The sequence below is a fragment of the Stegostoma tigrinum genome, chromosome 19, assembly GCF_030684315.1.
Source record: "Stegostoma tigrinum isolate sSteTig4 chromosome 19, sSteTig4.hap1, whole genome shotgun sequence".
In the NCBI taxonomy this organism is placed as follows: Eukaryota; Metazoa; Chordata; class Chondrichthyes; order Orectolobiformes; family Stegostomatidae; genus Stegostoma; species Stegostoma tigrinum.
In genome coordinates, this window is record NC_081372.1 from 35,974,412 (window position 1) to 36,046,500 (window position 72,089).

Genomic DNA, 72,089 nt, shown 5'->3' on the forward strand with positions numbered 1-72,089 from the left:
GGACCTGTCAAATGCTGTCACTGGAGCTGGCCATGTAGCATCCACCTGGTGTGCAGGCAGGGGTCAGTGCCATTTTAAACATTCTCCAGTCCTGCACTCATTCCAACCTGGAATGTTGCAAGTGATGCAGCAGCACTCTCGGGAGGGAACTTGCTCTACAAAAGGTTCCTATAAACTAAGGGCATACTACCAGTGAATGGAAGAGCCAAAAGTCTGACCATTGAAGACTAGAAAGGGAATGTTTCTGCTCAACTAATCAGTTGAGATGGCTGGAAGCACCCTCAAGATATGCCCAAGGGAAAGCATCAGGCCCTTCATGCTTTAGTGACATCTCACTGGTCTTTTAACCAGTGGGTGGTCCTCCAGGGTGTGGAGGAATGTTGAGTTACCCTTCTCAAAGGACAGCAAGAAGAGATCCTTTCCATGACTGAGGCCATGACAGCTAAACCTTCAATATGATTGATAGGTTGGTGATGATCTCCCTTTCACACAAACATAGGGATTATCTGCAGGAGGATGTCATTTGGACCCTCTGCTCCTGCTCCATTGTTTAATAACACCATGCCTGATGTGATTGTGGCCTCAATCCAAATTCCTGCTTGTCTCCAATAACCTTTTTACTCCCTTTTTAAGCAAAAATCTATCAACCTCTGCCTCAGTGGCTCAGTGGTTAGCACTGCTGCCTCACGGCGCTAGGTTTGACTTGTTTCTACCCTCAGGCGACTGTGTGGAATTTGCACATTCTCCCTGTGCCTGCATGGGTTTCCTCCATGTGCCCTGGTTTCCGCCCACTGTCAAAAGATGTGCAGGCTAGGTGGATTAGCCATGGTAATTGTGGGATTATAAGGAGACGGTGGGGGCCTGGATCTGGGTGGGATGCTCTTTAGAGTGTTGGAGCAAACTTGGTGAATGGCCTCTTTCTGCATTGTAAAGATTCTAAGTGTTCCAATGACCATGACCCTCTAAGAAAGAAAAAAAAACCTTCTCATATCTGTCTTAAATGGGAGACCCCTATTTTTAAAGTATAGCCTCTTCTTCTTGTATTCTTTCAATGGGATGTGGCCATCAATGACAAGGCCAGCATTTATTTTCCATCCTTAATTGTCTTTGAACAGGGTGGTTTGCTAGCCCATATTAGAGGGCAGTTAAGAGTTTGGAGTCATGTGTAGATCAGACAAGGTGGGATGGCAGATTTCTTTCCCTCAAGGACATTAGTGAAATTCCTTCTTTTACAAAAATCAATGAAGTTCATAACCACCATTACTGAGGCTTGCTTTCAATTCCAGATTGTATGCACTGAATTAGCTTGGCCCTCTGGAGCACCAGTCTAGTGACATTATCACTGTACCCTTGACTGGTGCAGTTTTGCTTGACACTGTCTCTTGGACATTTGCAGGTATTCAAGGGAAATCTGGAATACTCTGGACTGTAGTTGGACCCTTCTTAACATGGCATCAGGCTACCAGCCCACTATACTTTTCTGAAGCCTGTCCAGCAAGTGACTGCTCCTCATATTGCTCCTGCTGTAAAGGTTCTCCCCGGTTCCTCCCCTGTCTGCACTGGACATAGGATCATAGAGGTCTACAGCACAGAAAAAGGCCCTTAAGCCCATTGAATCTGACCCGGTCAAAAACAACCACATAATCATTTTCCAGCTCCTGGTTCATAGCCTTTATGCATTGGCATTGCAAGCGCACACCTAAAAGTTTCTTAAATGTTATGAAGGTTTCTATCTCCACCACCCAGAGGGCAGTGAGTTCCAGATTCCAATCACACCCTGGGTGGAAGATGTATTCCTCACATCCCCTCTAAACTTCCTGTCTTTAGCCTTAAATCTATTCCCCTAGTCATGGATCCCTTTAGAAGAAATGTTTCTTCCTGTCTAGCCTGGCTATGCTCCTCATAATTTTATACATGTCAGTTAGATCCCCCATTCAGTCTCTCCTCCTCCAAGGAAAACAGCCCACCCATTCTATCCAAACTCTTTCCACAATTAAAATTTGCCAACACAGGCCATGTCCTGGTAAATCCCCTCTGCACACTTGCGAGAGCAATCACATCCCTCCTGCTATGTAGATTTCAGAACCATCTACAATACTCTAGCTGTGGACTAACCAACATTTTACACAGTTCCAGCGTAACCTCCCTGTTATTAAACTCTAAACCTTGGCAAATAATGGCCAGTATCTCACCTACCTGTAATAGGACCTGTTACCTTAAAGGTCTGACAGACATGCACACCAAGGACTCTGATCTTTGATGCTTCCCAAGGTCCTACCATTTGTCATGTATTCCCTTGTCTTGTTTGTTCCACCCAAGTGGGTCACCTCACCTTATCTGGACTTAATTCTATTTGTCACTGATCAGTCCACCTAATCTGAAATCTAAGGCTGTCCTCCTCATTATTTACCATCTGACCAACATTCATATCATCTGTGAAGTTACCAATCATTCCTCCTACATTCAAGTCTAACTGATTTATATATATCACAAACAGCCGGGACCCAATCACTGATCCCTGTGGAACATCATTGGACACAAGCTTCCAGTCATAAAAACAACCTTTGAAAATCATCCTCTGCTCCTTGCCGTTCAGCCAATTCTGGATCCAATTAGCAAAATTTCCTTTGATTCCATTGGCTGTTAACTTTACTGTCAGTCTCCCATGTGGGACATCATATAAAACCTTCCTGAAGTCCAGGTAGATGACACCGAATGCATTGCTTTCATCTACACATCTGGTTACATCTTTGAAAAATTCAATCAAGGTGGTCAGACACGAAGTCCCTTTGACAAAGCCATGTTGACCCTGGAAGATAGGTGCATACCCATTGCTATCAGTCTCTTTCATTCTTGTACGCTGCCCTTGAAGTCAAACTCCAGTATCACTCTGCCTCACCAATCCCCTTTGATCTAGCTAAAATGATCCCCATGTGTCTTGCTGGGAGATCATGACTGCTAACTGCTTCTTCAATCCAATAAACTTAACTGTACCTAACTGCCATGATCTTACAGGTCTCCCTGCTCACACTGCAAATGGCCTCCTCTCATTCTCTTTCACAATATGAGAGTAACACAAGCCAGTTCTAATATGGCTGACCTTCAATCATGAACTGGAGGTCCTAGTCAGTGCTGCAAGCTTTAAGCAGTCCATCGTATGCCTTACTTCTACATTCTATGTGTAATTTCATGTAATAATGTTGGCGTCATTCTTATTGTATAATCCACTTAGTACAATTTATACAAGTTATGTGATCTTTAAAAACCAAAGATTTTAACTGGATATCAACAAAAATTAATCATGAAAAACTGAACTGTGAAACTGAAAACTGAAAACAAAGGCTAAAAACAAATCTGAGATTGCCATTGCCAATTCCAAATGGGGTGAAAGGAGGACCTATGCTGGTTCCAATCTAAGTGCACAGAAAATCACTTCAGGTTTAATTTAAATGTGTTATAATCCCTGAGCAAAATCAAGGTTTAATTTTTTCAAATATATTTCATGCCATTCCAAAAGTGACGTCAAATAATCAGAATCAATGCACATTGATTATCGGAGAAGATATTAAAGAGAAATCCATCTGCTTGTCCAGCAAAACATAACAGAATTCATTAGCATGATTTGAAGAAGAACTGAAGTTATTTTACATGCCTTAGTCAACAACTATCTTTCACCTAACATCATGAATAAAAGGTTATCTGACTGCTGTCTATGTGATGTTACTGTGCAGAATTTGATGCTGTAGTTGCCTACGTTAAACAGCATCTACACTTCTACAAATAAAATGATATCTAATATTGTTCCATCAGCAGCACAGTGCTATACATTCAGCAAGGAGTTGCTCTGGGAGTCCTCAATGTTGACTCTGGATTCCATGAAGTCTCATGGTTTCAAGTTAAACGTGGGCAAGGAAACCTCCTGCTGTTTACCACATACCGTCCTCCCTCAGCTGATGAATTGGTATTCCTCCATGTTGAACAACACTTAGAGGAAGCGCCGAGAATGGCAAGGGCACAAAATGTACTCTGGGTGGGGGATTTCAAAGTCCATCACTGAGACTGGCTCGGCAGCAGTACTACTGATCGAGGTGGTCGGGTCCTAATGGACATAGCTACTAGACTGGGTCTGTGGCAGGTGGTGAGGGAACCAACTAGAGGGAAAACTTATTTGACCTCATCCTTACCTATCTGCCAGCAGCAGATGCATCTGTCCATGACAGTATCACTAACGGCAACTACTGCACAGTCCTTGTGGAGACAAAGTCCTGCCTTCACGTTGAGAATAACCTCCATTGTGTTGTGTGCAGTATCCCTGTGGTATTTGGGACAGACTTCTAACAGATCTAGCACCTCAAGACTGGCATCCATGAGGTGCTGTGGGCCATCAACAGCAGCAGAACTGTACTCCAGCACAATCTGTAACCTCATGGCCCAGCATATCCCACACTGAACCATTACCATCAAGCCAGGGGGTCAACCCCAGTTCAATGGAGAATGCAGGAGGGCATGCCAGGAGTAGCACCAGGCATACCTGAAGATGAGGTGCCAACCTGGTGAAGCCACGAAACAGGGCTACTTGCACCACAAACAGTGAAAGCAGCAAGTGATAGACAGAGCTAAGTGATCCCACAACCAACGAGTCAGATCTAAGCTCTGCAGTCCTGCCACATCCAGTCATGAACGGTGGTGGATGAGGCTCTACAAGTATCCCCATCCTCAATGATAGAAGAGCCCAGCACATCAGCGTAAAAGGTAATGCTGAAGCATTTGCAGCAATCTTCAACCAGAAGTGCTGAGTGCATGATCCATCTCAGCCTCCTCCAGTGGTGGCCAGCATTACAGATACCAGTCTTCAGCCAATTCTGTTCACTCCACATGATATCAAGAAACAGTTGGAGACACTGGATATTGCAAAGGCTACAGGCCCTGACAAAATTCTGGCAATAGTAATGAAGAATTGCCTCCAAAACGTGCCACTCCCCAAGCCAATTTGTTCCAGTATAGTTACAACACTGGCATCTACCCAACAATGTGGAAAGCTGTCCAAGTATGTTGTATACATAGAATGCAGGACAAGTCCAACCTGTCCAATTACCGCCCCATCGGTCTGTCTCGATCATCAGTAAAGTAATGGAAGGTGTCATCAATAGTGCTATCAAACAGCACCTGCTCAGCGACACCCAGTTTGGGCTCCATCAGGGCCACTCAGGTCCTGACCTCATTATAGCCTTGGTTCAAACATGGACAAAAGAGCTGAATTCCAGGGGTGAGATGACAGTAACAGTCCTTGACATCAAGGAGGATTCGACCAAGGAGCCCTGACAAAACTGGAATCAATGGGTGTCAAGGGGCAAACTCTCCGGTGCTTAGTGTTATACCTGACACATAGGAAGATAGTTGCGGTTGTAGGAGTGTAGTTATCTCAGCTCCAGGACATCTCTGCAGGAGTTCCTCAGGGTAGTGTTCCTAGGCCCAACCATCTTTAGCTTCTGCATCAATGACCTTCCCTCAATGATAAGCTCAGAAGTAGGGATGTTTGCGAATGATTGCACAATGTTCAGCACCATTCGTGAAATTCAGACACTCAAGGAGTCCATGTCAAAATGCAGCAAGATCTGCACAGTTTCCAGGCTTGGAGTGACAAATGGCAGGTAACATTTGTGCAACACAAATGCCAAGCTATGCCCATCACCAATAAGAGACAACTTATTGCCCATTAGTATTCAATGGCATTACCATCAATGAATCCCCCACTATCAACATCCTGGGAGTTATTATTTGATCAGAAACTCAACTGGATACACCACATAAATGCAGTGGCTACAAGAGCAGGTCAGAGTCTACGAATACTGCAGTCCGTAACTCATCTCCTGACTCCCCAAAGCCTATCCACCATCCACTTCCCAATACTCCCCACTTGCCTGGATGAGTGTAGCCCCAGCAACACTTAAGAAGCTTGACACCATCCAGGACAAAGCAGTCTGGTTGATTGGCACTGTATCAACAAGCATCTACCCCCTCCACCACCAATGTCCAGTAGCAGCAGTGTGTATGATCTACAGCAATTCAGCAAAGATCCTTAATCAGCACCTTCCACACCCAGGACCATTCCCATCTTGAAGGACAAGGGCGGCAGATATATGGGAACACCATCACCTTTCCAAAGCACTCACCATCCTGACTTGGAAACATACTGCCATTCCTTCAGTGTCACTGAGTCAAAATCTCTCCCTAATGGCATTGAGGGTCAACCCACAGCAGGAAGACTGCAGCAGTTCAAGATGGCAGCTCACCACCACCTCCTTAATGGCAAGTAAGGACATGCAATAAACACTGGCCAGCCAGCAATGCCCAAATTCCACAAAATGAGTAAATCAAAAAAAATTATGTCACTTAGTGTAAGGTTTAAGTCAACCTCGTCATTTTATTTAGTATCCTCATTTTTCACCACTAAACTGATATGATATGTTAACACCACAATATTCTCTTCAAATGTAGCAACATAATTTAATTACTCTTAATTGTTTTTCAATTGCATAATACTTCTCCAGCAAATATATACAAATTTAAATAATTGAACTTTTGAATAAGAAACCTCAAATTGAGAAGAGTCTAAAACGCAGAGCGCGTTTGGTTTTAATTTTATCGAAACATTGCAAGAAAATGAAAATCATACATGTATAGAACACATTTCAGATTGCCTTGTTGAAACAAATGCAAATTCTTAAACATAAAATTTAATTATGTTATTGTTTGTTCATTGTGTTACCTAAACAGAGATTTCAAGGCAAGGTATGTGATAATCTGATGCTAAGAAAAAATGGATGGAAAGAATTGACATGGATTTATGAAAGAGAAATTGTTTGACAGAGCTGTTAATGTTTATTGAGGCCTCAACATGCAGATGACGTAAAGGTGAAGGAGTCGATATGATGTAGTTGTGTTTTCAAAAACAATTTAATTAAGTGTCACAAGATGTTATTACACAAAGACAGGGCTCATGGTGCTGGTGGATATGTAATTGATTGTAATTGACTGAGGATTAATTAATGAACAAAAGCAGTGAATTGGAATAAATGGGTCACTTTCAAGGTAGGATGTAACTTGAGGGATGTCACAAGGATTAATGCTTGGGACTCACTGTGTACAATCTATATCAATGACTTGGATGAATGGGCAAATATGACTGACTTGTGTACAAGAAATAGGGGCCATCTTCGGGTAGTGGTAGGAGAGGAGCGGAGGGCGATGAAGGGAATTTTAATTTGTGGGCACTGATCAACCTGTGAGAGTTGGGAGTAGGTTGCTAGTGAAGGTGTCAGAACCACAATTGGAGGATTTGAAGGGGTAGTGGAATTCCTGTGTGAGCAGAAGTGTGGTGGGGATGGACTGGTATGTGTGTGTAGAGGGTTGGCTGGAAAATTCTTGTATTGTCATAATACTTCCTCAGTGTGACTCACACTGAATCTGATACATCCTACGTAAAGGCCCAGTTTGACATCTTCATAGAATCCAAAGAATCCCTACAGTGTGGATGCAGGCCATTCAGCCCATCAGATCCACACCGACCCACCCCCTACCCTATCCAACCCTAAATCCTGTGGGCAATTTAGCATGGCCAATCCACCTAACCTGCACATCTTTGGATTGTGGGAGGAAACCGGAGCCCCCAGAGGAAACCCACGCAGACATGGAAAGAGTGTGCAAACTCCACACAGACAGTTGCCCTAGGTTGGATGTCAGCCTGGATCACTGACACTGTGAGGCAGCAGTGTCAACCAATGAGCCACCATGCCAGCACCATCACAGATGCCATGGGACATGCATGGAAAGAAAAGCAAAATATTGTACATGCTGGAAATTTAAAACAAACACAGAAAATACTGAAGAAGCTCAGCAGATCTAGCAGCATCTGTGGAGAGAGAAACAGAGTTAATATTTTGAGTCCAGTATGACTCTTCTTCAGAACTGAAAGATTTTAGAAAATGGGTTTTTTAAACTTTTGATAGAAGAGGGAGAAGGAGCAAGTGGACAGATGATGTAAAGGCCCAGTGCAAAATGTTTAGAGATTGTTAACGGTGGTGAAAGCTGTACTGCACGGAAACAGACAGGTGAACCAAATCAGTCTTTCTGCCTCTGTATTCACAAAACAGTAAAATGAAACCGTAAGCAAGACATCTGAAGGGTCGAGACCCGAAACATCAGCTTTCCTGCTCCTCTGATGCTGCTTGGCCTGTTGTGTTCATCCAGCTCTACACCCTGTTATCCCACAATTCTTTGAGTAATGGAGAGGTAGGAAATGTAAAATAAATGGAGAACAGACATCACATGGTCAGTTTCTGAAATTACAGAATTCAATATTAATACCGCAAGGCTTTAAAGCACCTAAGTGGAAAATTCCGAACTTAGTAGAGAGGACAAGGAAACCTCTTGATGATTAACACATACCAGTCCCACCTTGGCCGATGAATCAGGACTTTTCCATTTGAAATATCCCTTGAAGGATGCACTGAGATGGCAAAGGTGCTCAATGTTCAGCTGGATTTCAATATCCATCCCCAAGAGTGTGTCAGCAGCATCACTGCTGACTGAGATAGTCAGTCCTAAAGGACATGGCTGCTAAACTGGGTCAGTGGAAGGTGGTGCCAGAACTGACACGAGGTAACAAGCCTACTTGACCATATCCTCACCGATCAGCCTGCTGTAGATGCGTCTGCCCACAACAGTATCAGTCGGACACAAGTTTTTCTGATGACATCCTGTTATCACATTGAGAATACTCGCTATTTGTTGTGTGGCACTGCCAATTTGCTAAATGGGTCAAATCAAGTCAAGACTGGGCTTCTTAGAGGTTCTGTGGGCCATCAACAGAAGCAAAAATGTTTTCAAAAGCAATATGTAACCTCATGTCCCAGCACAATACCCAGTGTACTTCCACCATCAAGTCTGGGGAATCAACTCTTGTTTGATGAAGAGTGCATGGGGTTTGCTAGGAACAGTGCCAGGCATACCTAAAAATGTCAACTTGGTGAAGCTACAAAACATGACTACTTGCATGCCAAACATCATAAGCAGCACATGATAGACAAAGTTAAGCAATTCCACAACCAACAGATTGGATCCAAGCTCTGCAGTCCGACTACATCCTGTTGTGAATGGTGGTGGATAATTAAAACAAATCACTGGAAGAGGAAGCTCCCAAATATACCCCTCCGCGATGATGGAGGAGCCCAACACATCAGTGTGAAAGATAAGGCCAAAGAATTTGCAAAAATCCTCAGTAAGAAGTGCTAAGTGGATGATCAATCTCAGCCTCATTAAGAGGTCCCTGGCATTGTAGATGTTAGATGATCTTTTCTGATGGAGCAGATTGAGAACTGTCAACTGTTTTTGCCTTCTGAGTACCATTGCCCATTGATCAGAAAGTAAGAATAGAATAAAAGCTTCTACCTAGTGTCTTGTTACAAACAAAACCTTTGTTCAGTGTTTTTAAAACAAATATAATTGAAATACATAATCTCTGGTTTGCAATTGCAGCATAGAATAATTGGGTGTCTTAACACATTTTTTTTAATGCATTCATGGGAGGTGGGCATTGCTGGTTGAGCCAGCATTTGTTGGAGTTGGAGTTGCCAATAATGGCTCAATATAATCTTGGAGGAAGTGTTATATGTTACATATCACTGCCAAATTCCTGCTGTTGGTCACCAATAATGTCAATCATGTGTCCTGCTATCCTGCCAATGATTTCTAGCTGTGAGACAGAAAGGATGGGATCTTGTCAGCCCCTCAACAATGTGGAAAATGGCAAGGCAATTGGAAAAATTGATATCAAGGGGAAAAAAATGTCCAATCCTACAACCAGTTTGTGAATGGCAGCAACAGACCTATTTTCAGCCATTTGCATGTATTATCATGACATCATTACATAATCTTGCCTCGGGGTGTGCAGTTACAAACCCCCAATGCACTGGAGTAGAGGGAGACAGGTGCCAGCACTAAAATCAGAGCTGTTACCTGGAGACTCCCATTCACTGATTGCTCCTCCTGGCTTCCATTTTGGAATTACAGCACTCACCAATGTCTCAAGAGATGCATCATAAATATTCGCCTGCCCACTAGTTACATTTTCAAAAATAAATTAATCAAATTTGTCATGCATTTGTATTCAGGCTGGTCTTCTCTGGTCAGCTGAAAATGGTCAAGGTGTTCAGCCACTCTAGCATTAATTTTCAACTCTATTTTTTTTCTAACAACAGATGTGATGTTAATTGGTCAAAAAGAAACATCTGGGGACAGCACAACAGGTTAACTCAGAGGAAGAATGTTGCTTGTTTGAATTTATGAACATAACATACCACAGAATATTAAGTAAGTTAATGTAGGTTCCGCTACTACATTATCTACTGCACATGGGGTGTTGATTTCTCTGCTGCTGCTTGGGAAAGATTGAATGGTTCATGGTGAAAATTAGTGAATGTTTTCATCTTCCCACTCTTGTGCAGAAAGGCCTGACTTATGTGATAGAGCTTGAAATGGAAAGAAGGACAAGGATCAGCAAGTAATACAAAAGTTATACAACAACAGATGATCGCCAATGTCGTGCCAAGTGACCAGACCAGCCATAAATGTGATTACATCACATGAGAAGAGCAAACAAGAAAAGCAAAGAGAAATGTTTTGTCACAGCTGTTAACTACCAGAATGAAAACAAATGCAGATACTGGAAATATGCAAGGAAAACAAAAATTTCTATCAATACTCAACAGCATCTGTAAAGATAGAGAAAAGAATTCAAGGGCAGAATCTTCTGTGGCTTTTGGTCTTACTTGCATCCCCACTAGCTCTTGTTAGGAAGGTCTCTTGAGTCAAGGTAATTGGCAGTAGAGAAGTCTCTGGTGGATCACCCCTTGGAATCAAGACCTTCATGGAATCCCTACAGTGTGGAAACAGGCCCTTCAGCCCAACAAGTCCAATCCAAACCTCAGAGCATCGCAGCCAGACCCATCCCCCTATAACCCACCTAATCTACACCTCCCTGAACATTATGGGCAATTTAGCATGGCCAATCCACTTAACCTGCACATCTTTGCACCCGGAGGAAACCCACGCAACACAGAGAGAATCTGCAACCTCCTCACAGACAGTTGCCCAAGGCTGGAATCAAACCCGGGTCCCCGGTGTTGTGAGGCAGCAGTGCTAACCACTGAGCCACCTTGGGACAGATGTCCTGGCTCCTGACATTTTATGGTTAATCTGAGATCGCTAACTGTTATGTTAAATAGTGCCATTGGGGAGGTAGTTACTGTTGTTGGAAGTAGAGGCAACAGAGTCCCAGAATTGCACAGCAACCAAGGACACCGATAAGAAATGTAGTGGGTTGGGGAGATTTGCAAGTTCAGAGTTGAAGTGAGAAGGGCAAATGAGCTGGTGGAAGTATGGGGAGAACAGTGGCTTTCAGAGCCTCTCTCCCATCTCCTGATCCTTAGAAGCCCTACATTGTGGAAACAGACCATGCGGTTCAACAAGTCCACACCAATCCTCCAAACAGCATTCTACTCAACCTATCCCCACACCCCATCCCTGTAACACCGTACTTTCTCATGGCTAATGCACCTAACCTACACATCCCTGAACACTATGGGTAATTTAACATAACCAATCCACATGACTTGCACACCTTTGGACTTTGGGAGGAAACTGGAGCATCCAGCAGAAACTCACACAGTCACCCAAGGATGGAATCAAACCCGAGTCCCTGGCACTATTCAGGCAGCAGTGCTAACCAACGAGCCACCTCTCAACATGCCCAGTCACTTCATAAAGCAGTGAATAGCTAGGAAGATTCAACTGCTAACTGCTATGAGTGCTGCATGGTGACAGGTCCCCCTGCTGCATGGTTAATCCCAGCAGAAAGCCACAACACAAAGGGTCTATACATGAAACACTGAAAGTGAGAACACCAGAACAGCAGGTAATCAGGAAAGTTAATGGAACGTTAGTTCTTTTTTTCAAATTTAATGAGCACAGAAGTCTTACTGCAATTGTACATTGTGCTAGTGAGACCACATCTAGAGTACTTTGCGCAGTTTTGGTCCCCCGAATTAAGAAAATATGTTATTTCAGTGGAGGCAGTCTGGGGCAGGCTCACAAGGATGACCCTCAGTATGATGGATTGTCTTATGAGCAAAGGTCAAACAGGTTGGGACTCTAATCATTGGAGCTTAGAAGAATGAGTGTGATCTCATTGAAACATATATGATTCTTAAGGGGCTTGGCAGGGTAAATGCTGAGTGAATGTTTCTCCTCTTGGGAAAGTCTAGGACCAGAGATCAATAGAATGAAGGGGTGTCAATTTAAACCAAGGTGAGGAGGATTTTCTTCTCTCAAAGGGTTGAGAGTCTTTGGAACTCCTTGCCACACTCAGCTGAGTAGGCAGAGTCCTTCAGTATAGTTAAAGCTAAGATAGATAGATTTTTGATTAGTAGGGGAATCTAGGGTTGGGGGAAAGGGCAGCAAAATGGATGTGAGGAGTGCTGAATCAGCCATGATCTTATTAAATGTTGGAGTAGACTCAAGGAGCCAAATGGCCTTCTCCTATTCTTACCCCTTATCGTCTTATGGTTCAAATGGTCATTAATTTGCCACTTAAGGGTTTTGATTGATGGTGCGGTTGAAAGGTTGACTACAGATCTTCTCACAAAGCAATTAATCCCAGAAGAGGCAGGAAGGTGACCAGGTTCAAATACCAATATCACCCCACTTAATGAAATGTCTTTCCTGCTTCCAAACTGACCAGTGAGAGCTGAGATTCAAAATTTTTAATCACTGCGGTTTCATCAGAAGTCAAAAGTGTTAGAAATAATTTTTACACAAAGGCATAGTCAAGAAACGGGGTAAGGAGAAGAAAGAACAAAAAGAATGGTCAATGATAAATTGGAAGACAGGAGGGAACAAGTAACACAAAGGATGTTGGTTCTGAGGCTAAGAGGTAGAGGGGTCAAGGGAAGGATTTCTCTAGAGGAACCACAACTGGAAGCAGTGATCATGATCTAAAACTGTCAAATCCAGAATTTAAAGAGAGGTGGTGGGGTAGTGCTAATGTCACTGAAGTGGTAATCCCGGAGACTAGGCTGATGCTCCGGTGACATGAGTTTAAACCCCACCACAGCAGGTGTTGGAAGTTCAATTTTTAAAATTGATATATAAAAGTAGTCTCAACAATGAAAACAACTGAAAACACCATTGATTGCCGTAAAAGCCATCCAGATCAACAATGCCCTGTAGGGAAGGAAATCTGCTGCCTTACCTTGTCTGCCTACAAAAAAGGGGGAGAATAGGGCCCCTTAAAGATCAGCAAGGCTGCCTATGTGTGGAACCGCAGGAGATGGGGATGATACTAAACAAGTGTTTTGCATCACTGTTTACTGTGGAGAAGGATATGCAAGGTACTGTACATAACATGGAGAAATAAATAGTGACATCTTGACAAATGTCCATGTTACAGAGGGGGAGGTAAAGATGGATAAACCCCCAGGACCTGATCAGGTGTGCCCTAGTACTCTGTGGGAAGCTAGGAAAGTGATTGCTGGGGTCCTTGATGAGATATTTGTATCATTGATAGTCACAGGTGAGGTGCCAGAAGACTGGAGGTTGGCTAATGTGGTGCCATTATTTAAGAAAGGTTTTAAGGAAAAGCCAGGAAACTACAGTCCAATGAGCCTGACATCAGCAGTGGGCATGTTGTTGGAGGGAATGCTGATGGACAGGATTTACATGTATTTGGAATGGAAAGGGCTGTTTAGGTATAGACAACATGGCTTTGTGTGTGGGAAATCCTATCTCACTAATTTGCTTGAGTTTTTTGAAGAAAAAGCATTGAGGATTGATGAAGGCAAAGTAGTGGATATGATCCCAATAGACTTCAGTAACGCATTTGACAAGGTTTCTCATGGTAGACTGGTTAGTAAGTTTAGGTCACACGGAATACAGGGTGAACTAACTATTTGGATACAGAACTGTCTTCAAGGTAGGAGACAGAGGGTGGTAGTGGAAGGTTGCCTTTCAGGCTGGAGGCCTGTAACCAGCAGTGTCCCACAAGTGTTGGTGTTGGGGCCACTGCTTTTTGTCAGTCATATAAACGATTTGGATGTGAACATAGTACGTATGGTCAGTAGTTGGCAAATGACACCAAAATTGGAGGTTGAGTGGTCAGAGAAGAAAGTTATCTCAGAGTACAATGGGATCTTGATTAGATGGGCCAATAGACAGAGGAATGGCAGATGCAGTTCAACTTAGATAAATATGAGGTGCTGCATTTTAGAAAGGCAAATCAGGGCAGGATTGTACACTTCATGGTAAGGTCCTGGGAGGTTGCTGAACAATGAGACCTTAGAGTGCAGTTTCATAGTTCCTTGAAAGTAGAGTCCCAGGCAGGCAGGATAGTGAAGGTGCTGTTTGGTACGCTTGCCTTTATTGGTCAGTGCGTTGAGCACAGGAGTTGGGAGGTCAAGTTATGACTGTAGAGGACATTGGTCAGGCCACTTTTGGAATACTGCATGCAACTCTGGTCTCCTTGCTATAGGAACGCTGTTGTGAAATTTCACATGGTTCAGAAAGGATTTACAAGGATGTTGCCGGGGTTAGAGGATTTGAGTTATAGGAAGTGGCTGAATATGCTGGGGCTATTTTCCTTGGAGTGTCAGAGGCTGAGGGGTGACCTTATAGAAGTTTATAAAATCATGGGGCGCATGGTTAGGGTGAATAGACAAGGTCTTTTCCTCAGGGTGGGGGAGTCCAAAGCTAGAGGGCATACATTTAACGTGAGAGGGGAAAGATTTAATAGGGAACTAAGGTGCAACTTATTCGTGCAGAGGGTGGTGCATACATGGAATGAGCAGTCAGAAGGAGTGGTGGAGGCTGGTACAGTTACTACACTTAAAAGGTATCAGTGCAGATATATTGCTAGGGTGTAGAGCTGGATGAACACAACAGGCCAAGCAGCATCAGAGGAGCAGGAAGGCTGATGTTTCGGGCCTAGACCCTTTAGGCCCAAAACATCAGCCGTCCTGCTCCTCTGATGCTGCTTGGCCTGCTGTGTTCATCCAGCTCTACACCTTGTTATCTCAGATTCTCCAGTATCTGCAGTTTTATCTATCCACAGCAAAGTGGTTGACTCTTAACAGCCTCCTGAAAAGGTCTAGCATGCCACTCAGTTGAAAGGCAATGAGGGACAGGTAACAAATGATGGCCTTGCCAGACATTCTTATCCCACAATGGAATTTTTTTTAAAAAGTGTTTAACTGAGTAAAGTCCTGCTGCTTGAGCTTCAGTTGTGCATTATTAGAACAGTGTAGGAAGCATGATACAATGGGGACAAAGAATCTGGGAGGATGGAATAGAGGCTTTAAGGAAGGTAAGCTGGTGAAAAGTCCAAGCCCAATGATTGCTTCAGTCAGTGCAATTATAATAGATTGTTAGTGACAGCCTGTTGCAAACTATGGAGATAGAAAAGGGAAGGAAGGGAAGTGAGGATTATGTGCAAAGAACAGTGGAAATTTGCTTCAAAATTGATTATATATTCCAATTTGTGCTGAGAGCACGAAGGGTGACCAATTAAAGTAATAAATTTATTAGAAAAAGAAGTTGGGAGGAAACCTGTGTTCTATGTATCTGATAAAAAAAAAAGCAGGCATGGCTAGGACCCATAAATGTTCATACAGCACCATCTTTTATTCTGCAGAAAGTGAGAGGAGTCAAAGGAGAAAGCGATTGAATGAAGAAATAAGTTTAGCCAGGTGGGGGTTGTCATTCTAAGAAGAAGTGGAGACCCCTCCCAGTGATGTAGGAAAACTGGTCACTAGAACCAAGAAACTGGAAAATATCTAATTGGTGGAAGGCAGAGGGGAAATTGCAGATATAGATAGGAGAACTGGATCCATTGCAGTAACCTTCCGTTTCTCATCCCCAATGCATTTCTGGTTGTTTGGCCCAATAATACCCAAAGTATCTTTCTCCAGACAAGTGAAGACTTGATTGCAGGCAGTACCTCCACTAAGGTTTGTTCATTTCTAGCTATTGTGAGACAGTGCTCTTGCAAGAAGAGTGGGAGAAGTTTGTATTTTTGGTTAGGTGTTGTGTAGATGTATGAGCCTGTTGCCTATTGTGTGCTGATGAGATGGAGGAGCTGGCCAGTACAAGCAGGATGGGGAAGTAGTAATGTGCAAGGAAGTGGCTCCAGATTGACATGTAAAAACAGATAGCAGAGGGAGAAAATGCTTCCAGTTGTTACGTGGTGAAAGCAGCATACTGTTTGGAGTTATTCTGAAGGTAGCTGCAACAGTTGAGTTTGATTTGGCTAAGAAAACAGGGTTGGTGCGGTGTGTCCTAGTGATTGGAGGAATGGAGGGAATTGTTATAGTCTGACGTAGAGAAAATGAAATAGGTGAGAATCATTCCCAACTTTCCGAACTAGTTATGATTATTGAATTTTCCATGACAACGCAAACTGATCTTGCATTGCTAATGTTTTTTGAATTGATTTTTTTGTACCACTTCCTTCTAGGCCTGCTGCAGCATGTCTCTGATAGCCTCCTGACATTGCAGGTGAGAGAATCATGTTATGGGGTCTCCTGTATTCCACTAAAATTGTAATCACTGCATTGCTGAACCATGGAGTTCTACCATGACACATCTTTTGGCTCATATTGTGAAACACAGCAACATAATTTGAATATATTTAAATCAAGAGGTATGAGTATACCTTAAATTGTCATCATGTCCTTTGGAAATGCATCCTGCAAATCAACGAGGCCTGAATCAAGACAGAAAATGCATTGGTTGCTGGCCTGTGAAGTTGAAAATGAGATCCTAACATCAAAATTGTTCACAGCAGGCCAAGCAGCATCTTAGGAGCACAAAAGCTGACGTTTCGGGCCTAGATGAAGGGTCTAGGCCCGATATGTCAGCTTTTGTGCTCCGAGGATGCTGCTTGGCCTGCTGTGTTCATCCAGCTCCACACTTTGTTATCTCGGATTCTCCAGCATCTGCAGTTCCCATTATCTCTGATCAAAATTGTTCAGCTGTCTAACTAATTACAGCAGGTTGGTGGCCCAATTGTCCTGCCTGATTTGTACCAGCAACTTGTGCATGCATGAAACTGATTAAATAGCATCATAACTCCATATGCCATAATCACCGAATTCGTGATCTTTTAAGACCTTTTCAGTGCCTGAATTCTGCTTTATCTTAAAACCAAATACATCCCCTAATGCATTTGAACTGACAGGACATTCTTACCCTGGGGCAAAAAGGCTGTTGCTGCAAAACCAGCTTGTCATTTTAAAACATGTCTAAACAGTTTTAACATAACTTGATTTGCCATGACAGGACAATTTGACCTCCTGCTTTTCTGAATTATCTACCTTTGAGGAATGTCAATAGAGTAAAAGTTACAACAGGTATTTTGGCAGAGGAAGAAGAACCTCCTTTAGGAAGTAACATCTGAAACATTAAAAACATTAAAAACCTGTAGTTTTGTAGGTGACTGCTACAAATGGAAACCTGTAAGATCAATAACCTGAATTCATTACAGCCTAAATTATTAGACAGACATCATAAACTGACTCTGAAAATCAATCCCAATTGTTTTTTTAAACTGCATTTATAATAGAATATTGAATTATATCCATCTCTTACATGAAATATATAACATTCCATATTGACTATTACAGATTAGATAATACTGATTTATGGATATTTAATCACTAAAATAGTTTTTCAACAATGTGACACTTCTAAATCAATACAGCACTCACGGCAGTTTTTTGTAAATAAAGCTCAAACTTGTTTATATCATTTTAATTTGGTTCTTTCAGATTATTTATCAGTCAATGAAAAGAAGATAATTACTTTGTTGAATGGGGTGAGCATCATCAAATTAATATGACCATCTAATTTTGATCTGAATTTCAAATGTCTGCTTTGAAACTTCAGAATATAAATTCTGCATTTTGATATCTTTTGATTACTGACATTTGTATTTGTAACATTGGAATGCCAGAGTACTCAATGACTGTACTTAAGTCCATGGTAAGATACAGCTGTATAGGAAGCAGAACAAAGGAAAAGTCTTTAGCTACATTTGTATCGCCAATTTGTATGGATGTAGGATGGCTTCAGTTATGCCTTGATGCAACAGTGGTGGTTTAACTCTGCAATGATCAATCAGTGTCCATCTAGAAAATGTTTAAAATAAATGGTGTGAAACGCTACCCCGGAGGCAGAATGTGGGCTGTAATTCCAGTGCTGCATAAAGCTAGTGTTTAAAATGCCCAAGCAATCTATTTTATTTCTAGGGCAGTTTATCAGTTGACAGTTTTCCCATTTAATATTCTGATATAATAAATATTCTGAAAGTCTACATTTGACCCTTTTTGAGAAATTAGATTCTGGGGAGCAAGTAAGTACAAGATATGGCCTAAGAGCTATTATAGCCATTTGATTCAGAAAGCAAGTGAGGGATTTTTGAAATATTTTCTGTACCATTTTTTTTGAAAAAGATGTTGAATTGAACTTGACGCCAATACCAAAAAAAATTAAATACAGCAATACTAGTACTATACATCTAACTATCCATTCAATGCTTGTTTTAGAAAACTGTGATTAGATGGCATTTATCACTGCTCTTACCCTTTACTTATAAGAGGGCTCACTGCTCTTATTAACATAATTTCTTACAGTATGAACTGGAATCCAGCTAGGTATAGTTGTTACAAAGGATCTGCAAGCAAATGGCTGATTGAAAATTCTTTCAATGGCCATACTTAAATAATCTTAAATTGCAACTATATTATTTGAGACAGATCATGTTTTTACACTTACTCCTCCATGTGATATTTTCATCAGCGTATTTGTATTCTATCATGCAATATTTAAAATCCTGGCATTGTAATAATATCCTCTCCATCACCAAGACTACTGCATCCAACATATTGCCAATCTCCACCACTGCCTCAGCTTGGCTGCTGCTGAAATCCTCATCCATTCCATTGATATCTCTAGACTAATCTTTTCCAATGCTCTCCTAGCCAGCTTCTAACCTTGCACACTTTGTTAACTGGAGCCCATCTACAGCTCTGCTGCCATTATGCATCTGGTTGCTGATCTAAACTAGTGTCTGGTCCAGAAATGTCTTGATTTTAACATTTTCATCCTTGTTCTCAAATATCCTTTGTTGACTGTCTTCTCCCCTCCTTATCTATATTATGCCATCCAGTTAGAAAATCCTGCAGATGTTCCCCTGACTTTGTCAAATTCTTTTCAAAGCATGTCTAAGGGTCTTGGGCCATTTCAGGCACATTAAAAGTGTTAGATAAATTCACATTACCAATACATTTATGAATTTTAAGTACAATATTATTGATGAACAGCAATAACTTTTCAAAATTACTTTCACAAAAATAAATGCAGAGTTCAGTTCCTGCTACTCTATCAGTTCTTGACTGTGACAATGTCCCTTCCTTAGATTGATATTGCACCAGTGGGCATGCAGTATGTTCTGTAAATTCCATCTGTTACTCATTGCAGTTATGTTTTTCAGTGATCTTTCCAATAACCTTTTTCCTCTGTAATGTTGGATATGCTTTAAAGTTCCAAAGGAGATGAAGGAGGAAATTTGTGAGGCTATGCCTAGAGTTATGAATGTGTCATTAAAAAAAACTGGTAACTGGAACGGTTCCTAAACATTAGAAAAATTGTAACACGCAATAATAGGACCGGTATTTAAGAAAAGCCTTTTGACTCTTTAAACCACTTCCTGTTCTTGAATTCTCTTCCTTGCATCTCATTAGATCTTAGATAACATCCTTTTGCTGCAGTATAACCAGTTTACTGTATGGTGTAACTTGATATTCTTGGATTTCCTCCTCTGGACATATCTGCAGTAGAGTAAGATGTTCACTCAATCTCATTGTAACTTTGACATATTTTTCAGGATAAATGTTGCTTTTGTCATGCAGTGCATGCTTGTGGTGAGATTCCCAAAGGATGGGATGACAACAGATATTCCAACACTACAACAAAGATAAATTAAGTGATAACTACGGCAAAACTGTGAATGCTGCTAGCTCCTGAAGATATCTGTCACTTACTTGGAAGAGACAAAGAGGAATGGACATAGTCTCTGCTGTGACATACATAAGTTAAAGTAGCAAACATGGCTGCTTAGCTCTCTAGGCTGGGACGGAAGCATCTACTATGCCCACTCCCATGATGCGAGGCTAGCACCATCAACACCCTGGGACATCCACCAGATAGTTCAAAGATGGTTGGGTAAAGGTAAAATGGGTCAGTTTCCACAATATGCAACAACTCAGAGATACTCATGGACCTCTGGAATCTTCCTCCCATCCCCTTCCTTATGACTCCACCCCCAACAGTCCCCATTAACAACTATCCACCCTCCTAGCCAGATTGTTATTAACTCCTTTGTCTATCCAACTGCTCTTTGCTCTCTTTGGGTTCTATCCCCACCTATCGTCTACTCCTTACCCCTTGCTCCTCTCTGTCTTCTGCAAATGAACTGACATTTTCTTAGCTACGATCAGTTCTGAAAAAGGGTAACCGGACCTGAAATGTTAACCTTGATTTTTCTTCATAGATGTGGCCAGACCTGCTGGCCACAAACAGCGACCTCTGTTTCTGTTCCAGTTTCCAGGCTGCGTCTCAGTGTTTTGCATCTGCATGTCACAAGCAGGGAAGGATGTCTGGGGATGATCTGAACAGGATGGGAGGGAGGAAAAATCGAGACCAAAACTAGTCTGTACCCTTTCTATGACTACCAGTCATTAATTGGGTCAAAACAGTGGGGTAAATGATGCGTCTATGGTATTATTCATAGTAATACCGCAGACACATCATTTACCCCACTGTTTTGATCCAATTAATGAATATATGGTCAATTTACTAGCTTTCAAACGACATTCAGCAGAAACTGGAAATATTGAGGACAAAATCTATAACATCCCTTCAATTTCATCTGTAACAAATTGCATTACTTGGTATACAGTTTCTTGAGACTGCACTAAGGTGAATAGCCCGTATAAGACTTCGTATGACAGAGCAGCCTGGACACACTGCAGCCTGCAGAGACTGCATTACACGGTACGTTGTCTGCACGAACTGCTGTACATTAATTAAGCGCACCGCCTGCACAGATTGCGTAATACATAACAGAGGCCTGAGCAGACTGCGATGCATAATGAAAAGTACAGCCTGCACAGGCATTGCATGGCATGACAGGGCTGCCTGTACAGACTGAGGTACATTGCAAAGACCGCGCAGACACTGCATGGCAATGACAAGCCAACTCCGTGAACCACAGTGCGGTAGATCGAGTAGACACGCAACTACGCGACAGGAAAGAGGCATGAAGGCAGCTCGGGACGTGCGCATGCGCTCGGCAAGGGCACGTGAGCACGGGGCCGGCCGTGGACTGGCCGAAAGGAAGCGTTGGGGGGAGAAGGCCCCAAACTCCCAGCAATGAATGAGTGCGCGAGCCGGCGGAGGCCCGCTACAACCAGGCGGCTCAGTTTGTCCGGCTCGGTGAGCGGCTGTGTGCTCTGATCCCGAGGAGGGCGGAAGGCTGGATGTTACCCTGGTGGAGGAGGAGAGGCCGGCAGTGAGTGAGTGCCGGGTCCTGTTCCTCTTCCCTTCTCTTTACCCCCAACCCCCCCCCTCTCCCGGGAGTGGGGCCGGGAGCTGCGGCTGCGCTGGAGCTGGAGCTCGAGCCGAGTGAAGCGGGGGCCCCGAGGCCGAGGCGGAGGCCCTGGGGGCAGAGACAGAGAGCCAGGCCCCGGCCTCTGTCGCTCAGTGATGTGGAGTGCGAGAGCCTCCCCTCAGCCAGCTGCCCACCATGGAAACTCACGACCTGCCGAGAGAAGGCACCGACTGTGAGGAGCGCCCGGCGCTGAGCGGCGGCACCACCACCACCAGTACGAACAGCCCGAGGCTCCCGGGCCTGCTGTGGGAGCCCAAGTACAGCCTGGTGCAGGAGGTGGGCCGCGGCAGTTACGGCGTGGTGTACGAGGCGGTGGTGAGGAAGAGCGGCGCCCGGGTGGCCATCAAGAAGATCCGCTGCGACGCCCCGGAGAACGTGGAGCTGGCCCTGTCCGAGTTCTGGGCTCTGACCAGCCTCAAACGGCAGCATGAGAATGTGATCCAGTTCGAGGAGTGTGTGCTGCAACGGAATGGCATGGCCCAGAAGATGAGCCACGGCAACAAGCGCTCCGAGTTCTACCTGCGCCTGGTCGAGACCTCGCTGAAGGGTGAGCGGATCCTGGGCGCCGGCGAGCCCTGCTACCTCTGGTTCGTCATGGAGTTCTGCAACGGCGGTGACCTGAACCAGTACGTGCTGTCCCGGAGGCCCGACTCGGCCGTCAACACCAGCTTCATGCTGCAGCTGACCAGCGCCATCGCCTTCCTGCATAAGAACCACATCGTCCACCGCGACCTGAAACCCGACAACATCCTCATCTCCGAGAAGTCGGGAGTCCCCATTCTCAAAGTGGCCGATTTCGGCCTCAGCAAAGTTTGTGTGGTGGGCGGAGGAGCAGCCACTAACAAAAACGTGAATGTGAACAAGTGCTGGTTGTCCTCCGCCTGTGGCTCTGACTTTTACATGGCTCCAGAGGTCTGGGAAGGACACTATACGGCCAAGGCTGACATTTTCGCTCTGGGGATCATCATATGGGCCATGATTGAACGAATAACATTTATTGATGCTGAGACTAAGAAAGAACTGCTTGGGACCTATGTTAGACAGGGCAGTGAGATTGTACCTGTAGGGGAGGCATTGCTAGAAAACCCAAAGATGGAACTACATATCCCGCAGAAAAGGAGGACTTTTATGTCTGAAGGGATCAAACAGCTTATTAAAGACATGTTGGCTGCTAATCCACAGGATCGTCCCGACGCATTTGAGTTAGAAACTAGGATGGACCAGGTCACTTGTGCTGCATAAATTATCTATTATAAAGGGGATACTCTTGTAAAAGGTATACAGACAGTAAGCAAAATATTGATATTGTGGATTCTTGGTCATATGTAATTCTATATACCACACTTGCCTTATTTAGTGTATATAGCTTCTCCTTGATTGTAAAGCATACAGTGTCAGAACGTACATGTTTTGAAAGTGTGGTCTTTTTCAAACGCTTTAACTCTGGCCCCATTTTGATTTTAATTTGCCCAATTTAAGGACATTTTTTAATTATCAAGAAAACAACCTAACATTTGCTTTGTTCGTCGGAAGAGGAAGGTGGGCATTTTTCTTAGAAAGCAACCAAACTCTGGGATGATTCTCTTGCAGCACAAACAATAGTTGATGTGTAGAAGAACCCAAAAAAGCCAGTGTACCCATTAAGTGTACTGTGTTCTTTATGTCTGGTTGGGTACTGAGAAATAATGCTAGAAAATCAAGAAGTCAAGGCAGGAGCAAATCAAATTGGTGTTAGAAATATGCTGCAATTCTCTTGGCAGTGACTCACTCAAGCCGTTCCCCACTTGCACTTCAATTAGGTCCTAGTCTTTCTCAAATACCCTAGGGTTTGGAATGTGCTAAACTATTACTTCCAATCACATTATTTGCAAATAGATGCCAGACTAGTAATGTCACTTAGACCATAATGAACATTTTACCAGCAAACAATTAAAGTTTATACATGTTATTCTGAGATTGGTGCATTGTGAATCAAATGTTCAATTAAGAGTAGAATTGAAAATATTGGATATCACTTGGCTGGTCAGGTAGTGACTGGGGAAAAGGTGACTTTTAATATTGACACAGTTCCTCAGTTGTTATGGATGATTGTTTTGCATGTAACTACTGGTCTGTAAGCTAATATAGGACGTAGTGGTTTTGATTCCTTTTGTTTTCAAACATAATGCTAATAGACGTCTTGAGAAGTTTGTGCATTGCTTTCTCACTTGGTATCAAGAAAAGCTGCTTAAATCCCCGCCACTGATGCAGTGTTCCATATTATTATCAATAAATAACAACGTATTTTAGAACTCCCTGCTCTAATTAGATACTGTCAAATTGATAACTATGCAACCTTTCTTCTGCATTTAAATTATTCTCATAATTTGGAATAGCAAATAGTTTTTCCCTGTCCTGGCTAAATGTCTTAATATTTGTGTTCTGTTGTGTTTCTGTTGCTGTTCTTAACTACTTCAGACCCACGAACTTTCCGACAAAGTAGACACAGCATTTTAATTGTTTTACGAAGATGTTTTAAGAATGTGACCCACAGTTGAAATGGAGGATTTTTTCAGGGGCATTGTGCTAAATGATAGCTTCATGCATTAGAACAATAAGCTCAGTTTTCCTCAGAACTTTGGAGTATTGTTTAGCCTGTTTCTGTTTTGGTGTATTTGAGAACTTGTGTACATTCTCTATTTAACTCAATTTTAATTTGAGGGTGGGGTGAGATTAAAAGGTGGCCGAAGCAGAATAACACAGCAAATATTGCCAATATTGAATGCAGGCAATATAGTTAAAAGTTTTAGTGTAACTCATCACAAGAAATCTGATGCAATTAAAATAAGTTAATAGTATTTGATGTATAAATTGTCTCAAATATGAAAAGGAAGTTTGGGAATAATGATGATCCATCAGATTGCTGCATTCATGCTGTAGTGAGGCGAGTGTGTTTATCCAGAATGCACTCGGCAGTTCCTACTATCTCTGTTTTCATTTTTGCAAGCACCAGTTTGACTGTTTTTATATTTTGTAGAAAGAGGAAAATGCAGATTTTTTTTTAATGGGTGAAATCTGGAAATTATGAAAGTCAATCATTTTCACACTTGTTAATTAAAGGAATTGCTTGTCTAAACCAGTTAGTGGCCCAAAAACGAACTGGTAAATATTTTGCAGTCTGGAGTGAAACTGTAGGCAGGGTTATGTACCTTTTTCAACTGAATTTGTGTATAGTTTGGGAATATTTTCATTAGTCTTGCTGACTTGTTATACTTCTGCAAGCAATATTTTCCACAAGCATGTGTTACAAATGTCCATGTAAACCGTATGATGAACATCCCATAAGAAAGTTGTTTAGTAGCAGAACTGCTGAAGATCAATTACTGTAATTGCAAACTTTACCTTTCGGCTTATGAAACATTTTGTCTTTTGGCTGTTACTGAATTTATTCTGCCAAGTTTTCTCTGGACGTGTAGAAAACTTTTTTTTTCAGATGGGGATATCCAACTTTCTTTTTACTTTCAGTTTCATTTCTTTATTTTTGAGAAGTTTGTTCTTGCACAAAATTGCACTCTGTAGCTACTAATGTAATTCTTACATGTGACCTCATGGATCAATAATATTATGCAGGCCATTTTTACTTTTTTATATAAAAAAAAGTTGAAGATGAAAGTTCAGTGAGGATATGTGTAACCTTTGTTAATACCTTGGGTAATTGAGGCTAGTTCGCAAATGGGACATTTATCTTTATCCTACCTAGCTTCATAAAGTGCAGCGGTGAATTTTACAATGATTTTGCACTGCAAGTGGTGTTAAACGTTTGAGAGCAGACCCATAATCTGGAAGACTAGAACACAGCACAGATGTAAGTAGCCTTTCTCTATGTACTACTTTCTTATGGCCAGGAATTGGGCATATATTATGTAGGACATATCCCAACAATGAAAATTCAAATTTAAAATTTTGTGGGAGAATTTAAAATCTTGACCAAAACTCAAATGAGATGCAAAAACTAGTTGTTCCATTAGTAATTAGAGATGAATAGTTGCTGTTGTTTCTGAGTTCAGCTTAAGTTAATACCTGAACCATTGATTTTTTTTGTTGCAACTTTGTAATTTTTACACTTAAGGTAACCATAGTACCACATTCGCTTTTCAGTTACGTACTGGGTAAAAAGTGACTGTACTGAGTAGAGCATTCGCAACCAAACTTATTTGTTTAGATTCACAGGAGTGTTATGGGACAAAAGTTAACAGTAAACCTGAGGAACATTTCTACTCAAGATTATTTCTTGGAAATATTAAATTTTGTGGTTCTCTATGTTTTCAAAAAATGAGAGTTGGTTACTGTAGTTTCATTTGTATTAACATTTAATGTAGCACTTAGCAGGTATAGGTAAAACAGATGTATTGTGTAGCTGCAGATTTCCTTTATACCAAAATGCAAAGACCTTTGACCCTCTAGAGGATCTGAAATCTGTTGGTATTTTTTGGATGCCACAAGCTGAATGTTCATTTTCTATAATAAAACAAAGAACTGTGGATGCTGGAGAATTGAGACAAACAAAACAAAAATTGCTGGAGAAACTCAGCAAGTCTGGTAGCATATCTGGATAGAAAAGTTAACCTTTGTGTCCATTGACCCATCTTTAGTACATGATAAAGACAAGATTGAACTGAACAGTGTGAAATGCAGTTGGTTCAGAGGGTGATGGGTGAGAGGAGTAGAGAAATTAAGGCAACCAGTATCACATGCTCAGTGTCAGGTGGTGGGAAGGATATTGGAAGTGGTTGAAGGGGTTTGTGGAATGGGGAAGGGGGTCTTGCTCAAAGAAATGGGCATGAAGGTGACAGGTATGACACAACATTGAACTCTGAAATCCATTTGAGATATGGGCACAAAGGGATAAAACTGAATCCTTTGAGTACAGACTGTTCGTTAGAACAGAAAGCCAGTATGTGTAATAAATAAAAGTTGGAATGTCATTTTATGTCTGTACGGGACATTGGTTTGGCCACTTTTGGAGTATTGCATGCAATTCTGGCCTTCCTCCTATAGGAAGGGTGTTGTGAAATTAGAAGGGGCCCAGAAAAGATTTACAAGGATGTTGCCAGGGTCAGAGGGTTTGAGCTATGGAGAGAGGCTGAATAGGCTGGAGCTGTTTTCCTTGAAATGTTGGAGGCTGACCTTCTAGAAATTTATAAAATCATGAGTGGCATGGTAAATAGGCAAGATCTTTTGACTGGGGTGGGGGGGTTCAAAACTAGAGGGCACAGGTTTAAAGTGAAAGATGTGAAAGGGATCTAAGACGATGCTGCGTGTATGGAATAAGCTGTCAGAGGAGGTGGTGGCGGCTGTTACGATTACGGCATTTAAAAGGCATCTGGGTGGGTATATGAATAGGAAGCGTTTAGAGGGATATGGGCCAAATGTTAGTAAATGGGACCAGATTTAAATAGGCTATTTATTCAGCATGGATAAGTTGGCCTGAAGGGTCTGTTCCAGGCAGTATATCTCTATGACTCTTAAATACCTGACTAGGTGATGTTAGGAAGGTTCTAAAGGTGCATAATCTTACCCTTGCAATCCATTCTGTCTTTGAGCAAGATCATGGCTGTTTTTACACTTAGAATAAAATTCCAATGAATGATTTGCATGTATGTTTCATAGAGAATGATGTGAAAGTTGGAGTCTTGATATAGGAGATTTCATGTTTTCTTTTGATTTTTAAATTTCGACTTTGCCGCACGGACCTCAAAGTAAGGCTTGCTGAGAGATGTAGTGTTTCCCTTTAGAACTGTACAGCTACTCTTGTGCTGTGTGTGTTCTCAGTGTGGAACTGGAGCAGTCCTAATGCTTTCCAAACAAATTATGTTAAAAGATTCTCAGAGACAGCCCTCCACTGCCTTCAAAAACAACACTTGCTACTACTAGAAAACAAATGACTGCAAAATACGATGATTTTAAAATAAATTCACGTAGACCAAGTTCAAGATTATGACACAAAAATTGTGTGAAGGTAGTAGTTGAAATATTCTGAAACTTGAAGGCTAATAAAAATGCTCATGGAGCTGTGCTAATTTTTTTTCCCTGGGTCAGTTTTCCTAATGACCACCATTTAAAATCTTGTTACCTCTGAGCAATGCCTAAAGTGGGGTTTCTAACAGCAGTAAGGGAATGGAAATGTTGAAGTTCCCAGGTCTTGGTGCGGAGCAGTCTGCATCCATCCACAGCATTGTGATAGAACTGAATGCCATACTACAACTTGGGGTTTTCTGAGAGCACCCAATCCCCTGCATTTGGAATCAGTTTAAGAGAGAAAATGGCGCTGGGGTGGGGATAAAAAGGTTTTTCCATTTGTATAGAGATTTTCACAACCAGAAGGAAGATTTAAATGGAAAAATTAATATGAAAGAGAACTGGCTAGAAATGTAGAACCATATTTTTTTCAAGTATCTTAAATAAGATTAACTAAATTTAAGAGGGACTGATTGGGAAGTAATAGTGAGAAATGATGGAAATGTAAAAGCTTTGAACAGGAGTTTTGTCTGATTATACTGTGGAAGATATGAAAAACAAATATCCCAAGAATACTTGTAAATGCGGATGTGTGCAGGAGGGAAGAATTCAAAACTATCGTTATTGGGAAAACTTAGACCTAGAGGTGACACATCTTTTGGACATGATGGCTTGTACGTTGGGTCTTGAAAGACGTAGCTGCAAATATAGCTAGTTGTGGTGTGGGAGATAAAAAGGATTCTGGAAAGGTTCTAGCAGGTTGGAAAATTGCTTCTATAAATGCCTGTTCAAATCAGCAGGAAATTGTGCACTTTGTAGCACATGGAGAAATTCTTAAGGAGATAAATATAGAAAAACTCAAAGTAATGAGATAATAAACATAATTTTATAAAAGGGAAGTCCTGTTTGCTTGTTACTTCAAATAACTAAAATTAGTCAATATGGGTAAGGGTGAACCTGTAGATGTGGCCTGCTTGGATTTCCGAAAGGGATTTAATAAGGTGACTCACTAAAGGCTATTATATAAAATAAAAGCTCATGGTGTAGAGTAACATAATTGCATGCATAAAGGACTGATAAGCTAACAAAAAGTAGAGTATGCTAAATGGGTCATTCTTTGGTTGTAGAATAGGAATCGGTGATGCCTCAACTGTCAACTGTGTTCATGACTTGGATAAAAGTACCAAATGTATGGTAATTCAATTTGCCAAAGATACCAACATAAGTAGGGGAGTAAGTTGTCAAGAAAACCTAGATCTACAAAGTAATTTAGTCAGGTTAAGTAGATGGTAGTTTGCCTGTTGGATTGAAGTGTGGACAAATTCACACTTTCACATTTTGGCAGGCAAAATAGAAAGAAAATACATTTTTCTGAAGAGAATTTTACAGTATAGAGAAATATTAATAAAATGTGGTATGCAGACAGCATGAAATTAGGAAGACAGTTGGAATATTGCCATTGGAAATTGAATATAAAAATAGGAAGTGCTGCTACAACCTTAACTATGCGGCATCTGGAATACTATGTGAAGATTTAATCATTTTGCGTAAGGAAATCACAACATTAGAAACATTTCAGAGAAAGTTCACTCAAGTAATCCCTTGGTTGAAGGAGTTATCTTCTCAGGAAGAATTTACCAGCAGTGTGCCATTAGGATCGGTACTGGGTCCATTGCTTTTTGTCACTTATAGAAATGATTTGGATGTGAACGTAGGAGGTATGGTTAGTAAGTTTGCAGATGACACCAAAATTGGAGGTGTATTAGAGGTCACCTTAGAACAACAAGATCTTGATGGGCCAATAGGCCAAGGAGTTGCGAATAGAGTATAGTTAAGATAAATGTGAGGTGCTGCATTTTGGAAAGGCAAATCAGGGGAGGACTTGCATGCTTAATGCTAAGGTCCTGGGGAGTGTTGCTGAGCAAAGAGACCTTGAAATGAAGGTTTATAGTTTCTTGAAAGTGGAGTCACAGTTAGATACCATAGTGAAGGTGGTGTTTGATATACTTGAGCATAGGAGTTGGGAGATCATGACATTGGTTGGACCATGTTCATGCGGTATTCCAAAATTCTGGTCTTCCTGCTATAGGAAGGATGTTGTGAAACTTGAAAGGGTTTGAGAAAAGATTTACCAGAATGTTGCCAGGGTTGGAAGGTTTGATCTGTAGAGAAAGGCTGAATAGGCTGGGGCTATTTTCCCTGGAGTGTCAGAGTCTGAGAGGTGACCTTATAGAGGTTTATAAAATCATGCAGGCCATGGATAGAGTGAATAGGCAAGGTCTTTTCCCTGGAATGTGGTTGGAAGTCCAAAGCTAGAGGGCATAGGTTTAAGGTGAAAGGGGAAAGAATTAAAAGGAACCTCAGGGGCAGCTTTTTCACAGAGGCTGGTGCGTATGTGGAATGAGCTCCCAGTGGAAGTGGTGGAGGCTGGTACAATTACAACAGTTAAAAGGCATCTGGATGGGTATATGAATAGGAAGGTTTTGGAGGAATATGGGCCAAGTACTGACAAACAGGAGAAGATTTGTTTAGGATATAAGGTTGGCATGGACGAATTGAATTGAAGGGCCTGTTTCTGCTGTGCATCTCTATGACTGCAAGTGTTGACCTTGCTCGGTTCAAACAGCTGAAGGATAGACTTTTGATATAACCCATCAATCTTTTGAGTGGAAACCCTTTATGCGTTTGAATTTAGAAATGAGAGATATGGTCATGGGGAAACCTGTATGTGAAAGGTCTTGACAGGATGGATAGTAAGGTGATGCTCCTTCTTGAGCGAGTCCTCGCTGTTGGACAACAGTTTAAAAACTTGTCCCATTTAAAACTGAGATAGGGGAAAATCTTCTTTTCTGAGGCACGTTAGTTCTGGAATTCTCTGCCCTTAAGAGTATTGGAAGTTGGGTTGTTGAATATGTTCTGTTGGAATTTTGATGCACAAAGGAGCTGAAGGTTATGGGTGACAGACTGGATTTCAGGCCACAGTCGACTAGTTATAATCTTGTCAATGGTGTAGAGTGGCCTATTTCTCTGAATTTTTTTTATGCTTGTGTAGGCTTCGCAGCCAATTTTAGTACTTCTGAAGTGCACTCTGTTCAGAAAGTTAACAGTTTGCTGTTACCTGCTGCCACAAGAATACCAATCAGGGACAATACCGACATTTACATTGTACAAGAGAGTGCTGATTAGTAGAGGCATTGCAATGGAGAATTCAGCAGTTAATGGTATCCTAGCAATTCAATGTTCAGATTTTAAACCAGGCAGTTTGACTATCACCCATTTTGTTCAATTGAAATAGGAGCAATGTATGCTCCTGTATGCTTATTGCATATTAATATATGTAGCTCCCAGTACACACACATACTTCACACTGAGCGCTTGACTGACAATCCTAAAATCAGTCAATTAAATTCTTTTCACTGACAGGATGATCCAGACAATGTTGTCTAGTTGCAAAATTACATCTAATGTTGAAACTGTGGTGTGAGTTTTGCAAGTGCCTAGTAGTTGGGCACGGTCAGCACCTTGTTTATTCCAAACAGCCGAGGGGGTATACATGTGATATAATTTACCAATCTTCGGGACACATGGCTTATATACTACATCACAGCAGCACTGAAATTTAACTTGTTTATGTGTGAGACGTTGTGTCTTTTTAGCAGCAGTGAATACCACTTGTATTCCTACTGCATAGCAGAAAGATGGCACGTTGTGGGCAGAAGGGAAATGTGTGCTTGCACTACTGCTGTTTCAACACAACAGGTGACACTCATTCTCTAGTTCATTCTTTGGAGTGGTGCTCTGAGAAATTGGTCAACCTATCTGGTTTGAAATCTAAACAAAGCTTGGCAACTAACGATCAATTATCATTAATTCATGTGTTCTCCATGGCAATACCTCTTGAATCATAATCCATTTGTTAATTAATCAACATTCTCATATATAAATGTTGATTTTTGCCTTAATGGCATTCTTGCAAATTGTTCCACTTCAACAAGCAATGTCTTTTTGAGCAGTTTCTAACTGATGTGTTATGGGTATGTCTCTAGAATAATTTGCTCGTCCACAGCATTATTCTTTAACTAGTGACAAATGGTCAAGGATAAACCAAACAGCCATCTTTTGGAAGTTTTGGAATAATACCATTATCTACATCATAATCTTTTGGCTTACTACAGCATTCTATATGAAAGATCAAAGCTGCAGCTCATTTGAATACTGGGGAATTGTGTAAACAAATAGAACAATATTGAAACACATGCAAGAGCATTTTGTTTTACAGTTTCCTGAAGCTTTCATTGACATAAATAGAAATGTTTATCAAAGAACAAATTGATTTTAATTTAAAAGCTTTTGAGGATTGAGAACAACATGTATAAATGTATTGCCCTTGTGAATTACATTTTTTTGTGTATTGCAAACTTGTCACCTGTTGCAACTTAACTGCCCACAGTTTCATCTTGAATGAATCTTCTGATTTGAGGTTCTTGTGTAATAGCCATAGTACTTTTCAGACTTTGATTGTAATCTGTCACTGTATGTAGACATATCTTAATATTTTTATGGTTTAATAATTGCATGGTTCCAGTCATTTTTGTGAATATCTTTTGAAGAATTATGCATGATTCCCATGACTTTTATTAAAATCTTTCCAGCAGTCCTAAAAGGTCAGAACCTGAAAAATTAATGCTATTTCTTCTCCACAGGTGCTGTCAGACCTGTTAAGTATTTCCAGTAACTTTCACACTTCTTTCTAGTGATATTCTCCAATTTACGTAGTTTTCCAGCATAGGTTTGTGATTGCTTCAAATACAGTTTCATTTTATAAGCCATTCCTTTTTTGTTTGTTTCAGGCTGGACAAATTAGAACACAAGTTTGCTGTCAAGAATGGAAAATTAAATTGAACAGCTTCCTTAGAACATACAGAAATTGAAGTCTTTGCTGCATTTAGAGCTTCAGCACTAGCTGATGTCAGGACAAGGAAAGCTATGCAATTAAATTGCTAAGATTTTATTTTTTTGGGGTGGGAGTGAGTGTTTGCCATGCAATAAGCTTGTATTTACACTATTTGGTTGTTTCTTCACTTTATCTGATTAAATGCTGTGTCCTTGAAGATTTAATTGGGTGGATTGAATTCTTAAAGCTGAATGACCCTATGCTGATTAACTTTTGTTTTATGTTAAGCATTAGATGTTATTGGCAAGAATTTGAGCAGCTGCACTTATTATATACCAGTATGATTGATTTTTAAATGATCAGCATGAGTGACCAGAGTGCCTTATTATTTTGTCAGATTTGTTGATGCTATACAGAATCCAAGGAGCTTTAAATTTCAAAATGTGTATTTTTTTGATAACGTACTGGAGAGCCAGTTTCTTTAATATGGCCTGGATGATGTGTTCTGGCAGGCTGAAAACTAAGGGTTAGTTGAACCATAAAATCAGGAATTTCATTGAAAAAATTTGTTGAATAAAGAACTTGACCATTTGGAAACTGAAGCTAAACACTTGTGGTTATTCTTCCTCCTTCTGCAGCTCCATTCTTAGTGACCTTTGATAAATAGCTGAAACTTTGGATCAAGTTAGATCTGATATTTAGGGTCTGTACTTGAAACAGGACTGAAGGAAATTGTCTTCTCTCTAGCTTAAAGGATCTTGAATGCGTGAAGTTTGAAAAAACTTGTCCCAGCTGTGCGTCTAATATAGAGCAAAAACTGCCGCAGCTCAATGACAAGTGTGGGATCTGGGAAAACCATTCTATAAAAGTGTACTTAGAGTTTTTAACTCTACTAATTGAGATACTGTATAGCATAGAATCTTGCTCCATGGCAAAATATAACATGCAAGGTCCGTTAGTGGCGGTCTTAACTTTCTACTGACATACCCGGAGAGTGCTGTGAATAACGTGTGCTACTGTTCACATCAGGAATGGAATCTCAACTTTAGTACTATAACTATTGCACAGCAGTAGATAAATCTAGGAGTTCTGACGCTGATACTGAGTAACAAATTAGAGCACCAGCATTCTTCAGTGCGAACAAAAAATCTTGTTACTGGCAAGTCTAGTTAGTATGAAAGTTCTCTTTTTTTTTTCTTCCCTCCCCTCCCCTAGCTTAAACATATTATGGAGGCTGGCTCTCCACGTTTTTCTGAACGGTTCTCCATACTAAAGTTGCTACTGGAGTGAAAGCTGTGATTTGTATGACCAAGATGTGCGGATGCCATAGAATCCAGCTGTTTGAAATCTGGTGAGACGTTAGCAAACTTCAGTAGAAAAATGCATCATATTTGCTGTTTAGTCTCCCTCTGTCAAATGTTCAGTGTTGTTAATTTTCTAAACAGCAAAATTAGGATAGTCACTTTTTGTGTTGTTGACAAATTGAATACTTGAGGAATATTTCTAAGAGCACTCAAGGTTTGAGTATCTGACTCTTGGTGGGATGATATAAATACAAGAAAGATTGGAAATCATTCCAATTCAAGTTTATATAAAGATGGCAATTGGTGACATTCATTTTTTCATGCGCTTCTGCATAGTTTTGAAAACTTTCCAAACTTGTTTGTAAATTTATTTACCTTAATTCTGACCCTTGTCTACAAGTGATCTTAACTTTTTCTTTTTGGGGAAGTAGTCATTTTTATTCCATAGTTTAAAATTATATAGCTGTAGCTATACAGTTTACACTTGACCGCACCAGATTTTCCTTAGACGCATGGTCAAAAATGTATCCGGTTAATACAGCAACCTTTAAGGTATATTGCAGTTTTTTTAAAAAAAAAGTACTGCTGACCATTAGTTGTGAAGAATTTTTACTGCCAAGTTATCAATACAGGAACTCATCCTATTTCCATTGATCTAAACCAAATTATTCACTCTTTTTTTTCCACTCACCCATGAAATGGAGAAATTGCAAGATTATTTTTACATTGGTTGTGACTTGAGGCTTACCACTGAGCTAGCAGGCTTGGATTTAACTTTGCACACTTCTGTTCATTTGTTGTTAAGTGTAGAAATGCTAGATGAGACATTGCTGTACTTGCAGAAAACTGGCTTTAAATTTTATACGATTTAATTGACATTCCACTGAAGGTGTTCTTCCTGTGTGAAAGCTTGTTTAGGCCTAACACAGTTGGAAGCGGGGGTAGATTCTAATTCTTTGCTTTTAAAGTATTTCATTTTGATTTGGAATAGAGCTGATCCACTGCCAAATGACAGGCCTGTTAATATTGCATGTGGATGGGATTATGAATCTGTGTAGTTACCCTATTGTCTTCCTAACCTAACAGAGGGCTGAGAAAGACTGATCTGTAGTGTTGCAATGATCAGTCTTCATATATTGATGGGTTTTTTTTTCCTAAGATTTGGCAAATGAAGTAGCAAGCCTCAATTTATTGACGGGAAACTGATTCCATTTTCAACAGTGCAATTTCTTTTTTCCTGCTCCTCAACACCTGAAGACACTTGTTATTTTATGCTGAGAGTACTGCTTAAAGTAACAATTCAGTGCTGCAGGTTTGGTGAATGCTTATCTTGACCTCGGAAAGTTTTTTTTAAACAAGGACAAAATGTGTGCCAATAATTCTACAGTTATAAAAATGTTCTCGAGCTTTAGTTGGAGTTCAAGGCATATTACATTAGATTACCAAGCTAAATAAACTTGAGGCTAAAAGAAGTCTTTGGAGGAAAAATATTGGGTTGCTAAATCCAAGGATGCTCCAGTACTTTGATCTTTTATGGTGAATTAATATTTTAAAATTAATAGTTTTGTTATGACTGCTTGTTTTTTCCAGGTTCAATGCAACTCTTGGAAAATTTGGGAAATAAACCAAATTTCAAACTTTATAATCAGAGTTGAGTTAGAAAACCACAGTGGATTGTACAGTAAAACAGCTATTGAAACTGCCTTTTTGTATTGTTCCAGAAATTATATCCTAATATCAATTACTTAGGTTTTTGCTTAACATGGGTTGTAGATCTTCAGTCATGGAAATGTCATTCTTTATAAGTCAAATATAAAGTTCTTGTCCTTCCTGGAACTTCAGAAAAGTTTGTCTAAAATTAGAGTAAAAGCAAACGAAGGCTGCTGTGTTGAAAGAATATGGCACTTGCAATTTGAATGCAAACTGAAATTCCTCAATGACAGTTAGTATTTAATAATCCATGAATGTGGGCTGTTATTGTAGAATGGGCTCTCTGCTACTGTTCAGGATATGTTAATTTGGTACTTTTTGCACTCAGCAGCTGAAAGTGCAGAAATGTTTTTAAAGCTCATCTAAAAACATAGAATCACATTCCCAAGTAACCTTGTGTTGAAATAATGGGTTGGGGTGGGGTGAAAAGAGGGAACAGATTTGTGGAGCATTTAGTGCTGGGGCAGAATGATAGTTGTGACTGAGCATTTGGGGTATGTTTACTGAAGCATCGCTATGTGGTTTACAGAAGGATTTGCTTCAAGAGAATCCTCGTTTGTTTCTACCTCGTATTCAGGGTGTCACCTAAGTCATGCTGGATGATGTAACACTGCTTGTTCTCTCTATGGTTGATTTGTCCTCTTACTGCAAATTCATTTCATTAGATTTTCTCCAAGAACCTTAACACTTCTATGCAATTTTTATGTATTTGGATTGAAACACTGTAATGGTACCACAATTTCTATTTATGTTGGTCCCTCTACTTCGAACATAAACATTGTTGTGGACCAATATTTGAACTTTTTTTGATTTTTGTATTTAACATTGATTTGTAGTTTGGACTGGTGCCATTTGAATATTCAAATGATTTGTCTTAGGAAGAATATTTGACTTTCATTGCATTTGTTTCAGCAATAAAGAGTTTTAAAGTGTCTTCTGATTTGTTCATTTTTTGTGTATGATTTAGTTTCTTGAATTTCATTTGAATTCTATAACTTAAATTGGCAGTTGTTTGATTTCTTATTTCTTTAAAAAAAAATTTAACCAGTTCCTGTTCAATATAGCTATCATAGGGTTGCACATAATTTTCAATCAGCAGATGACTTTCAGGCAAAATGCTGCTGGATTACTATATTACCATTACTTCCCACGCAAGATGTATTGCAGAGATTTAGTTTATTAAAACCCTTTGCAGCTTGGAAGGTTGCAGTCATTCTTAGGAGGAAAACCTGAGAATTTAACTCCCTTTATGAATGAAGCATAGAAAATAGAAGGAAAATTACCACCTGAACTTAATTTTTTCATTAGAAATGCTTAAGATCACCTGTTTTATGATGAAAGTATCAATTGCACCAAAATAGTTCCTGCTTGTGAGTTTAAAGGCAAGAAATCTGCTACTACCTCCCAAATTCCTGCAACAATTTGGTTTCTTAGCAGAAACTGTCTTTCCCCTCACTGGGTGGTCAGTCCAGTCGCTTTACACATTCATTCTCCACTAGGAAGGTCTACAGATCACCCAAGTCATCTTTAAAATGGGACTCAAACAATCTTGACTCATCACCACCATTATTTGCCAAGTTGAACTCTTTTACATTTGAACACCACCTTTCACCTCTTTCTTACAACTTAGGCGTTTTCAAAACAAAATCTTTATTAGTCCTGGCTTGTGCCAGTTTTATTGTGAGATATATGAAACACTTCTTTCTCCACGTTATTTGGACTCCCTTCCTCATTCCATTTTGATCCAGTATATTGACTAACAATGCTGTATCTTAATGCAATTCTGATTAATTGCATCAGTTTTGCTTTCAATTTCAACTCACTTTGCCTGCATCTAGTTAGTTTCTAACTTTTAACCCATTTTTCACTCTATACTTGGAATCACAGTCTACCCTAGAATTAATGTCTACCATTGCACTTGGACTGACTCACCGAACTTCCTATATGGGCTTATTTTTATTCTCCAAGTTTGTCTGCAGCATCATTAGTGTGGAAGTTTGCTATTGTAAAGCTTCTGTTGTGCCTGCCTTCCTCTTCAGCTGAGGGTCACCCCTCAGTTGTAGGTTGACCACTGTGTATTTGGTCACTTCTTGTACTTCTAATTTCAACCTCACATCACATGAAACTCCTCATACGCTGCTGGCTCCTATGAAATGCAGCTAATGAACCAAGTGGATCATTTCTGGATCTCTAGCCCGTTCTTGCATTGCGGTTGAAACCTGCACAACTTCCCATATGTGCAGATGCTGTAGGAAATTACCATTCTTTTATCAGTGTTGAAGGACACACAGTCCTTCCAGATAAACAACAATTTCTATCTGCTTACAATTTGGTACAGGGAATTCCTGATTTACAAATTTACAAACTGACTTACAAACCTGTTTGGGGGTGTAAGTTTAAACATCTGTGACACGAATGTGTCCTGTTCTTATGAAAGGCTATTATTGTCCCACATTGATTTGTATGACAAGTCAGAAAACAATTTGCAAACAGTCTCAAGAATGGAACCTGTTTGCATTCTGGGGACTGCCTGTATACTGTATCTAGTGTTGATAAGAACTTGACTACATTGGGCCAACAAATATAGTTTGGATGATTGCTAAACTCCTTTGTTTGGTCCAGAAGCATAATGAAGATTTTGACCCTTGTCATTTTAATTTTCCATAGTTTTATTTAATGTTGCAAATCAAAGAGTTATCTCTGGTTGTTGATTGGAGGTGGGATTAGGGCAGTTGAGATGGGAAAAATACATTTTGTCATGACCCTGTACCTGTTTGCCAGCTCCTAGGGATTGGTCTGACATTGCTGAGTTCTGTGTCTATTTGAAGGACCCAGTGTGGAAAAGAAGGGACATGTTAGAAATCCCATGCAATTTCAGTGTATCCCAGCTGGTGAATTCTCCCTTGCTTGCCGTCTGGGTTCATTACTGACAGCTACCACTGCATCTAGCGACACTGCTTGCAACAGAGAATTGTCTGCCTCTGATTGGATAGTAGCTGTCAGTGGTGCACAATTTCTGCTGGTTCTTTGATTATAGGGATAAAGCCTACTGCTAACCACTTATTTGACACAGCGTAGACAGAGTTTTTAACGTAAATTCAAGATAACGAAGTGTGGAGCTGGATGAACACAGCAGGCCAAGCAGCATCTCAGGAGCACAAAAGTTGATGTTTCAGGCCTAGACCCTTCATCAAGAGGGGCTGGGGAGAGGTAACTGGAATAAATAGGGAGAGAGGGGGAAGCGGACCAAAGATGGAGAGAAAAGAAGATAGGTATTACAAGACAGTTGCAGTGGGAGAGAGATTCCCTGAGGTTGGTCCGGAGGGAGGAGGGTAACTTCTTCAGGTTAGGCATCCCTCTCCCCATCCCCCTCTCTGATGAAGGGTCTAGGCCTGAAACGTCAGCTTTTGTGCTCCTGAGATGCTGCTTGGCCTGCTGTGTTCATCCAGCTCCGCACTTCGTTATCTCAGATTCTCCAGCATCTGCAGTTCCCGTTATCACTCACATTTATGTAAATTCTTGTCGGCTTGCTAGCTGGTGCGTTCCCGGTCCACTGGATTAAATGCTATTCGCTCAGTTTCTTTTCGCAAATGTCGTTTGACCTGCTGAATATTAACAACAAATTCTGGATCTGTTTTATTTGTCAGTTATAGGAAAAATATTGTCCAGGGAGAACAATCCAGCTGTTTTTTGAAATGAGACAAAGGAATCTTATACATCTGTTTGACAGGCCAAATGGATCGAGGTTTGATGTCTCTTAAAGTCAACGTCACCAACAGTGGGCCAATTTCTGTTTGCAATAATAGAGTAGCAAGATTTAACGTCTTTCTGATTTTTAGAGAGCAAGTCACAGCTCATGTTTCGGTGGATGAAATTGCAAATTGAAGTAATTTATTTCTGACATGTAAGTGAAATATCAAGTGGATCAGCAAATATGAACTGACAACTATTTATTATAATTTTTTTCACTCAAATGCGTTGTGTGTGAACTGACAGCCTATTCAGATTTCACAAAAGGAGGCTTTGCACTCTACATTCCTAATAAATGAAGTCAGCAACACAAACCTCAACAGGTTATGTAACCTCATGTTGTTGATTTTGTGTTATAATTGTCACGGCAGCATTTGAATTTTGTTATTGAATGTAAATATACAACCATGTTGAAATACTCAATTTGTAGGATTCCATTAAAGTTATGAAGTTAATCAAAAAAATGATTGCTCACCGCCAATTACTCATGCAAGATTGTACCATTACCCTAACAATGGGCCCAGAGCCTGTTAGCCAAAGAGTTTTGAAGCTTGGGCTTTATGCAAATACACAACATAATCTGTTGAGACCCATCTCAAATGGGTTTGAGGTTGGACTTTTGCCATTGATCGCAGCCAATGATACAGTGCTGAAATGTGTGTTATGAGTTATCTACAAGTATATGCATTTATTTCTTTATGACAGTGCTTTATAAGTGAAAATTATTTCTTGTCTATTTTCGTTGCATAAATTCTAAGAACAATATGTAAAATTTGATTACAAACTGTGGAGCTGGATGAACACAGCAGGCCAAGGGTCGAAGACTCCAGGCCTGAAACGTCAGCTTTTGTGCTCCTAAGATGCTGCTTGGCCTGCTGTGTTCATCCAGCTCCACACTTTGTTATCTTAGATTCTCCAGCATCTGCAGTTCTTGTTATCTCTGTAAAATTTGATTAATCACCTGCTTCACTTGAGGAATGAACAGTCAGCTTTCTACAAAGTGCCATACCAAAAATAAAATCTAGAATAAAAAGGGAAAGGATCCTTCAAGAAAGAAATGCTTGAATTTGTGACACCTTCATAATCACAGGACATTTCAAAGCCAATGAAGTATAGGCATTATTGTAACACAAGAAATATGGAAGTTGATTTGTATACAACAAGCTGCCACAACCAGCCCTGTGGTATTGATCAGATAATATGCTTTTGAGATGGTGATTGAGGGATAAATATGGATCAGGGCAGTGAAACCCCACTTGCTTTTCTTTGAATAGTGCCATAAGCTACGTGTTTGCATATGTATGAACATGTATAAACAAATGACTTAGAAGGCTATTTGGCTCCTCAAGCCTACTGTGCCTTTTAATAAAATCATTCCTGATCTGATTGTAATTTCAACTCCAAATTCCTGCTTCTCCCTGATAACCTTTCATTTCTTCCTTATCAACAATCTGTCCACCTCTGTCTTAAAATATCCAGAGACTTTGCTTCCAATGCCCTTTGAGAAAGAGAGTGCCACAAAATTGTGCTCTTGAGAGAAAAAACTATCTCTTCATCAACGTCTTAAATTGGTGAAGTTATATTTTTAAATGTCAACTGATCTTCCTAGACTCCCTCACAGAAGTATCCTATTCACATCCATCCTGTCTAGACCCTCACGATCTTGTATGTTTCAATCAAATCACCTTTTACTCTTGTAAGCTCCAGCAAATACAAGCACCGCTTGTCCAACCTCTCCTCATAAAACAATCTGCCTAACCAGGTTTTAGTCTAGTAAACCTTTGAACTGCTTCCAATTCATTTACATATTTCATCAGATGATGAAACAACTGCTGTACACAGCACTCCAGATGTGGTCTCACCTGCACTTTGTATATCTAAAGCCTCACAGTGATTTTTGTGTGTTTATTGCCCTTGCTTCTTTAATTACTTACTGTACCTGGCATATGAGTTTTCTGTGATTCATACACTAAAATATTGATGCCTCTACATCTCAGTGCTACAATTTGTCACCATTTATTTAAATCTTCTTTTACATTCTTGCTGTTAGAATGGACAATGTCACAGTATTCCACTTCATTCTCCTTTTGCCACATTTTTTCCGTTCCCTCAATCTATCTATTTCTCTTTGTAGCCTCCACATGTCCTGTTCATGACTTTCTTTCCTATGCATTTTTCTGACACCGACATATTTTGCAATGATAGCAGTTCCATCATTGAAGTTATTTATGTAAGAAATTGAGGCCGAAGCCCAGATACCTTTTCTTCTATTATTAATTTTGTGGGATGTGGGTATCGCTGTCTGGCCAGCATCTATTGCCCTTGAGAAGATGGTGGTGAGCTGCCTTTTTGAACCACTGCAGTCCATCTGCTGTGGGTTGACCCACAATGCCATTAGGGAGGGAGTTCCAGTATTTTGAACCAGTGACAGTGAAGGAACGGCGATATATTTCCAAGTCAAGATTGTGAGTGATTTGTATGGGAACTTGAAGGTGGTGCTGTTCCCTGTATATGCTGCCCTTCTTCTAGAAGAAAGTGTTTGTGGGCTCGGAATGTGCTGTCTGAGGATCTTTGGTGAGCTTCTGCAGTGAATCTTGCAGATAGTACACACTGCTGCTACTGAGCATATATGGTGGAGGGAGTGGATATAGTGCCAACCAATTGGGTTACTTTGTCCTGGATGGTGTCAACCTTCTTGGGGCTACACTCATCCAGGCCAGTGGGGATTATTCCATCACACTCCTGTCTTGTACCTTGTGGACGGTGAGCAGGCTTTGGGCAGTTAGAGGTATGTTATTCGCCATAGTATTCCTAGGCTCTGACCTGCTCTTGTAGCCTCTGTGTTTATGTTGTGAGTCCAGTTGAGTTTCTGGTCAATGACAAATTCCCCAAACTTACTTCTAATTGGACCAACGTTCAATTAACTCCTTTTTAAAAGATACTTATATAAACTTTAATATTTCTAGTTAGCTTTATCCTGAAATCTTTTTTCCATCTTTATTCATTTTTAGTCACTTTTTAAAATATTCTGTCCATTCTTCTGATCTGTACCAATCTTTGCATGATTATATGCATTTCTTTTAAGTTTGATACTATTTTGGTTAATCACAGATGGTAGGTCCTCCTCTTGGAATTATTCATTCTTATTAGAGTGTGTCTGTTCCAGACATTCTGAAAAATCTTTTTAAATGTCTGTTGCTGTATCTTTTTTGACCTATCACTTAACCTGATTTCCCAGTTCCTTACTGCCACCTCTCCTTTCACACGCGCATAAATGCCTTTAAATTTAAAATACTTGAATTGGTCTCATTCCTTTGCCCATCAAACTCAAAATATAATTCAATTATATTATGATCACTGACCTAGAAGTGCCTTCAGTTTGCAGTCATTTATTAAATCCTAATTTATTGCACAAGACCAGGTCTGTATAGCTTGCTGCCTTGTCATTTCCAGAAACTTTTTGTCAAAGAAACTATCCTGAAACATTTCATGAAATCATCTTCTCAGCTCCTTTTACCAAAGTGACTTTTCCTGTCTCTATCTCAATTAAAGTCCACAAGATTATTGTCCTGCCTTTCTGAGAAAATCCCATTATTTCTCCCGTACCGCTTCTACTCCCTGGTTTCCTAAAAATTGTTATCCCTCTTTTAGTTTTAAAAGCATCACTAACTAACAGAGCCATACCTCCACCTTTTCCTGCTTCATGTCCTTCTTAAATGTTCTGCACCCCTCAAAATTTAGCTCCCAATCTCACATCCTGCCAACATGTCTCTGAAATGGCCATAAGATCATGTTTATTTATTTCTCTTTTATGTCATCAGTTCATCTGTTTTATTCCAAATAATACCTGTAATTAGATACTGAACCTTTAGTTTGGTCCTCCTATTATTTTTGTAACCTTAGCTTTATCTGCTGATTTACTCTGAGATTTATACTCTTCATTCCTATCTATCACAGTCTGTTCATCCTTTTCCATATTAATGTGTTTCTATCTTACCTCTTTGACTTAACGTATCTTACCAAATTTAATGCCTTATCCCCTGGTATTTAAACAGTATCTACTTGTCTAGTTGTGCAGCTCAACAGACCACTAGTTCCTGTGGTGTTCAGCTATAATAGTCCCAGTAGCACAGCTCCCACTTTCCCCAACTCTGGTGTCAGTGTGACATAATCCAGAACTTGCTTCTCCTAACTTGCCTTTGAACCTCAAATTAATTTATCAAATTTTACTTGCACTAGTCTCAGGGATTCGGGCATTCAGAGATTATTATCTTTGTGTTTTGACTTTTGATTTGGTGCTTAGCTTCTCATACTGCCTCTGCAAAAACTCTCTGTGTCTGCCTGTGTTGTTGGTACCTATGTAGATTAAAGTGAATGTATCTTCCCACAAGTTTCCCTCTGGCTCTAAGCAGATCCTGAACCCTGCCAGTGAGGAGGGAGCAAAGCTATCTAGGCTTCCAGTCTTGGTTGAAAGAACAATTTCAATTCCCCTTAATGCACCATCCCCTATTCCACCTCCTTTGTCCTCCTGCCTCCTCAGTTGAATGTTTTGCTGTACCGTTTTGCTCTAATCAGTTAGCTCATCCACTCATCAGCCTTCACTCTCATCCAAACAAGCTGAAAGAGCTTTGATACTGCTGTACAACTGTAAAGGCTGAGGGTCACTATACCTGATTTCTGTGCCTCACTTGCAGTCACATCCACTTGTCCCTGACCAATGACCACATCAGAAAACACTGTCTTATGGAATGTGACTGCATGCTGGAGCATACCATCAAGGTGACTTTTCTTCACCATGTTGTGTAGCAGGTCAACTTGACTTTCAGCTCATAAGCTCTGAACTGAAGCTGTCTAGTCACAAATGCCTACTGTAGATATATTTATCTTGGACTACATCAATGGTCAGGAGCTCCCACATGCTGCTGCTGTATCGTATCATTTGTCTTGCTACACTTAATCTGTTTTAATCAACCACTTACTTACTTTATACAGTTATTTTTTGTCTGATAGTGTTATTATTTTTACCACTGGTGCCTATTATATTTTAAACCTAGGGTTAGCGATCTTTTACATCTACCCAAGAGGATAAACAGGGTCAAGTCCTATTCAATGACTGCATCTGTGACAGTGCAACATTCTAATGTCATTGGTGAAACGGAATGATTTAGCATCTTAATGCATTCGTCTCAAGATTCACAACCAATGTCGGGGATCTGTATTCACTGAACAATTCACTTTTAAACAAGGCAAACCATTTTGTCCTTGTAGAAGACCTTAGTTAAGCCTTTATTAGAATATTGTGTCCTGTTTGATTTTCTCATATTGTGGGCGATATTGAGGCTTTAGATAAACATCTGCCTCTGTGTTTTGAGATTTTTTTCATCTAGCGAGTATTTGTACTTGATGGAGCAATATTTCTGTTAGTTCCCACGACATAAAAATTAGACATGGGTAACATAGTTCTGCAAGATTCAATAAATGCTTTATAAAGATCCCTGACGTACTCACACATTACAGTCGCAGGCACTTCAGTGTCTGGAAAAATACCAAACCAATGGATTATGACCAGTGGAATGCTTCAATCATGTCTTATGCTTCAAGAGACCCCAAATAATATTGGAGACCAAGACCCTTATACCATCAGGCTGCATGGTTTGATATAACAATGGTATCATGAGCATGTCTCTTAAAAGGATAATGCCCATCCTGGCCCTCGTCCATTGACACAATGATGCCACACATAAACTGGAGGAACCGCACCTCATAGTCAACCTCGGTAGCTTACAGCCCGATGGCCTCAATAGAATTCACTAGTTTCAAAACCTCCCCACTCCCAGCCTCATCCCATGTCCAACTTTCCCTTTCATCCCTGCCTCCTTGACCTAACAGAACCTGACACAATCTTTCTCACGTATCCACCCCACCCCTCCCATGACCAATCTCTGCAACTCCCTACCTGCGTCCATCTATCACCATCCCACCTACTTTCCCCCAGCCCCAACTCCCTCTGACTGTTTATTTCTGAGCTTCCTTCTCCCTGCTAGTCATGATGAAGGGTGTAAACCTGAGGTCAACTTATCTGCTCCACTGATGCTGCCTGACCTGCTATGTTCCTCCAGCTCCACATTGTTTTGACTCTGACTTCAGCAACTGCGGTTCTTGCTACCTCCTGGTGCATAATACCTCTTAGACATTACAATTAAGCAGAGGAGAGGAGTAATGGAAAGTGACAATGTAATTACTTGTTTAAAAACAGTTTAATTATTCCAAATGACCAATGAATTGTCTCTAGGATTTTAGAGAAGCATATATTTGTGGTGATTTCTTTGAGATTCATAAAACAATGGAGTGTCTATGTGTGTTAATGTGGATCAGTTATGTTATTGGAATATACTAGGGAGTACCTGGTTCCAGCTTGCAAGTTGCAAGGGCAGGATTAGATGTGATGATGAAAGGTTCTAATAGCAGCTTCTGATTCATTGAATTTCTTTCAGAAAGACATTGATCTGTTTCAGGCTGGGATTGAAAGCTCCTGTAAGACATTGGTAGTGAAATGTGAGGCTGGATGAACACAGCAGGCCCAGCAGCATCTCAGGAGCACAAAAGCTGACGTTTCAGGCCTAGACCCTTCATCAGAGAGGGGGATGGGGTGAGGGTTCTGGAATAAATAGGGAGAGAGGGGGAGGCAGACCGAAGATGGAGAGAAAAGAAGATAGGTGGAGAGGAGAGTATAGGTGGGGAGGTAGGGGGGGGATAGGTCAGTCCAGGGAAGACGGACAGGTCAAGGAGGTGGGATGAGATTAGTAGGTAGGAGATGGAGGTGCGGCTTGGGGTGGGAGGAAGGGATGGGTGAGAGGAAGAACAGGTTAGGGAGGCAGAGACAGGTTGGACTGGTTTTGGGATGCAGTGGGTGGAGGGGAAGAGCTGGGCTGGTTGTGTGGTGCAGTGGGGGGAGGGGACGAACTGGGCTGGTTTTGGGATGTGGTGGGGCAAGGGGAGATTTTGAAGCTGGTGAAGCCCACATTGATAGCATTGGGTTGCAGGGTTCCCAAGCGGAATATGAGTTGCTGTTCCTGCAACCTTCGGGTGGCATCATTGTGGCACTGCAGGAGGCCCATGATGGACATGTCATCTAAAGAATGGGAGGGGGAGTGGAAATGGTTTGTGACTGGGAGGTGCAGTTGTTTATTGCGAACCGAGCGGAGGTGTTCTGCAAAGCAGTCCCCAAGCCTCCGCTTGGTTTCCCCAATGTCGAGGAAGCCACACTGGGTACAGTGGATGCAGTATACCACATTGGCAAATGTGCAGGTGAACCTCTGCTTAATGTGGAAAGTCATCTTGGGGCCTGGGATAGGGGTGAGGGAGGAGGTGTGGGGGCAAGTGTAGCATTTCCTGCAGTTGCAGGGGAAACCATTTCCGCTCCCCCTCCCATTCTTTAGATGACATGTCCATCATGGGCCTCCTGCAGTGCCACAATGATGCCACCCGAAGGTTGCAGGAACAGCAACTCATATTCCGCTTGGGAACCCTGCAGCCCAATGGTATCAATGTGGACTTCACCAGGTTCAAAATCTCCCCTTCCCCCACTTCACCACACAACCAGCCCAGCTCTTCCCCTCCACCCACTGCATCCCAAAACCAGTCCAACCTGTCTCTGCCTCCCTAACCTGTTCTTCCTCTCACCAATCCCTTCCTCCCACTCCAAGCCGCACCTCCATCTCCTACCTACTAACCTCATCCCACCTCCTTGACCTGTCCGTCCTCCCTGGACTGACCTATCCCCTCCCTACCTCCCCACCTATACTCTCCTCTCCACCTATCTTATTTTCTCTCCATCTTCGGTCTGCCTCCCCTCTCTCCCTATTTATTCCAGAACCCTCACCCCATCCCCCTCTCTGATGAAGGGTCTAGGCCTGAAACGTCAGCTTTTGTGCTCCTGGGATGCTGCTTGGCCTGCTGTGTTCATCCAGCCTGACATTTCATTATCTTGGATTCTCCAGCATCTGCAGTTCCCATTATCACTGTAAGACATTGGTGCTGTCTTATGCAGCTTAAAGCTCAGAATTGTCTTGACTAGTTTTGATCTTCTTATGGGGTCAGAGAGGAATTCCCTGACTTCCTTTTTTTTCTAATTATCTTCGGGCTTTTTAAATCTATTTTGCAGTGTTTTATGATTCCAAGCAATTTCAAGGATTTAGCTGAGTGGGGACTTTATTTATTCTGATGTCTCTGGCATCACAACTGTTTGAGATGGCTCGTATTTAGCAAATATATTTCTGCACATCATTTCTATGTGTAGAGTACAAGACAGCACCTATTTTCTTCAAGAGAATTAGATTCCGTGACCTCCCAAGTTATATTTATTGAGGTTTTGAAATTGAAGTATCCTCACCAGATCAAACCCAAGATTCAACTTTGAACTCATTTAGCTTCTAGCTTTGAGAGGGCTGAATGAGGTAATTTTTAAGTAGTGCTCCAAATGGCTGTGGACTTCTTTTACAATGATTGCTGTGTCTGTTTGAAAAAGCTCAGGAAGACCAAGCCATGCACTAAAATGCTACCAGTGAGTGCAGGTGAACCATCATACCTCACTGATTGTGAGAGGGCAAGATATTCATCTGCTTCTATGCAGAGCCAGCTGGCAGATAAATCTGAAAGGTGATCTCTGGGGAATCAATGACAAGCCAGAGATTATTTGGAGCCCCAGGAGAAGTACTTCCATGTTTATATGAACATAAAATCATTGGTTTCGGTGCTTAATACAACAACATTAAAATTTAATTCATTAAACTACAATAGAAATCTAATGAATTCATTTTTCAAGCTTATGATTTCTCATGCCTATACCATTTATACCATTCTCCCATCTCCTGTTTTATACTTAACCATTTAAGAATACATTTTCCATTCCCATTTTCTTTGACCCCTTTTAAGAACAAAGAACAGTACAGCCCTTTGGCCCACCTCGACTGTGCTGACTCATGATACCTTTCTAAATTAAAAACCTTTTGCTTCTATCCTTATCCCTCTATTCCCTAACTGTTCATATATGTGTTAAGATGTTTCTTAAAGTTACTATTGTATCTGCCTCCACCACCTCCTCTGGCAGTGCATTCCAGGAACTTAACATCCTCTGTATAAAACAAAACATGCCCATAGATCTCCTTTAAAGTTACCTCCTTTTACCGTAGACCCATGTCCCTTAAATTGATATTCCTATCCTGTGAAAAAGCCTCCAATTATCCATTTTATCCATGTTTGTCATAATTTTAGAAACTTCATCAGATGACCCCTCAGCCTTTGACGTTCAAGTGAAAACAAGCCCAAGTTTATCTAATCTCTCCTCGTAGCTAATACCCTCCAAACCAGGTAACATTCTGGTAAATCATTTCTGTACCCTCTCCGTAGCGTCACACCTTTCTTGCAGTCTGCTGACCAGAACGGTACGCAATATTCCAAATGTGACCTAACTAAAGCTTTAAACAGTTCAACATAACTTGCTGACTTTTCAACCGATGAAGGCAAGGATGATAAATTATTTTGTGATCACCTAATCCACTTGTATTGCCACTTTCATGGAACTGTGGATTTGTACGCATAGATTCCTTGTATATTGAAACTACTAAGAGTTTTGCCGTTTATTGTGTGCTTCCCTCCTGCATTTGATCTTCCAAAAACTATGGTTTACATATGTCTTGCAGTTCGAGTAAAATGTTAATTTTTTTAGTTTTCTCCACAAATAATACCTGGCTTGTGGAGTATATTCAGTACTGTCTGACTATGTTTCTACAATAGCAGTGAACACTCAGTCGATTGCATTAATGCTTTGGGGGATTTTTCCAATGTGGTATTCACAACTAAGTTAAGTTAAATATTTGGTTGCTAAGCGATAAAAAGTTCTCATCTTGGAAAGTGGTTATTGGAGACATGATGTAACCAAAGCTTTGAAATACTGACTGATTTATGATCATTGAGCCATGCAGAGCTCCTGGAAGCTCATAAAATCTCTTGAGAATTTGGCATGGCTGCTCTACAACACAACAATGATGTGTGAACATTTATTTTCTTCAAATTTACACAACTATTGAGAACATGGGGAAGTGAAGATTGCTATTATTATAATATAGAAAAGTATAGCACAGTACAGGCCCTTCGGCTCACGATGTTGTGCTGTGGAATAATCCTAATCCAAAAATAACCTAACCTAATTTACATTCCCCTCAATTCACTGCTGTCCATGTGCATGTCCAGCAGTCGCTTAAATGTCACTAATGACTCTGCTTCCACGACTACCACTGGCAAAGTATTCCATGCGCTCACAACTCTCTGGGTGAAGAACATTCCTCCTAACACCTTAAAACTATGACCCCTCGTGGCAGTCAATCCTGCCCTGGGGAAAAGTCTCTGGCTATCGACTCTATCCATGCCTCTCATTACCTTGTACACCTTGATCAGGTCACCTCTCTTCCTCCTTCTCTCCAGAGAGAAAAGTCCGAGCTCAGTCAAACTCCTCCTCAAACTGGTAAACCTCCTTTGCACCCTCTCCAAAGCCTCCACATCTTTCCTATAATAGGGCAACCGGAACTGGACACAATATTCCAAGTGGAATCACCAGGGTTTTGTAGAGCTGCAGCATAACCTTGCGGCACTTAAACTCGATCCCCCTGTTAAAGAAAGCCAAAACACCATATGCTTTCTTAACAACCTTATCCATTTGGGTGGCAACTTTGAGGGAGCTATGCAATTGAACACCAAGATCTCGCTGTTCCTCCACACTGCCGAGAATCCTGCCTTTAATCCTATATTCAGCATTTAAATTCGACCTTCCAAAATGCATCACTTCGCATTTATCCAGGTTGAACTCCATCTGCCATTTCTCAGCCCAGCTCTGCATACTGTCAATGTCTCGCTGAAGCCTGCAATAGGCCTCGATTCTATCAATGGCACCTCCAACCTTTGTATCATCAGCAAACATACTAACCCACCCCTCAACCTCCACATCCAAGTCATTTATAAAAACTGCAAAGAGCCGAGGCCCAAGAACAGATATGTTGTGCCATTTTGGCTTTGACTGAAATTACAATGTAGATTATAGAATATCAGAAGCTTTAGTAGATTTGAAAATCAGATGGGGGACATACAATAGCCAACCACTCCAAAATTGTCACAATGCACTGATAACCAAAATCAAATGTACTGTGAATTCATTTCTCTATTTCAAAAGTATCATAATTTGGTAAGTGCATAAATAAATGAATTTTCCATAAGGCCTGTCTCTCCAGAAGTTTTAAAAATCTTTTTTTGTACCTGACTTTCATGATCTGCTAATTTAGATTTGAATTTATATGAGAAGTTAGCAAAAAAAGGGGATGTTTGGAGGGATAGTAGTCACAACTGATAGTAAAATGAGAGTAGCTTGAATCAAAGGATGATGTAGGGAGACAATGTTGTCATTTTGTTTACATAGTGGAGCTCTTGTGAGGTGTTACTCAGAAAGTGGGATCTTCCAGTTTCCAGTTGTGACAGACATGGAGTGGGAAGGCAACTTAATGAGAACAGGTTGGTGATGTGTCAGAATCCTGCTGCTTTCCCTCCTCCATATGGAATTGCATTTTGGGTAATGTTATGATCTCAACTAATGGTAACATTGAATGAGTCAGATCCCAGAGTCAAATCTGGCTTGATAGACCATACATTTTATTTTGTTTTTGTTCACCATGGTTTTCAATCACTGAACATATTCATAAGAGGCCGCCAATGTATTTTAGCAAAATTAAAAAAAGTTCCACAAAAGAAAAAAATACACAAACCATATTACATCATGCAACAGTTATTTAATTAGTCTTATTACAAATGACAGAAAGAAACATTCATTCCTTTTATGCTAACAACAACCTTATAAACATTAAGACCTGAGTGAAGAGTCAGTCCCTTCTCCATGTCAAATCTCTTTGTTCAGCTGATACCATTTTAATTGGTTTGTTTTGGGCAAATTTCTGCTTTCACCTGATGATTTTCTTTTTAGTAATGTCTTTTCCTGCGACTCTTAAGCAAGACACTAACTTAATTCACTTCCTATTTAATATTGTTTCGTAAACGTATGTCTTAAACAGCCTTGCATGCGTCTTCCTCTCTGATACCTCAAGAGCAATTGCCTCTATAGCTATTGTTTAATTGACTCCTGAATAGACCTTTTTCAGCTCAGACTGCTCAGATACTGTTAATGACAGCACCTTTATTATTTGGGACCTTTACTCTCTGAATGAACTTGCCGAATGTCTGACTTCATCTATAATATTTTGATTATCTGTATTACTGGACTCCTGTCATTCTCTCCTTTACCCTTTCTATCCCTCATGCACTGAACTTTTCATCTCAAGGGTTTAAAGTTCTCATTGAAAAGCTTGAAAACAAATTTCCAAACGCCCTTGACCATTCATAGAAGAAATCTAAAATCTGAAAGTGAAAATCATGTCTTTATTTTCTTTAACGTACAAAATAATAATAAAATTAATTTTAACCTAGAGCTATACACTATTCTCCCACTTTAGAACTTAAACTCTCAAACAATGATAAAATATTATCAACCTTCATCACACGTGGAAAAATCTTTTCTTGACATTAAGCAACCACCAGTTTGGGCTTTTAGGTAGTCATTTATTAACGATGTAAGGTTTCCTCTGTGATATTTTGGTCCACTCCCCCACCACACCTAATACTTCCTCACTCCCAAATGGCACCTGCCCATGCAATTGCAGATGTAACACAACCGCTCACCTCTTCCCTCCTCGCTGTCTAAGATCCCAAATGCACCTTTCAGTTGAAGCAACATTTCACTTGTCCTTCTTTCAGTCTAGTCAACTGCAGTTAGTGATCTCAATGCAATCTCCTTTATATTGGTGAGACCAAACACAGACTGGGGGACTCAGGCGAACAAGGTTGAATAGCTTTCCATATATTCTGATATATGAGAAGACATCTTCAGAAGGTGAGCTGAAGGGATATAGCAACAGCATAGTGAAGATTATGCCAAAATGTATGAATATCTGTACACAGCCTGTTTGACCTCACTGCAGATCTGATCAAACCCATTATCTCATTGTGCAAAGAGAAAATAATACTGATTAACTTTGGAATCTAGCCAGTTTTCTCCAGTAGTTTAAATAAACCATATCTGCTCACATGGTGAAGTATATTTGTGACATATATATATATATAGTTGAGGGTGGTGGGTCAATTGTGGATCTTCTTGTTCTGAAACCCTCAATGGGGAGGAGAGATACGCCCAGCCAGAATCTACAGTCTAATATTTGCAACATGGGCACATCTATTTCCTATGATGATCAGTGGCCTCAAAAGTTGCTGCATCATTGAGATGGCTCCTGAAATTGTACGGGGTCCCAATTTTGCAGCACACTTATTCTGCGGCACTGACCCTTTCTTCCAGCTGACACAGAGATACTCAGGCAGTTACTGCAAAAATGTTGGTTTATTGTTCTTCTTGAGTTCAGGCAGTTTAGAATTAGCAATCTGAGCTTTGCAAGAGAATCACTAACATTGCTAAGTGGTTCCAGTGTGGCTTTAATATCTAGCACTCATGACAGTCTGGCTTTCTATAGTGTCTAGGTTTTCTCAATGATTATGTTCTTCATAGGATATAACTCAAGATGCTGTTCCATTTATCTTTCCAAAAGTTTATTGCATTTGGTAATGACATTCTCTACCCTTTTTCAATGGAGCTGTTTGCTAATGTTGCCTTTTTGATCCTTTCTTACATGCCCCTAACATACCTGTGCCTAAGTGCATTTGGGCATTCTGAAATATAACCAATATCCAGTGACTTTAAGGAGCAACTACAAAGAAACCCGTATGTTCTGGTCAGATTGGACATTATCATTCCTGTCGCAACACTTCATGAATTAATCTTAAACAAACCATTAGGTGAATGTATTGTCTTGAGCTGACTGTTGAAGATGTAGATACATGCCTACTCGATGGTAACATCTTCGAATGCCTTACACTTGCAATGGGATTTAAAACATGAGTTTTAATGAACTGTCATCACATTTAATCACATTCCACACACGTTTGAAATGTGTCCACCAGCAAAAAAGTTCCATCAAAGGAGACCGAAAAGAGATGTAGGGTACAAGAATCACTACTAAAATAATGTAAAGTAAGTTTTTATAACTATTGATGCAGCCAGCCTTAATGCTAAAATACCATTTTGTGCAAGTATGTATCATATCTGCACTCAAATGTAATGTCCTTAATTCAGATGATCATATTTAATAATTTTGCACTCATTCATACCTAACTAATTTATTTATACTATTAATACTTGTAGGCATTTCATTTACAAATATTGGACACAAGATTCAAAGTGGCGTCATATATTTCTCATCTCAGCCATCAAGCCAGAAGATTAAGAGCCTGAAGATGAATTTGTCAACCTAGGCTGTAATTACAATGTCAAAATGATTTTCGTAGAGAATTTAAACCTGAAAAGATGGGTGTAGTGTTTGAAACAGACATTTTCTCAGGATGGAAATATTTGGGTGTGACATAAATGCACATTTTCCTCAATATACTGACAAAGCTGTCTCTGTGATGACCAATTAGAACTATTTTTGAAAATCATGTACTCATACACAATATAACTTGTTTATTTCTCATGGTTAAATGGTCAATTTTGTTTTTTAAGTTGCTGCTGAATATTGCTTTGTAATCAGGCAAACTTTTTCTATAATATTACTTTGATCTCTTTAATTTATGAATACCCACACATTTTTGAATGCTATGTTGCTGACATTCTTGGATTGAAGGAGATTAAAATGATTGCTAGTATCAAAACCCACATATTGAAATCATCCTGACACAAGATTGAGGTGGGTGCACCTCATAAAATGTTGGTATTCATATTGCAAAACCAAAATTGTAACTTTAAAAGTTTATCATGATAGAACACTGCACATATTATTTGCTGTTTGTAATCAGATTAAATCCTTGTTTTGTGGCAGAGATATAATCACTTAAATGTACTATTATGCTGCACTAACTTTTTCAATGTTCAGTCATCAAAGCAGAAGTATTTGACCATTTTTGACACCTTTAATGTTAATCCCTTTATCTGAGTTTTGCTATTAAATTAAGCATTGACTTAAGCACAACCAGAAGTAGTCAGGAAGCACAGAATGGGCGTGCCAATCTGAACTCATCCGACTTGCCCTATTGCTTGGAGCTCAGCATCATTAACTAATTATGCATCTTATTTGTTATTTTTGGAGCAATGCTGTTTGAAAATGTTTGTTTCATTTACTTATGAAACAAATCACTGCACTTTATCTTCAAGACTTAATTGTCTATAAAGTTGTTTGGGACATTTCTGAGAGTTGTTACAAGATGCTACACAAGTGCAGATTTAAACTTAAAGGAAAATGGCATTTGATTGTTGTAAATTCAATATGAAAAGCAATGAATAGTTCAGCTTCTATAAATTTTTTCCTACACTTAGCATCTTCCGGTCTGAAGGTAGTGTACACACTTAGGGTTAGATTTTAAACTCCCCACACCCTGGAATAATTTTGGGGTTAACATTGCTTCACTTTGCTGACTCAGCATGCATTAAATTTTTTTTTTTGCTAATAACATTGAAGCTCCATGTAGCAATTCTGTCCACCTCCAGGAGAATGTCCTATTTCTTGTGGGAGAATGTAAAGCAAAGGGTCACAATTTAAAAATTAGCAGATACCAATTTAAAATACAGATGAGGAAACACTTTCTTTCTTTTGGGTAGTTTGAGTGATTGGAATTCCAATTCTGAAAAGATGGAAGATATGGAATGTTTAAATACTTCTACGCCAGAGACAAATAGATTCTTGATTACCAAGGGGATGAAAGATTATCAGAGATATGCAGGAATGTAGAATTCAGGTTAAAGTCATATTATCCATGATCTTATTGAATGGCAGAGCAGTCTCAAAGGGATGAATGGCCTACTCTTGTCTCTTGTTCACATGTGCACAGAACTGCTGGACAATCAGAAGCTGGCAGGTCTGCACACTGGCAATGCCGAGAAGTAGTGGTATTGCTTGTGCTGCAAGTAGATCATGAGACATACAAATTGGACCTTGAAGTAAGTCTGTAATTGCAGCAGGGTAAGGCTGAACAACCACACATACACCCATACACACAGCATGGGATTCTAAGATGGAGCATGTGGACAGGACAGTGGGGGAAGAAGGTGGATGTGGGTAGGCAAAGCTGTGAGGTTGTGGTCTATAATTGCCATAGGGGTCCTGGGTAGGAAACACCCATCTTTCACCGACCTGCGACTCACAGGGTGGAACACTGGGCTTTACGCTGGAAGTTATATTGAAACTGTGGTAGGATGAGGCCCTTAACTGGACATTAATTCCCAACTTGAAGGACCTTAATTGGGCCATGAACAGGTGATCTATCTAATGCCCAACTCACTGCCTGAAAATCATAGCAGAGGCGAATGGTGAGTGGAATCATTGCTTGTGTATCCTAATTTACAGGTCTCCCCACCAATTTTCCATACTCCAGGTGACTCAAAAATTTTTTTCTTTAATATAATTTTATCAATGCCCATTCATAAGATTTAAGATTATTTTGTTACTGTGAATTGTTTGTTGCATCTATTCTGTGTAATAGCAGCTTAACAGAATCCTGTTTGAGAGTGGCATAGTGACTCAATGTTTAGCATTGCTGCCTCACAGTGCTAGGGGTCTGAGTTCAAGTCTAGCCTTGGGTGACTGTCTATGTGGAGTTTGCATATTGTCTGTGTGGGTTTCTTCTGGGTTCTCAGGTTTTCTCCTACAGTCCAACAATGTTTTGTGAAGGGTAGGTTGTGCCTCACAAACCTTATTGAGTTCTTTGAGAAGGTGACCAAACAGGTAGATGAGGGTAAAGCGGTTGATGTGGTGTATGTGGATTTCAGTAAAGCATTTGATAAAGTTCCCCACAGTAGGCTATTGTAGAAAATATGGAGTCATGGGATTGAGGGTGATTTAGCGGTTTAGATCAGAAATTAGCTAGCTGTAAGAAAGGTGGTTGATGGGAAATGTTTATCTTGGAGTTCAGTTACTAGTGGTGTACTGCAAGGATCTGTTTTGGGGCCACTGCAGTTTGTCATTTTTATAAATGACCTGGATGAGGGCGTAGAATGATGGGTTAGTAAATTTGTGGATGACATGAAAGTCCGTGGAGTTGTGGGTAGTGCGGAAGGATGTTGCAGGTTACAGAGGGACATAGGTAAGTTGCAGAGCTGGGCTGAGAGGTGGCAAAAGGAGTTTAATGTGGAAAAATGTGAGGTGATTCACTTTGGAAGAAGTAACAGGAATACAGAGTACTGGGCTAATGGTAAGATTCTTAGCAGTGTGGATGAGCAGAAAGATTTTGGTGCTCATGTGCATTGATCCCTGAAAGTTGCCACCCAGGTTGATAGGGTTGTTAAGAAGGCATACGATGTGTTAGGTTTTATTGGTAGAGGGATTGAGCTTTGGAGCCATGAGGTCATGTTGTAGCTGTACAAAACTCTGGTGCAGCCACCCTTGGAGTATTGCGTACAGTTCTGGTCACCACATTATAGGAGGCATGTGGAAGCATTGGAAAGGGTGCAGAGGAGATTTACCAGGATATTATCTGGTATGGAGGGAAGGTCTTATGAGGAAAGGCTGAGGGACTTGAGGTTGTTTTCATTAGAGAGAAGAAGGTTAAGAGGTGATTTAATAGAGACATACAAGATGATTAGAGGATTAGATAGGTTGACGCTGAGAGCCTTTTTCCCCGGATGGTGGTGGCCAGCATGAGGGGACATAGCTTTAAATTGCGGGGTGATGGATATAGGACAAAATTCAGAGGTAGGTTTGTTACTCAGAGAGTAGTAAGAGTGTGGAATGCCCTGCCTGTAACAGTAGTAGATGCGCCAACTTTAAGGGCATTTAAATGGTCATTAGATGAACATATGGATGATAATGGAATAGTGTAGGTTAGATGGGCTTTAAATTGGTTTCACAGGTTGGCACAACTTCGAGGGTTGAAGGGCCTGTACGGTGCTGTTATGTTCAATGTTCTATGTTCTTTGTTCATATTAGGTGGATTGGCCATGGTAAACTGTCCATGGATGTGTCCTGGGATGTGTAGGCTAAATGGATTCACCATGGAAAATCTAGAGATAGGTTAATGGGATGCTGTTCAGAGGTTCGTTGTGCACTTGATGGTCTGCTTCTACACTGTAGTGATTCTACTAGCATTGACTTCCAATTTGTTTTTAATTTTAGAAGGCAGTCTTCGTGAAGTGAACTAAGGTGAAATGTCTTCCAAACTTGTTAGAATTTTTGAGAATCTCTTAAGGTTCTCAAAAACTTCTTTGTGTCTCCTTGTCAGCTCATTGTTTTGCATTACATTTGTGCTATTTTTTAGTAAAGCTGTGACATTAAGTGTGTGATTTATAGATATATTAATATCATTTATTCTAGAGGTTATATTTTGAACTAGTGACATGGTTTTGGACTTTGTCTGTGAAGAATTTTAATCATTAACATGTAAGTATTTATAAATGGTGAATTATTTTAATGCACATTTTGAGAGAGAGACTTGGTAATTGGGTTTTGTTTCTATTGGGTGAGTTTTACAAATGAAGGGAGTAAACAGCTGTGCATCAGGTTTAGGACAGAAAGATCAAAAAATTGTTTATTTTTGTCTTAGGGGATCCACCTACAGCTTGAAGAGAGTCATTTTGGCTCCAAGTTTTCTGAAGTTTTTGCTAAAGCATGATGTGTAGAACAATGGCTTTTAAGGAAGGGAGATGGCTTAGGACTGTTAGGGAATCGAATACTTCAGTGTAATGAGTTTATTTTAAAAGTTCCAGATCATAAGTGTCTGGTTAACATCTTGAAGGATTTATTTGAGGCTGAGAAAGTCTAAGCTCAGATGTATGAAGATTCAGGAAGAAACCATCAGATTCTCCAGATGTGGAAATTGAAGCCACAGCTAAGTCAAACACAATGTGCAATAGATGAGCACATTTTCTCTCCAGTGTTTAAGTAAGGCAGTATTGTTGGGATTAATAAGATTATAAATTATCATGTTATGGGGGTGGGGAGATTGCTTGCAGGGATTGATTGAAGAGAAGTTTAAAAATCCAAAATAAATGGGAGAACAGAGGTGCAGGGTAGTGAGGCAAACGATAAATAAAGTGTAACTGACAGGGTTAGAAAATAAATGCAGAAGAGAGCAGCAGAAATTAGAACCAGAGAGAGGAATAATGGGGGTAAACACTCAAGGTTTAAGTTTCTTTATATTGGGAAGGGTTTGGCCCTGTAGATAGTCACATGCTTACGCATGCTGATGATTTGACTCCAATCCCTCTAGCGTGCCCCGCCCTCCACCACAAGATAGTCAGGCAGTGTGCATCAAAGATGTACATGATCACAGTGCAATGCATCAATCGTGGTCATATTTGGTTTTCACTGGTGGAATGGGATGGACACATTTGGTGAAATGAATTCACAACTTATTATAGAATTCATCTGAATTTAAATTCTGTGATTTTTCAGAGAAAATGAAACATGATGTTATTGTGTCTTAATTGGAAACCATGGATGGAATTTATTGACCATGCCAGGGAACCCATCTATTAGCTAAAAAAAACTAATGGCAGCGCTGCCATAGCCATTTTTGGGAAACGGCTGATGTTGAGTCCTGATTGAATGCCTATCTTTTTAACATCAGGCTGCCAGGCTGGTGTAAATTCTCAAGAGAGTATATACCCCACCCCCAAGAACAGTCAGCCAGCTCATGCCACCATTACATAGAAACAAAGAAAATAGGAACAGGCATCTGTCACCACTGTGTACAATGCAAAGAATTGCTGATGGAGCCAAGGCGGAAGCTAAGTGAGGCAGTTATGTCAAGGCCAGACTGGGAGGCCGTGGTGAAGAGATGGGGGTGGGGTTTTGGTGGGGAGGAAAGATAAACATTTAGGATGGATGGAAATCTTGAATCCTTGGTGGCACCTGTCAGGCATTGGTCATCCCCCAGTAGAAGAGACTTCACCCTCCCCAACCAATGCTCCAGAGTTTTCCTGGTTACACTGTCTGAGAGTTGGGCCCGCAGGCAGGTAGCTAAATACTAGCGGCAATGGCAAGATGCTCGCAAGTGGTTTCAATTGGCCTCTGGGCAGGAAAAGCATCTTTGCACTTTCTTTCCCTGGACCAAATCAGAGGGAAATAGGATGTGCAAGGATTTGCGCTCCATGCTATCCTACCTGATCGCACCTGATCTCCTAACCAGGGGAGGCGAGGTATGAGGATGGAGGACGTGAAATACCACCCCACTTCTTTTTTAACATCTTACCATTAATACTTCAGATTTATTCATGGTCTGTTTGTAATCATAGATCATAGAATCCCTACAGGCCCTTGGCCCAACAAGCCCACACTGACCCTCAGAGCATCCCACTCTGAACCATCCCTCCCCAACCCACCGAGCCACCTAGCCTAAACATCTCTGAACACTACGGACAATTTGGCATTGCCAATCCACCTAGCCTGAACATCTTTGGACTGTGAAAGGAAACTGGAACACCCAGAGAAAACCCATGCAGACACGGGGAAAATGTGCAAACTCCACACAGACAGTTGCCCGAGGGTAGAATCAAACCCGGGTCCCTGGCACTGTGAGGCAGCAGTGCTAAACACTGTTTTAATATGGCTTAAGCTCAATAATAACATATGAATTAAATTACAGTCTGAACTGACTCATTCAAACTTTAAATAAGAAACACAGGATTGTAAGTGCAGAAGAAGACATTTCAGCTTATTGTATCTGTGTTGCTTATTTACCAAACAGTGTCTATTAGATAGGGCAGCAGAGAAATCAATTTGCTTATCACCCTCTGCACCCCCTCACCCCCACACTCCCTGTCCGGAAGTAATGTTACATAAGTAATGTTATGTACCATTCTTTTAAAAATCCTTATCTGTGATTCCAATCTTACACAAATGGAATAACACTATATCCAATAAACAGACACTATTATATTTATGTTTTCAGGTTGGTTATGATTTCATCTTGCAGTAAAGCCACATTTTACTAATAAATACTTGAAAATACCAAGAATGTAATCCTATTATTGGTATTAGAATCTTTCCCTATTTAATTGCATAAGATTTTATAAGATAAATACAATGGTGCGCCAGATTTGAAAATCCTTAATCCTATACACCTATCAAATGCATTCAGATTTTGCAGAAATACATGAGAAAAGCGAACACTTTTTCTTCTTTAGGAGAATATCTTTGTTTCTTTTAACGCATCCTTTCATGTAAATAATTTGATATTTTTGAAATAATTATACAATTAGATAGTTTATTATTATGTTATTATATTATAAAATTAGTATCCTTTAAACATTGATTTAAAAAATTCTTGCTTTGTACCTACAAGTTATGTTCATACTTCGCCAACAGGCTTTACAGCAATCGTTTACACTGAATAGCTGCAGATTTTACATGCTATTGCATGAGTGATTTCGCAACGTGAGATAACATGCCCCTTCTGTCACCTGTAGCTTCACTTTCTCAAGGGCAATTAGCGATGAATGACAAGTATTAGCCTTGCTAATGATGCTCACATCCCATTAAAAAATTTTTTAAAAACCTGGCAGCTTACCAATTGTCCACCTCCTTTTCAATATTGTTTTGCATTTCCCCTCAGCTTGCTTCTCTTCAGCAAGCATCTGATTTCACTCAGTTTCATTTCCTTTCCTAATTCATAGAATCCTTAGAATACCACAGCGCAGACGGATGACTTTTGGCATATTGAATTTCTATTAGCCTCTCTGAACAGCAATCCAGTTAGTCGCATTCTCCAGTAACTTTTTCTCAGTTTACTTGCAATTTATTTTCCTTCTAGCATTTATTTATTGATGCACATACAAACCTTTGAATTAGGAGCTGCTTGGACGCTTGAGCCTGCTAGACCATTTTGTAAGATAATGGCTGATCTGATTACCCCAGATTCCCAACTTCCCCAATAACGTTTCACTTTCTCACTGATCAAGAATCTATCTACTCCTGCCTCAAAAGTGTTGAAAAACTCCGCTTCCAAATTATTTTGAGGAAGGAATTTCCAAAGTCTCATGTACCTCTGTGAGAAAAAAGTCTCCTCCTCTCTGTTTTAAATGGGCAACCCTTATTTTGAATCAGTGACTTTTATTTCTGGATTCTCCCAGAGAGGAAACATCCATTCCATGTGCACTATTTCAAGGTTATTTAAGATGTTGTATGTTTTAATCAAATATTTATTACTCTTCAAAATTCCAGTGGATACAAGCCAAGCCTGTCCAACATTTCTTGATAAAACAACCTACGCATTCAAAGTTTAAATTCTGGTAATGTTCTCTGAACCGTTTCCAATGCATTTACATCCTTCGTAAATAAGCAAACTCATAATGTACATAGTAGTCCAAATATAATCTCACCAATTTGCTATATAACTAAAGCATAATTCTCCCACTTTTGTATTCAACTCATTTGCAATAAATAAGAACATTTTAATTATTTGCTGCATCTACATACAAACATTTTGCATTTCATGCACCAGAGCACGCAGATGCCTTTGCATTACAGCTTCTGCAATATTTAACCATTTAAATATTACACATCTCGTTTTTACTTCTTGCCAAAATAGTCAGTTTCACATTTACAATTTTATTCTCTACTTGCCAGATCTTTGTCCATTCACTTACCAATCTATATCCTTTTGAGGTCTTCTGATATAATCTTCACAACTCACTTTTCTACTAATCTTTGTGTCATCAGTAAGTTTAACAATCATGCCTTCGTTTCCTACATCCAAGTCAATTCTAAAACTAGTAAGAAGTTGAGGCTTCAGCAATTAGTCCTGTGGCAGGCAATTCATGACATCCTGAAAGCCTGAAGAAGCCCCATTTGTTCTGACTGTTTGTGCCCTGTTAGCCAGCCAATCTTCAATCAGTGCTGATGTGTTATATCCAACAACATGAACTTTTATTTTCTGTAACAAGCTTTGATGGGGCAAGTTATCAATGCCTTTTGGAAATCTAAGTACAATACCGCTTTATCCACAGCACATATTACTTCTCACAGAAATTAAATAAATTAGTTAAACATGATTTATATTTCACCTAATCATGTTGAGTCTGCCTGATTACCTTGAACTTTTCCAAGTGCTCTACTGCAACATCTTTAATAATAGTTTATAACATCTTCCCAGAGAAAGGTGTTAAAGTAACTGCCTACATTTTGCTGTTTTCTCCTTGAAAGCTACTGTAGAATTTACATCAGTCTGATCATTCCAAATCCAAAATACTCATGATGTAAAAAAATGTTACGCCTGGTTCTTTGGTGTTCAAGCAATGCTCTCTGGTTTGTGTCACTTCAACAAATGGAAACAGGTATTCTTTATTTCTTTTTAACATTTTAATCTACCTCTCTTTTATTCCTTTTCATTACTTCCTCTCTTCCATTTCCACTGATGCTCCTTTCCATGGAGCTGCTTAATATGAAGCAAAAGATAAATATTCATAGAGATTACATACTTGAATCAATGTTGGCAATGAAGAGTTAAATGCTAATGGTTCTTCATTAGTCAAGAAGAAGGGGTAGAGTGAAAAAATTTGGTGAGATATGTGGAGTAAAGGGTTAATTGTATCTTTACTCAAAAGGCTAAACAAGCAGCAGGGCACAGTGGTGCCATTACAGGACCTCATCCATGGAAGCTTTAGCCAATGCTGTCATAGAAGGGGGAATCTTAAGAATGGAATAGCAATTTAGAATAGCAATTTATTTTTACTTGCATTTATGAAAATCCAGTGAGTTGTGTATAAATCACTTACCACAATTTGGCACCATTTTAATTACAGAAATTATAAGAAGAAATAAATCAGACAAAATTAGGACAAAGTTAATCTTTTGTTCCCTCCATGGCAATCCAGGTTTGTGGATTGGCTGCAGGTCGCCTCCAAACGGCCCTGAGGTCACCAAAGCAAAGATTTCGGGACGAGGCCCACCATGCTGCCACCGCTGAAGCCAACACGAAAGCCACTGCATCACTGCCATAGTAAGGAGGGACAGACCACACCCACCAAGTCACTGTCACTGAAGCCATCGCCACTTCAGTCACCACCTGAAGCTGCCACATTGCCACCATAGCCACGAGGAACGAACTGGAACAAATGTGCTGCCACCAGTAAAGCCACCACTGAACTGCCACAACACCGCCAGGTAGATCAGACTAGACCCGGCGAAGGTGAAGCCTTCGATAAAGCCACGGCCACTATGGCCATGAGGAATGGACATCTGGGTTCACCACACTGATGCCGCAAGCAGGCCCTTGCAACTGCCTCCTCCACCCAAGCTGCAGAAAAGAAGTAAAGGTGAACTGTGTTACAAAAGAGAAACGAAGAAATAAAGAAACAAAACAAAAAAAAAGAAGAATGTGGCTGACCAGGTGAATGGAATCAGGTGCGTACAGGCACAGAATCAAAGATGTGTCGGCCATGTGGATTAGCTGTGATAAATTGCCCCTAATGTTCAGGGATGTGTAGGTGTGGTGCATTAACCATAGGAAATGCAGGGTTACAGGGATAGTGTGTGGATCGGGGTGGGATGCTGTTTGGAGGGTTGGCGTGGACTTGTTGGACTGAATGGCCAGTTTCCACACTGTAGGGATTTTAAAGCTATCCTAATTCAAAAGTCACTGGAGTCTGGGAAATCTTTCAAAAGTCACTGGAGTCTGGGAAAGTCCCAGATGATTGGAAAATTGCTGTTGTAACCCCCTTGTTTAAGAAAAGATCAAGGCAAAAGATGGAAAATTATAGGCTGATTAGCCTAACCTCGGTTGTTGGTAAAATTCTAGAATCCATTGTTCAGGATAAGATTTCTAAATTCCTCGAAGTGCAGGGTCAGATTAGAACAAGTCAGCATGGATTTAGTAAGGGGAGGTCATGCCTGACAAGCCTGTTAGAATTCTTTGAAGAGGTAACAAGTATGTTAAACCAGGGAAACCCAGTGGATTTATCTATCTAGACTTCCAAAAGGCCTTTGATAAGGTGTCTCATGGGAGGCTGTTGAGCAAGGTGAGGGCCCATGGTGTTCAAGGTGAGCTACTGGCTTGGATTGAGGATTAGCTGCCAGACAGGAGGCAGAGAGTTGAGATAAAAGGCTCTTTTTCGGAATGGCAACCGGTGACGAGTGGTGTCCCGCAGTGTTCAGTGTTGGGGCCGCAGCTGTTCACTTTATATATTAATGATCTGGATGAAGGGACTGGGGGCATTCTGGCAAAGTTTGCTGATTATGTGAAGATAGGTGGACAGGCAGGTAGTACTGAGGAGGTGGGGAGGCTGCAGAAAGATTTAGACAGTTTAAGAGAGTGGTCCAGGAAATGGCTGATAAAATTCAACATGAGCAAATGCGAGGTTTTGCACTTTGGAAAAAAGAATACAGGCATGGTCTATTTTCTAAACAGTGAGAAAATTCGTAAAGCAGAAGTACAAAGGGATCTGGGGGTGTTGGTCCAGGATTCTCCAAAAGTTAACTTGCATGTAGAGTCCGTGATTAAGAAAGCGAATGTAATGTCGTCGTTTATCTCAAGAGGGTTGGAATATAAAAGCAGTGATGTGCTTCTGAGACTTTATAAAGCTCTAGTTGGGCCCCATTTAGAATACTGTGTCCAATTTTGGGTCCCACACCTCAGGAAGGACATACAAGCCCTGGAGCGTGTCCAGCGGAGATTCACACGGATGATCCCTGGAATGGTAGGTTCAGCGTACGATGAATGGCTAAAGATCCTAGGATTGTATTCATTAGAGTTTAAAAGGTTGAGGGGAGATCTAAAAGAAACTTAGATAATATATGGCTTAGAATGGGTGGGCGCTGGGAAGTTGTTTCTGTTCGGTGGGGAGACTAGGACCCATGGGCACAACCTTAGAATTAGAGGGGGTAAATTTAAAACTGAAATGAGGAGACGTTTCTTCAGCCAGAGAGTGGTGGGCTTGTGGAATTCACTGCCACGGAGTGCAGTGGAGGCTGGGACATTAGATGCCTTCAAGGCAGAGATCGATAAATTCTTGATCTCACAAGGAATCAAAGGCTACATGGAGATTGCAGGGAAGTGGTGTTGAAATGCCCATCAGCCATGATTTAAATGGCGGAGTGGACTCGATGGGCCGAATGGCCTTACTTCCACTCCTATGTCTTATGGTCTTATGGTCTAAAGCATTCTAAAGAGGCCAAATACTTTCTACCCTGCTGCTGCTACCATCTTAGTGTATTATTTAATAAATGCCAAATGTATGATCATTTAACAGCACGTCCAGCAGCAGTAAATTTGAAAATGGACTGCAACAATCACTAAGTATACTAAAGATTTGAGATGCTGAGGAATGGTATGAACAAACCAGCTGCAGTATTTTGGCTCACCTGATCACTCAGACACATAAAATGAACTCTGGGTTTGATGATATCATAGTTAATGGCAAGAAAGTTAATTTTAAATTGGATGGAAAAGTAGATGTGTCCATTCTATCAGCATATGTCATGGTTGAAGCAAAGATTTCTCTGACCATCTTCCATTCAAATTTGGTGCACAGGAGGCATTCAGTCAGAGCCAAAGAACTCATGTGGGTTGCACTTCACCGTAATAGAAAAGAGATCACCAAAACTTTGTATGTCATTCCTAACCACCCTCTTCTTTATTAAATGGAGATGCTTTTCTGGATTTGAACCTTCTTTATTTAGCAATTGCCAAAGAACATGAAATTAATTCAGTGCATTGTGAATCAGCACCAGTGCAGGAACTCTAATCCTCAGACCACATGCAGATAGTGCAGGCCTTTCATTGCTTTCAGAAATTAAGCTAAAAGTAATGTGGAAAGATATCATCAAGAATGAGGGTGGTGAGCTGCAAGAGGTGTTATAAACCTTCTTTTGTTTTTGGGAATAAAAGAAAATGTAGTTTCCATTGATGCAGATGATTTGTGGAAGAAAAGGCAAAAATTGCGGATATCTTCTTTCTTAAGTGTTCCATACCTGATGAGCAGCTTATAATATTTCACTCAGAAATAAACAGCAACAAAACTCCTGTCTTATCTGCAGCTGTCCACAATATCACAGAATTCTCAGATTATGGAGTTAGAAAAGCATCTTCAATCAAGCATGGAGGATGTGTCAGCTTTGATACAGGCTCATGGGAAGGATAGAACCTCACCTTTATTAGCAGGAGTTTGTATCTGACACAAACTGAGAAAAAGGAATAAAGAACATCAAAATGAACTTGATTGGCACAGGAAATGTCAGACCTTGGAAATAGTCAATCAGCAACTGTAAACAGTTCCTGAAAAGCAATCCAAGGAAAGGAAATACGTTAATACCAACTGGATCAAGAAAATATTGAATGTGCAGAGATTATCAATTTGCATAAAAGTCAACTGAGACCGGCAGATTTGTCCCTTCACCAGACCACGACAGCACACAAGATTTCTTTCATAATGAAGTAGAGGTCTAAGCTTCAGAACTTTTACAGTTGATCAGCGCTTTGCGAAAGAGCTTCCTGGTGACTCATTTCCACTGAAAGAATTCCAGAAGGCCCATTTTCAATGTCTTCTATTGTTCAAGCTGTTGAAACCCCAACTTTTCCTGGTATCTCTGGAACCTTGATCTACATAAAAGAGCAGCCTCTATTTGCTGCACCTATGGCAGTCCTTTTACTATGGAGGAATGATCAATTATTAGTGTGGGTTCCAACGACAATCCAGACCAGACTCAAGCTGAGGTGGGGAAGAAGTAGCACTGCTTTTACTGGCAGATTATCGTTCGATGCTTGAACCAAAAATTACTGAAGTCTTTCCTTTCCAAAGGCAACATTAATGCTCATCCATCCTACTCAGCCATAAGAAGGGCTGAAAACATTGCTGGAGATTGATACCTCTAGTGGAAAACATTTTGACACAGAAAGGGGCAGGTGGGTCTAAATTGGGCAAGGGGCGGTATGTGTAGGTGTAATTAGATTAATATTACTGTTTATTGTGTAAAATTACAGTGACAAATCTTTGGGGATGGGGTTTGGTAATGGTGTGGTGGGGAGATGTGTCATGAAGGGTTAACTATACCTTTACTCCAACAGTAGCTACTGAGTATGCCTGTAAAGAGCTATGTGATGAAAATATCAGACAGGATGCAACAGGACTGAGTATGTCAGTCTCAGGCTCTCTCCTAGCCTCTCCAATGTAGTGTCTTATGTTTCATAAAATGTTAATGTTTACTTACCTGAGTGCAAGCCTGATCTTACTCTGTAAACCATCACAACCCTAAAATCAACCCATCAAACACTATACATCTGCAGCTTAACACAGGACACTTCACAAATATTTAGCATTGGAAATTAACCAAAGTTCCTATTGAGGTAATGATGTTTTTGGAACATAATTCTCATAACAGTCTCTATAACCCATTCACATGTGGCATATTCATAATCATCTTGATGCATACCTTCAATTGATCTACAAGTTTCATTCTTTGCTTGAAAGATGATTATTTATGTTCGTTCAGTAGATTGATGGGCACGTTCAGAAAATTACATAACAATGTTAGAAAAAAACAGGATTACTAAAGTCTGGATAATTGACCACTGAATGCCACAAAAGTAGCTTTGTGACAAACAAAAACTGTTTTATTTCGCGATCATCATCAGAGCCTGAATTGGCTATTAAAAGTGAATTGACTTTTAACTATGGTACAAGTCTGGCATTTTCCCATCTTTTAGCAATGATAATGTGGAAGTATTTTCAGTTCACTTGAACAACATTATGAATAATAAGCTTTTACATCTCTGCTATTTGACCAGGATTGCTCAGTTATGAACCAACTTAACAATATAAAATTCAGCTTCCCATGAAGCAGTTGTCTTCATCAGATTAATGTCCAGCAAAAACAAAATTGTTTTGTTTATTTGTAGCTTCATGAAACTCTTATCCAAGAGAGGAAATAAAAATACTAAAAATTGATAATGAAAAACAGATTCATGAAATTCTGAGCAATATTTGATGCCTTTAACATATAAACCAATTTGACTACAAAGATGCAAACGCTTGCTCATATTCTGAAAGGATATTAAAAGCCTGCAACATGGTACATGTCCTGATTTTAAACATTTAGGGTTGTATTTTTAAGCAGATCTGATGCTACTGTAACTCAGAAATTTTGTCCTCATTTCCCGAAGTTAGTCATTATGTTTTTTTCTAAAGGACTTCATGGTAATGCAGTTCCTGTGACCTTCTATGTACCAGGACAGGAATGGAAATCTGTCCCTAAATTTCAAGTAGATCTCATCTGAATCATGGGAATATATTTACAAATTAGCAAAAAGATTCAAACTTCTACAATAGTAGGTGAAATAACTTTCAGTGCTCCCATTGTTTGTGTTCTTTGTTATCAGGGGATTGGCTGGTCAATATCTTTGCTTGTTTTGGAGCAAATTACTTTGACAGTAAGTTTAGTTGATTTTACAACAGAAGATCAATAAGTGATCTATTAGTTTATGACTTCCTAGCTCTCATATTCATGACATTAAATGCCACAGGTCTGCCACAGTTCCTTCACAGCTAAACGCTCCTTCAAGGGCAACAGAAGCCCACCAAGAAGAGAAGAATGCATAATTCATTGGCAGCCTATTCATCACTGATTTGAGTAGATCTTTAAAATCAACATGGACTCTGCTTGGTTTGAAAACATGGTTTGACTTTTAAGTCATTGACATGAATGGTATTTTGGTCTAGTAAATACGGAGGAAGGGGGTCACTCAATTATGCCAGATGCTTGATTTCCAGCTATATTCTCTTTCTCAGGGATGCATATTATTCATGACTTCCCCTAATCACTTGCCATGTGCCAAATGCCTTTGGTCTAGAACATTTACTAAAGATCTACATTGAGGTAAACAATTTTTAGCAATTCTAATCTACCTTTTGCTTTTCCCAAGAGCAACTGCTTGACACATCAGGTTCAGCTAAGAACCCTTTAGAACCAAAACTAAAAGTAATCTTATGTTTTCCAAACAATGAGTGCTACCCCTAATCAAAGCATAAAAAATAATCCATGACTTTAAAAACGGAGGCCTATTGTATAGCTATATACCTCTTTTACTCAAAGATTTCTCCCAATCTAAACAAATTCATTACACTCTGAGAAGCCTTACAACATTATTCTTTTCTCCACCTTACAGCGTCTTCTCAGTCACCTCTTGCAACCTTGTCCTCACCATCCCCCACAGCCTCTTTCTTCCCTGCACCCTGGCACCAGGAGGCAATCGCACACATCCAGTTGGCAGAAACAGTGTACACAGCTCTTGGCAACCCACCCAAAGCTCTAGCATGGCGACTGAAGTCTCCCATGGGGCGCAGGCTGTCCTCACATAACCCCGAGGCCCAGATCTGGCACATGGAAAATTTTCCTGTTACTCATGTCTGACCAATAAGAATCCTAGCAACTCACTCACCACAGCCACTTACCAATCGAGCTAATCCTGATGATATGGGACCAGACAATAAGCCCGAGGCAGTATCTCCCTCTCCCCAGTGCTACCTTCCTCTTGAGCTGCAGTTACTCTTCTAGGATTGAGTTTTACCACATCTATTGCTCTATCTGGCACATAAGGCAAGAGTGAAGCAGTGGAAAGCCTGTCAACAATAGTGCCCAGAGTCATGATGCACACATCAAAGCTACATGGCAGCTCTAAGAACAATCAATGGATATTTCATGACAATGGATACTACTATTGTGTTAATAGAACTGACTGCTCAGTCATTGTTGGGCAATATTACTTTCACCTTTGAGTATTCTTAAGTTTCAACAGACGACATTTTATTTTCTTTAAATCTTTCTTGTCTCAACATGAAATTAACTATTAGTCTGTCTTGTGATTTTTCAGATTTTTTCACTTTGTAACGTGCACTGACACCCTTTAACTAATCAATGTGGCAACCACTTCCTTTTAGTTTGTAGTCACCTCATATTGTACTGATACTCAAATTTTCCGAGGCTTTTCATTAAGTGCTTAAAAATAAATGACTAGCCAATAAATACTGACATTGCCAGATATGTTAAATTTGTTTTAAGAGACTTTATTGTTATGACTATGTAATTATCATATTATATATTTTGTGAAGAAAGCCAATATATCTTGATTACATAGAATTGATTCAGTAAAACATCTGATCAAGATGAGGAGGTACAAACCAATGGTTGGCGGATAGGATCAGGGTAAACCCTAAGGCTTTCTATAGGTATTTAAGCAATAAAAGAATGATGAAAGTAAGATTAGGCCCAATCAAGGATAGTAGTGGTAAGTTGTGTGTGGAGTCAGATGAGATAGGGGAAGTGCTAAATGAATATTTTTCGACAGTATTCACTCTAGAAAACGACAACGTTGTCGAGGAGAATACTGAGATACAGGCTACTAGACTAGGTGGGATTGAGGTTCACAAGGAAGAGGTATTAGAAATCCTTCAGAGGGTGAAGATAGATAAGTCCCCTGGGCCGGATGGGATTTATCCTCGGATCCTCTGGGAAGCCAGGGAGGAGATTGCCAAGCCTTTGGCATTGATCTTTAACTCATCATTGTCTGCAGGAATAGTGCCAGATGACTGGAGGATAGCAAATGTGGCTCCCCTGTTCAAGAAGAGGAGTAGAGACAACCCTGGTAATTATAGACCAGTGAGCCTTATGTCAGCTGTTGATAAAGTGTTGGAAAAGATTATAAGGGATAGGATTTATAATCATCTAGAAAAGAATACATTGATTAGGGATAGTCAGCACGGCTTTGTGAAGGGAAGGTCGTGCCTCACAAACCTTACTGAGTTCTTTGAGAAGGTAACCAAACAGGTAGATGAGAGTAAACCGGTTGATGTGGTGTATATGATTTCAGCAAGGCGTTCGATAAGGTTCCCCACAATAGGGTCTTGTACAAAATGCGGAGGAATGGACTTGTGGGAGATGTAGCAGTTTGGATCGGAAATTAGCTTGCTGAAAGAAGACAGAGGGTGGTAGTTGATGGGAAATGTTCATCCTGGAGACCAGTTACTAGTGGTGTACTGCAAGGGTCGGTGTTGGGTCCACTGCTGTTTGTCATTTTTATAAATGACCTGGATGAGGGTGTAGAAGGGTGGGTTAGTAAATTTGCAGACGACACTAAGGTCGGTGGAGTTGTGGATAGTGACAAAGGATGCTGTAGGTTGCAGAGAGACATAGATAAGCTGCAGAGCTGGGCTGATAGGTGGCAAATGGAGTTTAATGCAGACAAGTGTGAGGTGATGCACTTTGGTAGGAGTAACCAGAAGGCAAAGTACAGGGCTAATAGTAAGATTCTTAGTAGTGTAGATGAACAGAGAGATCTTGGTGTCCATGTATACAGATCTTTGAAAGTTGCCACCCAGGTTGACAGGGCTGTTAAGAAGGCATTCGGTGTTTTAGCTTTTATCAATAGAGGGATCGAGTTCCGGAACCAAGAGGTTATGGTGAAGCTGTACAAAACTCTGGTGCAGCCGCACTTGGAGTATTGTGTATAGTTCTGGTCACCGCATTATAAGAAGGAT

The 72,089-nt window shown here is 40.4% G+C and overlaps 1 protein-coding gene across 2 annotated transcripts; it reads left to right on the forward strand.

Annotated features, from left to right (window-relative positions):
• Nucleotides 1-21,453: 21,453 nt before the first annotated feature.
• stk35 (serine/threonine kinase 35) lies at nucleotides 21,454-54,075 on the forward strand. Of its 2 annotated transcripts, none has more exons than XM_048550114.2 (2): nucleotides 21,454-23,054; nucleotides 53,781-54,075. In XM_048550114.2, exon 1 carries the CDS (start codon nucleotides 21,914-21,916, stop codon nucleotides 23,018-23,020), a length of 1,107 nt encoding a protein of 368 aa, XP_048406071.1. In that variant the 5' UTR covers nucleotides 21,454-21,913; the 3' UTR covers nucleotides 23,021-23,054; nucleotides 53,781-54,075. The 2 variants fall into 2 exon arrangements, with proteins under 2 accessions (XP_048406071.1, XP_048406070.1); XM_048550113.2 differs by lacking the exon at nucleotides 53,781-54,075 and adding an exon at nucleotides 32,626-36,588 and having other exon boundaries at nucleotides 21,455-23,054.
• Nucleotides 54,076-72,089: the final 18,014 nt, after the last annotated feature.

Coding starts and splice junctions, on each gene's coding strand:
- stk35 (XM_048550114.2), top strand. CDS start 21,914: ATGGAAACTCACGACCTGCCGAGAGAAGGCACCGACTGTGAGGAGCGC.